The following is a 72,089-nucleotide window of genomic DNA, read 5'->3' on the forward strand; positions in this document are numbered from 1 at the left end:
CACCAACCCGAATGGAAGACGTGTGAGATGCTCCTCCACTATATTTAGTTCGCCACATATCCATTGTTCATTATTGATGTTGAATGGCATGAATACCCTCATAGTATCCCTCCAAGGTCTCGAATAATTATTCCACACAGATCCATTCACTACATCGACAATGGTTTATATTTTTACCCCGGATCCATGCAATCGGAATTTGTCATCAGCATTCGGCGTAACCATCTTGTCAATTCTGCATCAACCATTATCCAATCCTAATGAACGCATTTTACGTCATGTTGATGATGCTTCAATAGCCAAGAAAAGACATCGATGTGCTAATACATGCAAAGAAAATATATAAAGAATTGTTCAAATAAGCAACATGTTAATTAACTAACAATGAAAGCGACTACATACCTCTCCCTCGAGGCATTTAGTGGTAATATCCAAAAGTGTGAACCATGTAACATCTGGAATTATTATAATTCCCTTCACAACCCTAGTACTTTTGGAATTTGCACTCGCTTTCCACTGTACTTACTCCTTTTGGAGATTCGGATCAATTGTATTTCTATGTCCTAAACTAGTATGAACCTTAATCATTTTCCTTGTCCTTTTTTTCTTCGTAGCATCATATGCAGTGTACGAGGAACACAAAGTGGCCATGTCAGGATTATCGGATAGGAGTAACGGTTGTTCAACTCGTTGTCCATCTTCATCATCTTGATGTACATTTTCTTCATCTTGATGTACGTTTTCGTTATCTTGTTGTCAACAAGGTTACACGACATATTACAATTACAATTAAAAAATAATAAATAGAAACATCAATAACACTATTATTACCTCAACATCGTCACATCCCAAACCTTGAAAGCGCACCTTATCCTCTAATACATCAATATGATGTGCTATATCAGATCGTCTAAGTTCTCCAGGTGAGAACCTATATCAGAATCATGAAATGCACGCACATCTTTCACCAACTCCAACACTTTGGTTTCCAATCCGAACACTTTGGTATCCATCACCTCTAATTGCCTTTTGCACCACTTTTGGTGCTCGAGAAACATCCTATGGATCTCAGAAATCACATCTAGGGATGTTAAGTATGGCCGAGATGGCCAAGGAGTATCATCAGGGATATTATCCCCGCCCTTATCATGGTCATCTTTCTTATCATCCAAATCATCTTGATAATTTCTCTCATAATCACCATCATCTTGATCCTTAGCTTTATCCTTATCCTTAGCATCAATAAATTCCTCAAACAAATTGTCATAATCAACCTCATGACCCTCAATGTGATCAACAAGACAGTTATACCAAGCCGTATGCTTCTTGACATCTTCAACAATAATTTCAGGTCGTGGAGGAGTGGAATCCTACAAATTGATAGATGATTAAATGATAAACTAAATGATATGATTTAAAATCGATTATGACAATTCAGAAATGCTCACCTTAACAATATCAAGTACTTGTTCAAATGTCGGGACTTTACCATTCTTCCATCTAAGTACACGAGGCAGAAGACAATTTGGGTTTTTCACGTAGAATGCCTCTCATGCCTTCCAAAGCTCAAATAGCCAAACCTATACAAAGAATACAAAGATGCCATTTCCAATTGAAGGCCCTTAAAAATCAAAGATTGAAAACAAAATCCGAATAGATATCTATTTTGCAATTAAAACATGAGTTCTCTCATCAAAGTTCAGTTTTGAATTTAATAACGAATAGATCTATTGGAAAATAAAAAATTATAGCTCCATGTTCAATAAAAATAAAGACAAAATTGGCCAAATTCATTCTCTTTGGTTTGACAACGGAAAGTTGTTAAAATTGGTAGAAATAGTTGCTGCTACCAACCCACAAACAGTAACTAAACCAAAGGTCATCACCTTGCCTGAATAATCTTTTATTGGAAGGTAGAAAGTTTGATACTTACAGCTTGAGCAGAGTGTTAAAGAAAGGACAAAATTTTAGGAGTGTTGCTCGTCATTATTAGAAAGGGAAAATGCTTCAATTAGTGGTTCTCTTATATGTAGATGCAGATTTTCATCTATGAACATAAAGTAGTGATTTTTTTTTTTTGAAACAAAAGTAGTGATGATTAAAGAAAATAAGCTTAGGTATATCACAACAAAAATTATAATTTATTAACAGATAAAGATACAAAATATCCTACATTTTCACGGAGCATTATATCTAGAGAATGAACAAAAGAGATATTGTTAAAGAGTTCAGCGAAAGGCTACCGTCCATGGAATCTGCAAAACACTAAAATTGAGTGGAAATCACAACTAGAATTCTCAAACCTAAAAGCTAAAGAAAAAAATATGAAATCAAGACATTAAAATCAGAAACTAAAAATGCAAACAGGAAGAACCCTAAAAGAAAAAAATGTCTGAGATCACAATAGAAAAGGAAAAGAATGTAGTGACAAAAAAAAAAAACAAGTGAGCAATTTACATATTCCAAAAGACTGAGACGTGCGAACAATGATTGAAAAGCCAGTGGTCGGGGAACAGAACAACAAAAGATGGAAGAGCAAATGATAAGGTGAGCAAGGATGGAAGGGAAGCCTATCACGGTGACAAAGAAGAGATGAGTCTACAAATCGTTTGACACAAAATCTAACCCTAAGATGAGGAAACAAAAAATGCAAAGAAATTGATCTGAAAATGGAGACGTTATAAAAGACGTGCCTGCACGGTAAATTGAGAAGTGATAAAAAAATATAATTTAAAAATAAATATAATTTCAGAAAAATGGAGAGAATGTCATATCGGCAATTTGTAAGCTGCTTTAAGTATATAGATAGAATTGTTTATTAACAAATAAGAAAATACAAAAATCACTGATTAATTCTCGAGGACCTTATCCATTTGACTAATGTTTAAATTTTTTTTACAACCTTGATAATAGCTAAAAGTCGATTAAAAAATCATTGCCCAGTTTATCTATATTTTGTTCAAAAAATATAATCTTTTACCAGAGTATGATATTAAGAACATTTTTCTTTTGTATTATATTAAGGGAAAGATGAGATTTCATTTCTTAGTGTTTATTTTACTAATACAACCATTCTATTTATCCTTTTTGAGTTTTGTGTTTATCCAAAAAATTTATAATTTTATTACCCAACTCCCTAACTGTTTTTCCCCCGTTTTTTACTTTCATGCACATCTATCCTCCTCATAAATTATACTTAATTTCTATTTTACTTTTTAATCTTCATTTTATTCTGTATACTAATTTATTTTTACCTTTTAACCCCTATATTAGTTTTACTTTTGATCGTTGTACTTATTTATTATTACATTTTTTCTAGAAAAATAATTTTGAGTAAATTTTATATTTTATCATATTATTTCAGTTTTGTTATTTATTTTTAATTATTTTCAAATAATTATTTCCTTTTTTAAATATAATTTTTTATACATTCTCTTTTATTAATTTTGTTTTAGTTTCTTCTATTTTATTGTCCTTTATTTTTAATGATTGGAGTAATTGATTTTAATTCTTATAGTTGCATATATTAATTTATTAGTAAAATATGTAGAAATAAAAAATTGTTATTAAAAAGAATTTACAATTCTGATTCTACAAAGAGAATTATGAGTATATCATTTCCTTTCTAGAACCGAACCAAACAGACAGAAGAATTTAAGGTCATTCATTTCCTTTCTCATTTTTCCTTTTCTAGATTCTTTTCAGTTATCCATGCGCGAACTGAACACCCCTTAATGTTTTTAAAGATCACATGCATAAAATATTATGATTTGGTTATGAATGCCCAAAATATAATACCGAAATTTTCTACTAATTCGGGCTCTTCTCTAAATCAAAACCAAAATATGTATAAGAGCATTTCCAATAGGAGGTGCTATAAAAATTGTCAAAGCTTAATACATCATTATTAAATATAATATTTTATTTCCTAACTCATCCACATCTTTGTTCAAAAAAAATATTTCAATAGTAAGTATTTTAAAAGTTGATATTATGACCCCACAAATAATTACTTTATATATAATTTATTTTAATTATAAATATTGTCATAAAAATGGACCAATAGTAAGCAACTAAACCATTTTTTTATATTAAAAAAATAAGCAACCTTAGCAAAAAGTGGCAACATTACTTGAAAAATTCAAGCACTCATCATCACTCCAGTAGATGACATTCTTTGAAAGTTGTCAAAGTCATTGTTACATCATTAAGTATTTAATCAAACACTCTCTACTGGAGATACTCTAAGCGAGCAATATTATACACAACTTGTCAATTTATGATTCAGTAAGTCTACATGAACTCAGATAACTTAACAATCATTTTATGTTTTTTTGGTACATGAGAAGGCATTAAGCCCAAATAACGAAAGAAAACAACACAAGAATAAAAAAAAACGAAGTAACTAGCAACCATTCACATTGAATCTTGACATAGTCGATCTTCAAGAAGAATATTTTGGAGGCCTGCAGCACATCACACTCGTGGTGACCCAGGGCGTAAGAGCCTATAAAATTTGACATCCAGTCAACAATTTGATTATCTTCCCGAAATACGTGCTTAAAATTCACTTCCCAATCCCTATCTCTAATTCTCCTATATTCCCAAATCAACCATCCTAAAGGATGATGAAGTCCGATCTAACTTTGTATAAATAAAAGATCCGACGATGAATCCATTTCCACTATCACCCGTGCATAACCTCTATCCCATCCGATCGAAGCCCAAAATACAGACCCCAAAGCTCTGCCAAAATCACAGAACAAATACCCAGATTAACAACAAAGCCTCATAACCATTTTTCAATGCATCCCGGATGAGACCACCAGCAGAAGCAACCCACGGGTTCCCTTTGCTAACCCTATCAGTATATTTACTTTCACCCACCCTCCCTCAGATGGTTCCCAACTGGTCCACCATTTTTTACTGTGCCTGAAGATAGTCAGACAACACATCTTGAAAGCCGCATTACACTCTCTAACCCGAAACTGCACAAATTTTAGTAGTAGCTCCGGAGCTCCCCCTTCTTCAACAATACGTGCATTCCTCGTCTTCCAAATCCACCAAATACCGACCCCAACAATCATTTTCTTGCGATATACACGTATTACATAATTATATATGATATAAATATAATAAAAATAATAATTTTATTAAATAGGTCATATCAAACAGAATGTATTTCTGTAAATCATGTCATGTCAAAAATTGATAATATATTATCTTATCTATCACACACTTAACTATGAAAAGTGTTTCCATACGTAAAAACATATCTAATTATAAGTTTCTTATCTTGTAAGATTAAAGCACAAAACTTCCTAATCCGTAACAACTATAAATTGGAAGACTGTCTAATTAAATGATCCATATTCTCATCATCCATTATGAGTATAATTTGTTTGTTTACAACATAATAAAAACTGTTTATTTTTGGGACAAAATCTATCAATTGTGCAATTCAAGAATAACTTAAGATTGTGAAATGTAATTTACTTTTATTATTATTATTGGATATTAATTAAAGGTGTGTGAAAAATTAATATAATTTAATCTTTCTGTTGCAAAATAATTGTTACATTTCATCAAATTTTCCTATTTCATATTATTATTTAGCTTTAGCACGTTTAGTTTTCGAAGGCAATTTTTTCATATTTTACCCTTATTTGATGACTTTAATACTAATTGTATTTTTTGTCATTTTAAGTTCTCAATGTGTAAATATTCAATTTAATGAGTGGCACAAAAAATGAGAATTATTAATAAAGAGAGATTAAAAGTTTTATAGTCTATGTTCCATATATTTAATGCAAATCAATTATTTCCTTAATATGTGTGATTTGATCAAATGTGATAATTATTTTGAAATGAAGGGAGTATATATATTTGTCGGCAGAGTATATCCATGCATATTTTGTCATGTGTGCCCACACATATTATAAGAGCTCCAACTATTTTAATTATTAAGCGGAGTCACAATACATGTGTCCAAATGTGAATTGGAGGTCCTCCATGACATGGAAAACCGGGTGCTGAATTGATAACTTGTCGGATTTAATTCGATGGTCCTCGTCGTAGTTACCTGCAAAACAAAACCGGAGACAGGATCTCCGGAAAAACTCTCTGATGATCAAGTCAGTTTTATATGGAAGGCTAGTAGATTGATAATAGTATTGAGGGGAAAAATGTCAACCTACCTCCCCATTTGCTTTCATGTCTCTTTTATAAGTATCTCTAGGTAACCGCCGAGGGCGGTTACTCTTTCTATGCCACGTCCCTTACGTGGCCACCAACGTCGTTTCGTTTGTTTGAGTGGGAGGTTTAATGCCCTGTTAGGATTTCGAGGCGGTTATCCGCTTTACCCGCTTCCTTTATTAGGAGCCCATTTGATCTTGAACCATGGGCCTAAGTATAGGTTGGGCCCGTGTTTATGATTCAGCCCGTTTTGGCTTCGCGGATCATCACATGCCTCCCCCTTAGTTTGGCAAGAGCCCTTTAGGGTCTTTTCATATGTTATAGGCAACTCTTCGTCTTTGTCTGGATATTCAAAATTCGAAAGTGGTTCCTTCGTTCTCCGTCATTTCCTCTCCGGCGTCAACATCTTTGCGTTCGTTCTTCTCTGTATTCTTTCTCACATGTAAGTTTTCCCCTTCTGTAACTTGCAGCTCGTTCAACTATTTCTTATTTCTGTTCGTTCCCCTCCCTGATATGTCGAACCCTGAACTTGATTTCGCACCTTTCGACGAAAATTACGATCGCGAGGTGTCTCACGAGGTCGAGGAGATGGTTGATGAAGTTTCAACTAGCTCTCCTAGGTCGGACTCTCATCCCGCCGATTTTCTCCATTTGGCGAATACAACTGATGAGGGCCTAGGTTTCGACCCCAAGAAGTTGATTCCACCACTTGTCCCAACTCCCCGTTTATTACCGAAAAAGGATAGGTCCGGAAGCTTAGTTTGCCGCGAGACGATTGACGACTTGCGGGAGCAGTATCCTTGGGGAAAATAGAGGGCCTGGCGACTACCCAAAGGGGTACTTTACCATTTTTGTCGCCCAGATTATCTGCGGTTTCACGTATCCGCTGGCGGATGAGATTGCTTCCATCCTTGGTGGTTATGGAATCGCACCTGGACAACTGCATCCCAATGGATGGGCCGACTTAACCCTAGATAAGTTTCTGGCGGATTGTCTGGAGGTTCCCCTCTCGCTCAAGATTTTCTCTAAGCTTCATCATTTCAAGAGTTCGGGGGAGTACTTTACTTTCATCCGACAGAGCGGTTACTACGGCTTTGATGAGAAGTCGAACAAAATCCGTGAGTGGGATAAGTCCTATTTCTTCATTAAGTTCCATGAAGGGAATCCAAACTTTCTTCGCTACTGGGGCCGACCCAATGTAAAGAGTTTGAACTTTGGTTACCCCAGCAAGGAAGAATCCGCTATTATAAAGTTCTTGAAGAGTACTCCTCCTTTTGTATGGACATATGATCAGGCATTCCATATGCTAAGAAGCCGAGTAGCGATTGCCTACCGCGAGGGAGATCGCGTTGTCTATATCCCTTATCGCGTTTTTGTACAAGGTACTATTAACTTATTTCCAAGTTGATGATTTCTTTTAACCCTTTACAGGGGTGATCCTTTATCTCAACTCACTGCAGATCGGGAAGCGAAAGCCCTGGCGAGAAGGAAGAAGCGGATGGCGGGAACAACTTCTGTTGTAGGGGTGAATTCTCCTGTGGGGGCGACTTCTGTTGAGGCGGCTTCCCCCATAATTGCTTCCGTTTCACAGGGCCCCGCTTCTGTTTCTGAGGAGCTTCCCTTAAATAGGAAGCAGAAGAGTAATGTGGATGTGGAGTCTTCTCGCCCTAGGAAGAAGAATACCTCCGTATCCTTGCCTGTCGGTGGTACATCTACATCCACTCCATCCAAAGCCAAGGGCGGTACCCCATTTCATGAGGTATCATAATTTATTCGCTCTTCTTGCGTTATTTATTTTCTCTTATCAGTTTTCGCTGTTCTCCTGACCCTTCTCCTTGTGTATCCATAGCCGATTCCTGATATCAGCGGATGGTGGACCAGAACCTTTGGTAAAGCCGTGAGCTTTTCCTGTAGGGACATTGTTTCTTCCATATGCAATGTCCTTGGGCGACTTCCCTCCGCTTTTCGTGTGCGCGAACAGGTGCCGCTTCCGACTTCCATGGAGGGGATTGAGAAGCGTGCTATAGAGGTATATTGCTTTCTACTCATGTTCCATCCCTCAAATGCACGTCTCCATTCACTCTTTTTATTCACATATCGTCCTATATGCAGATTATCAATTTCGCGGAGGGTGCTCTCTGCAGGGATGCTGAACGAGCTAGAGAGCTGGAAAGCCTTGGCACTGAATTGGCGACTCAGAAGTCGCTTTTTGATGATGTCCAAGGCAAAGTAAAGGCCCTTGAAGGTGCTTGTCAGAAGGCCATCAGTGAGAAGGAGGAAGCTCTCAAATCCCTCCAGGCTAAGTCCGATGAGCTTCAGAAGGTTATTGATGATCTGAATTCGTCCAAGGAAGCTTTGGAGATGCAAAAGAGGAGGGCCGAGGAGATCACCGCTGAAGATGGTGCTCGCATCTATTGGTATGGAGAGCGGATTCATGCGGCTTATGAGCATGGACATCCAGATCATGTACTTAATCGCCCCAAGGTTCCCATTCCTGAAAAGGATTTAGCTAAAAAATGGGACAAGTTGGAGGCCGAGGATGCCGATATGGATGAGGTACTTCTCCTAGATTGGCAGAGTTTTCATGACTCTCCAATTAGCTGTGAGATCCCAAATCAGAACGTAGAAGGAGGGGTACCACAAGATGTTTCTCACGTTGAACAAGAGGTACCTCGCTCTGATGCGGTTACTGATTTGACTGTTGGGGATTCGCTTGAAGCAGATCACCCCACAGGAGAAGATGAAGGAGCCGCTGAAGGCGAAGGGGGCAATAGAGGCGAAGGAGAAGAAACTGTAGTATAATTTTATTTATATCCGAACTGTTGTATGTAACAAACTGCCAGTATATATATCAACCGAGCGACTTTGCCGCCGCTTTACATATATGCACAATTATTGTTTTATTCTTCTTCGCTTTAATGCCGGTTATTTTCGTATGCGACCCTTGCCTCTTGCCGACTTCATACTTGTAATTTTTCGTAGTTAGTTTTGTTTTCATTAGGGTGGCCAGACCTTTTTTGCAATTTTTTGTGTTCTGACCTCTTGGAACATGCACCATCTCCCAGACGACTCCTTTATGTGTTAACTCCTGCGTCAATCTGCCGACAACCTGATGGTACTTGACCAGATCCTCCTGTTTCACCAGATAATTTTTTGTGATCTGATTTATCATAAGTTTAGAGTCGCTGTAGATTACCACTCTTTCCGGCATAAGTTCATTAAGCAACTTCAATCCGCATATCATTGCTTCATACTCCGCGGCATTGTTGGTAGTTTTGAATGTTAACCGTGCCGCATAGTACAAGCGAATAACATCCGGACCCTTGATGGCGACTCCTAGTCCAGCTCCATCTGTGGATAATGCCCCATCTGTGAACATACTCCACTCTTCTTTTTGTGCCTTTGGACATTCGTCTTCATCCCATGTGAACTCATTCAAGAAATTGGCAAGTACTTGACTTTTTAGAGCTGGTCTTCCTTCGTAGCGAATATCGAACTCTCCCAAGCGAATTGACCACTCCATTAATCGGCCGGATGCATCAGGTTTCTGTTGTACCTTTCGCATTGGAATTCTAGTTCTCACAATGATAGTATGCGCCTGAAAGTATGGCTTTAACCTAGCCGCCGTGGTTATCACCGCGAGGGCCATTTTGTCTAACCTCGAATATCGAAGTTCTGCGTCCTTCAAGACTTTACTCACGTAGTACACCGGATATTGTTGCCCTTCTTCTTCCCGTACCATTACGGTGCATATCGCCGTGCTGGTGACGGATACATAAAGAAATAAATCTTCTCCATCCTCTGGCCTGCTCATTAAGGGCGGATAACATAGTAGTCGTTTTATCCCCTCGAATGCTTCTTGACAATCTGGTGTCCATTCAAAGGACTTAGATTTTTTGATGGCATTGTAGAAAGGTAGACATCTTCTAGCCGAGCATGATATGAACCGCCCTAATGCCACCAACCGCCCATTGAGTTGCTGTACTTCTCTTATATTCCTCGGTGTCTTCATCTCCATCACTGCTTTAACCTTCTTAGGATTCGCCTCAACTCCCTTGCCACTAACAATGAAACCCAGGAACTTCCCTGCTCTTGCTCCAAACGTGCATTTCTCTGGGTTCAATTTGAGGCCATATTTGATCAGCACTTCCAGGATTTCTTTAATATCCTGCGGGTGGTCTTGCATCTTCTTGCTTTTAATGATCATGTCATCTACATAGATCGAGAAGTTCTCGCCTGATTTGTCTGAAAATATTTTGTTCATCATCCGTTGATAGGTTGCTCCAGCATTTTTCAGTCCAAAGGGCATCACCTTGAAGCAATAAGTTGCCTGATGAGTTATGAATGACGTCTTGATCTCATCCGCCTTCTCCATTGGTATCTGGTGGTAACTGGATTTCACATCGGTGAACGATAAAGCTTCAAATCCCGCAGTCCCATCTACCAATATATCAATGTTAGGTAGTGGATACATATCCTTCGGACAAGCTTTATTCAGATCTTTGAAGTCTACGCACATTCTGTACGTTCCATTTGGCTTTTTGACTAGCACCACATTGGCTAGCCACTCCGGATAGGTGACTTCTCGAATTGCATCTGATTTTAGCAAATCCGCCACTGCTTTTTCAATCGCCTTCTGCCTCTCTGGAGCATGTCCTCTCTTTTTCTGTCGTACTGGGGTTGCACTTTTGTCCACATTCAAACGATGTGTCGCTATTTCTGGGCTTATCCCCTTCAGCACTTCATTTGGAGCGGCGAATGCCGACTCGCACTGGATCAACACATCGGTAATGGCTTTCTTCGTTTCCTCTGGAAGTCTTGCCGCTATCCGTACATTCTTGTCATTTGAGATGGCGAATAGTTCTGTTTCTCCTAACGCTTCAGCCGGCAACTTCTCATCAACTTTATCCTCTTCATCTGGCTTTGGTTCAAGTGACAATGTATAAGCTTGTTGAGATATAAGTTGATCTCCCTCAACAACGACTCGCCCTTGGTGTGTTGGCAAATGCAATGTCAAATGCTTCATTGAAATGAGCGACTCCGTTTCCGATAGGAACGGACGCCCCAGGATTATATTAAAAGCCAATGGGAGATCAACAATTGCGAACTCCAGATCACCTCGCCATTTTAGATTTTTATCGCCCATTTCTGTCTCCAACACCACCTGTCCACTTGTTTGAGATGATTGACCTCCAAAACCAGTTACATCCATGAACGTATGTTCTACTCGCTCGTCGTTAATTCCTAATTTGTTGAATGCAGTTCGAGTAATAACATTGCAAGAACTGCCTGTATCGATAAGGACCCGCTTAACGTCCCATCCTTCAATGGCCACCGTAATCACCAACGCATCTGCATGCGGCTCCGTGATTCGCGTAAATGAGTAATTGAGGGCATCCTCCCTACTCGTGTTGCTTTTTCGCTGTTCACGGCGAGCCCTTTTTGTTGGAGGCTTATAGATCCCGCCTGCTATCACGTTAATCACTCCTTTTTTCTGCTTCTTTTCTGGTCTTACTTCTACCTCACGCGGAAGTGTTACCTTTTCATCCATCGTTTCTTTTCTAACGAATTGACTCAGTTTGCCTCTCTCAATCAGCTTTTCAATCTCCCTCTTCAGTTCGTAGCAATCGTTCGTGTCATGGCCGTTCAATCTGTGGAACCTGCAATATTTGTTAGGATATCGCCCCAAACTAGTTCGACCTTTCGTCTCAGGAAACTGCACATCTTTCTTCAGGGGGTTCTTTTCAATCCAAAGTAACACCTCATGGCGAGTCGTATTCAATGGCGTTTGATATCCTCCTCCCTGGAAGGAGCGATCACCCTTCCAAACAAAATTACCCTTGGACTGGGTTTGATTTTGATGGCGCCGATTGTCCGAAGCGGATCTAGTGGCATCTCTTTCTCGTCGGGTTTGAGCTCTATGTTCCCTGTTGACATCATCCACTTCCATGAACTCCTTTGCTATCTTCATGAGTTCGTCCACTGTGCGTGGCTTGTTGCGGATGATTTCCTCCCGCATGCTCCAATCTGTGGTTCCATCCGCCATTATGTTGCGGATGCTCACGATATCCGGGTTCTGTAGCCGCACCAGAATATCATTGAAGGCTACAACAAATTCCCTTAGGGAATTGTAATTTCTCTGTTTGATCTCTTTCAGCTGTCTATCCGTCACATCTGCTGCTTTACAGCCCACAAACTTTGCACAGAAATCACGACTGTATTGAGTCCAGTTGTGAATAGATTCAGTAGGTAGAGACCGAAACCAATCGGATGCTGCACCGCCCAAAGTGGTCGAGAACAATCGGCAAATTATGCTTTCGCTTGCTCCTGCAACATCCATCAACTCCCTATAGTTTCTGACATGTGCCTCAGGGTCAGAATTTGGATCCCCATAGTATTTAGGTATCGCCGACGCTTTTATTCTGTGATCTGGAATAAACTCCCGCAACGATGGGGCAAAAGGCGAATCACTCTGCACCACTGCTCTCGCCCTAGGTGTGTACCCCATTCGCTCCATCATGCTTCGCAGTTGATCTTCCAATTCAGTATTGGGTTCCCGCCGAACTTCTTCCATCCGCTGCTGGTGAATTCTGGGTGACATCCACCCGCCATACTGTGTCGACATTTGTTCTCACTGTGGGTCTAACCGCTGTCCAGTTATAGGATCAAAGTTCCAAATGTGCTCCCGCCCAGACATATTCATTCCAGACGTCATCAACTCTGAATGTCTGTGGACAAAGGGCTCCATTTGTTGTAGCGGAAGAATTTCTTGCATTCCTGACATCGGCTGGGATGTTTGCCAGGTCGGATGGATCGTCATAATAGGATCTTGGTGCGAGTAGTTGCCTGGATGGCTGTGTGGGTTCATGCGACTACTCTGACCCATCCGATTTGTCACTCGAGATGGCTGCGGAAGCGCAGATATGGCAGAAATAGTCGGTGATTGTGTCGAGATGACAACGGGTTCTTGAGGAGCAGCCGCTACGGCGGTATTGTGATCAGCGATTGCAGTTAACAAACTAATCATTCGATCTCCAGCCGCTTGGCTCATATTCGAAGCCAAGACTTGTCCTGCCATCTGTACGAAATCGCTATTGGACATCTCCCTCTCAGTTTGCACTTGGACCTCCAATAATGGACTCAACTGTCCCGAAGGATTCGACGAGCTGGGTACCACAGGCTGTGTACTCGCAGGCTGCGAATTCACAGTCCGTGGACCTCTTGAGTTCATACTAGTTGATCTGGTTGTAACTCCGGTCGTTCGTGATGGTTCTGACATGTTCTTTGTGTACCTTTACCCAGATGTTGGTAAAAAAGGTCCACGCTCACCGCACCAATGATAACTTGTCGGATTTAATTCGATGGTCCTCGTCGTAGTTACCTGCAAAACAAAACCGGAGACAGGATCTCCGGGAAAACTCTCCGACGATCAAGTCAGTTTTATGTGGAAGGCTAGTAGATTGATAATAGTATTGAGGGGAAAAATGTCAACCTACCTCCCCATTTGCTTTCATGTCTCTTTTATAAGTATCTCTAGGTAACCGCCGAGGGCGGTTACTCTTTCTATGCCACGTCCCTTACGTGGCCACCAACGTCGTTTCGTTTGTTTGAGTGGGAGGTTTAATGCCCTGTTAGGATTTCGGGGTGGTTATCCGCTTTACCCGCTTCCTTTATTAGGAGCCCATTTGATCTTGAACCATGGGTCTAAGTATAGGTTGGGCCCGTGTTTATGATTCGGCCCGGTTTGGCTTCGCGGATCATCATGAATATAAAAACTCCTCTAATACTATTAGTGCATGCTTTAAAAATAATATAAATAATTAACTCTTAGTGATTTAAGAGTGACCAATATATATCATCTCCAACAATATCTATATATAACTAGTCGAAAACTCATGCAATGTACGGGATATGAAACTTTTTGTATAATTTAGATAAATAAATAAATTGATATATTTTACTTTTAAATAATTTTATATTATGCATATTTCAAATTAATATATATATATATTTTTTTTATTGATAATTCAAATCAAATTAAATTAATTTTGAAATTAAAAATTGATTAAATTTTTTTTTATAGAATTTCAATTAAAGGTGAATGATTTATTGATTTTTACGTGTCATTTCGGGTTCGTGTCAAAAAGAGCAAATCAAAATCTAACCCAAAAACTTTCGTGTCACAATTGTGTTAACCTATTCGGGTTAGTGTCGATTTTGTGTCGTGTTTTTGGGTTACATATAATTTTGTTATATATATATATAATATATATATATATATATATATATATATATATATATTAATGATAACTTGTAAAAATATAAGAAAATATGATACTATGTTTAGATATTTTATGTCATTTTTAGATTAATATGTTAACACTAACCATCGAAAAGTTCGTTAATATCATGTTAGAGGGTCATGTAATGTGTTTATAACAATTTAGGAGGTTCAAATTATATCGGGTTATGGTGCAAAAATACCCCTAACATTTTGGGTCAGGAGCAATTTTACCCCTAACATCTAAAATGGTGCAATTTTACTCCTAACGTTGAAAGCTAAGAGCAATTTTACCCCTGACGTTGATAAATCGGGTCAATTTAAGAAATAATTCATCAAACTGTATTCTCGGTCGTGAATATTGTCATCTACACTTCACACGTGTGTCATTTTATCATTAACAATCACAAACATATATTGGGATGTGAAAAAATTTAAAAAATATACTATCTTTTGTACGAACTGGACAAAAGTTTTCAAAAAATTCTCCGAATTTATAAATATTAATCTCCAATTCTATTATTAGATTATAAAAAATATGAAATTCTTTTTTAGAACGAATTGATATGCAATTGGTGTAGAATAAGGAACAAAAATATCTGTGTTTTACAATAGTGTCTGAAATTGACTCAAATTATCAATGTTCGGGTAAAATTGCTCTTAGCTATCAACATTAGAGGTAAAACTGCTCCTTGAGCAAAATATTAGAGGTATTTTTGCACTTTAACCCAATTATATTTGCAAGTAATAATTGTAATATCAACCAAATTATTACAACTAACCAAAGCATGCTAAACAATACACAACATGTTCTAAATAACTATATATGGGTATCTTTTGGAAATAAATCCATATTTATGAAGAACAAATATATGCAGTTGGATTGAGTATAAAAGGCATATAGAACTAGGCAAAGTCTTGGGCATAGCCCTTCAAAAAAAAAAAAAAAAATGGGAAGAGCTCCATGCTGCTCAAAGGTAGGGTTGAAAAGAGGTGCATGGACTGCTAGAGAAGATAGACTTCTTACTAATTATATTACTGAAAATGGTGACAGCCATTGGAGATCTCTCCCTAAAAAAGCTGGTAAGTAAGACTTGAAGTGTTTCGCTTAAAATGTCGCAATAGCCGCTTTAACTTGTTTATAACGTAATTAATTAATCATTCGGTTTTAAGAAAGTAAAATGCATGCGGAATGAATGTTGCATGCGCGTTGGAATATTGTTATATAGATTAAAACATATTAAAAATAAAGTTTTTAGGTGGCTATGTTCTTTGTCACTTAATTTCAATTCAGTTCAATGACATTCAGTTAAAGTTCAGTTCAGTATCATCAGTTCAGTTTACTTAATTTCAGTTAAAAAGAACATGATTTTACTTGTTCAACTATAAAATTTGTACTCTCTGATATTAGAACCTCATTACCTCAATCCAAGTCGCGTACAACACTTCTTGACGCTGGAAATAATTTTTTGCATTAGTTATCAATTCAGTCTATTAAGAATATCAATGTAATGGGAAAATTTGAGGGTACTTCTGGAGTAATACTTCCGACCAATGAATTTAGGATATATATTTTTTCTTTCCACAATCATATCCATGTAGTAGAATTCAAAACGGTTTTCATTGATCGGGAGTATTGCTACCAGATTACTGTAAAAAAGTTCCCCAATGTAATGTATGATATTACATTTAAAGTACAATCTACTTGACTTGATTCACTTAACACAATTATCATTTTTATTATATTTATATGTCAAATATAATAACTTGATACTATTATGACATGATAATCCATTTTAACACTCTTATTTTCCAAATTTTGAGTGTTGTTAAGGGCTACTTAGATGTGGCAAAAGTTGCAGACTAAGATGGATGAACTATCTCCGGCCTGGGATAAAGAGAGGGAACATAACTCCCGACGAGGACGATCTTATAATTCGCCTTCATTCCCTTCTCGGAAACCGGTGGTCTCTCATCGCCGGAAGATTACCTGGCCGAACGGACAATGAAATCAAGAACTACTGGAACTCCCATCTCAGAAAAAGATTGAAGAAAACCACCAAAAAAGCAGATGATCAGCCAAGAAAAGTGATCACCGGAAAAAAGATTCCGACCAGTCAAGATGAAGAAAGTGCAAACGGATCAGAGAGTAAAATAAAGACGGGAAAGATTCATATTCCGAAAGCAGTTAGGGTTTGTTCAGTATCTTCAGCAGCAAAAAACACATCAACATCAATTTATGAATATGAAGCTTGGAATGAAGATGAAAATGGTGTTTTTTGTGGATTTGTGTCTTCATCATCATGTCAAACTTCCTTACCCGGAAATGATGATTATGATAATATTATGAGTTTGGATGAGATATTTGATGAATATGATCAGCTTTTTAAGACTGATAATTATGGAGGTTTAGATTCTCTTTTGGCTTGATTTCATAGCGAAGGATTCAGAATTTACTGATTGAAGATTATTTAAATAAAAAAAATTTGGAGGTTCAATGGAATTTTCCGATGACGAGTGAGTGTTCAATAACATGTTTTGAGTTCGAAATCCAGCTTAGTTTAAAGTTAACCATATTTAGTAGCTAATTGTAACCACTCTAATGTTGAAAATGGATAAAACTACTATTACCTAAACTTTTTGTAACGAGGAAAAGAAGTTAATATAAACTTTAGCGTCTTTACTTACATAATTTGTCACTTCGGCTTCCATATTTTAATTTTAACACATCACATCGCGTGCAATAGACTAATTTAATATCATGTAAAAATTGTCCGCTTTGATTTTAATTTCATTCTTTGGGCACGTGTTTATTTTTTTTTTGGTAGGAAATGAAAGAAAAAAAAACAAACAAACAAAACAACTCAACCCGGGATCAGCCTAGGAAAACAGACCCCCACCACATCCTCCAAGATCAAAGAAGAAATGAAGCCCGGTGGAGAAGAAAAGGTAGAAAGACCCAACAAACCAGAGTGCCATTCCATTGCAAGACGGTCCGCGACGCGGTTCTGCTCCCTATAAATATGAACAAACTTAATAGACTCAAAGGAGGACCCAATCCTTTTAATGCCTTTAATAATATTCAAGCTATTCCGGCAAACAGACTTGCCCTCAGAAATCATTTTAACCGCTTCTTGGTTATCTGACTCAACCAGAAGCTTCTTCACCCCTAGATCCTTAGCCAGCTTCAGGCCAGAGAGAATCCCCCAAAGCTCTACAGAAAAGGAAGAACCAATACCCAAATTCTGAGAGAAGCCAGAAACCCACCTGCCTCCATTGTCTCTAAGGACCCCTCCTGCAGCAATTCTCCCGTCTCTCAGACAAGAACCATCAGTGTTGAGCTTAACCACACCTTCACTCGGCCTACACCAGCCTAAAAGATTGACCTCCTTCCTCTGAACCACCCTAGCTAAGGGGTCCTCACCAAAACTCTCAACCCAGATACTAATCTTCTTAGAAAAGAAATCAAGGACATTTGGCATAGAAACCACTCCTCCTCCAAAGATCTCCTCGTTCCGCCACCTCCAAATCTAATGGCACACCGCCACAAAAAGAAGAACACCTTGATTCCCAGGCAGAAGAATCTCATTAATACCATCAACAAACCAATTATTTTCAGAATGGGCTAAAAAGGAAGGAAGCACATCCTTAGGGAGAATTCTTCTCCAAACCTCTAAACTTTTCTCACAATCCCTGAGAGCATGGCACAGCGTCTCCTCAAACCCTCTGCATCTGCCACAGGCTCCAGAATCCACCAGGTGCCTCCTTTTTCTATCCGAGTTAGTAAGCAACCTATTCCTAGCCCCAAGCCACAGGAAGCTCCTAATGCGGTATGGTACTTTCAAGCCCCAAATCGTCTTCCACACCCCTGGGGAAGAAGAATCCAAACCCTGATAGAATGCCTGAAAAGCAGATTTACACGAATAGGCCCCATTGTTTGTCAGCGCCCAACAGTAACTATCTTGATCCTCAATTTGATTACTAATGTGAACCCCTCTAATAGAAAGGAGCGATTCCAGACTGAGGTATGAATCAAATTTATCCCAAATCCACTCACCCTCAGAATCCACAACATCAGCAATCCTCCAGTCCTGAACGTCCAACAGAGGCAATGAAGTACAAACCTCCAATAAAGGCTTCTTACCTACCCAAATATCCTTCCAGAAACTGATGGACCTGCCATTACCCACATTCCACCCAATCCCAGAACAAAATTCAGCAAACACAGCACTAATGCCTTTCCAAAGAAAGGAACAATTAACCACTCTCTCCTTAGGCCCCCCCAACACCTTATCCTTCCGGTACTTCCCGCATAAGAGCTGGACCCAAAGAGCTGTAGGACACTGCCACATTCGCCACAGGAGTTTCATTAATAAGACTTTATTATTATCTTTAGCTTTCCTAATGCCCAGACCTCCTGAATCTTTAGGCTGACAAACCTCACTCCAAGGCACAAGATGGATCTTTCTCCCCTCCTCATCTTCCCCCCACAGGAACCTACGGTTAATTTTATCAAGATCTTTAAGCACAGGATCCGGAAGATGACAAGCCTGCATAATATGATTGGGAGTCGCACAATTAACAGATTGAATTAATGTAAGGCGGCCAGCGAGAGAGAGAGTCTTGGCTTTCCACGTGGCACACTTCATATTAGCTTTATCCAAAGTATCTTTAAAAGACACCTTAGACACTCTCTCACTGTGGAGGGGAATACCCAGATACTTCCCTAGGGAGCCAGTCAGAGGAATACCCGACAGATCCTTTAACCTTTTACAGACTCTCTGGTTCATATTTTTAGAGCACATCATCCTAGACTTCTGGACATTAAGCTTCTGCCCAGAGGCCGAACAGAAACAATCAAGAATGTCCATAACAACACTCAACTGCTCCTCATTACCTTCCAGGAAGATTAGGACATCACCTGCAAAGAATAAGTGAGTAACCTGGGGGCAGAAACTATTGATAGCCACTGGGTGGAAATTCCCATTATCAATAGCATCTTGAATCAGATGAGACAACCTCTCCATAGCAATAATGAAAAGGAAGGGACTCATTGGGTCACCCTGACGGATACCCCGGCCCGGAGAGAATTCCTCCGACATATCACCATTAATCATAACTTGAAAAACAGGAGAAGAGATACAAACCTTAATTAACCTTCTCCAACTGTCAGGGATCCTTGCTCTTTCCAGACTCTCTATCAGGAAACTCCAGTTGATGCGATCATAAGCTTTCTCCAAATCCAACTTAAGAGCCACAATGCCTTTCTTCCCCTTCTTGATCTTCATCGTATGGATCATCTCTTGGGCAATCACCACATTATCCATCATTTGTCTACCAGGCACAAAACTTTCCTGATTCTGGCAGATGATCTCAGGAAGAATGCAACGAATTCTATTAGCCACAATCTTTGTAACAGTCTTATAAAGAACATTACAAAGACTGATAGGTCTCATATGCAAAAAGGAAGAAGGCTTCTTAATTTTAGGAATCAGAACCAGAAGGGTTCTATTCACCAGCTCTATATCCTGAGAACCATTAAAAACACCTATGATAAAATTATAGATACCTTCCTTCACAACCTCCCAGTGCTTATGGTAAAAACCAGCAGGCAGACCATCAATCCCAGGAGCTTTAGTAGCCCCAATACTAAAAATGGCTTGGTCTATTTCCTTCATGGAGATAGGGTGAAAGGCATCCTGAATGCTATCCTCTCCAATCATAGGAAAGGTAGCAACAGAGTGAGCCCTCTCCAGATAAACAGGCTCCTCTTTAAACAGATCCTTATAGAATTACAGGGCCAATCTCCGAATCTCCTCATCTTCATACACCCAATCACCATTAGAGTCCTTAATGGCATCAATTCTATTCCTCCGCCTTCTAATAATGGTAGAAAGATGGAAATACCTGGTATTACGATCCCCATCTCTTATCCAGGACTTCCTAGACTTTTGAAACCAAAGAAGCTCCTCCTGTCTGAATTGGGCACGTGTTTATAGATATTGGAAACGCATTTTACTAATATCTCATAAATTTATTTCTATTTCCAATATGAAATTCAGACCAGGTCGTTATAATGTGTACGTGGACAAGTTATGTAATGACATGTGTAATATATAGAAAACAAAATTATCCAATCAAGGGAAAAAATTTATGATTAAAAGTAATAAACCAAATATACCAAAATTGAAAAATGCGTGAACAAAGTGATAAGTTGTGTCAAGAGGTTAGCATTGCATCATTGCTCTATCAATTAAATGCTCCTTTAGTTGTTGTTTTTTAAGTTCATCTTTGTTTTACTTTAAATAGTTAATAAATATAAGTGTTTTTTTTTTTGTTACATTTGAGAAATAAATGTTGATGGTGATGGAAAATTAATTTTAAAAAAACATTGTGGTTTCACGTTTTCGCAATTGGTATCTGTGGTTTTTTATCCTAAAAATAACTTTGTAATTTCTGTCGTTAGCAAATTCGCGACAAACCTCTTAACGCTGTTAAAATGTAAGGGGTGTTTTCGGGAATTTTTTTTTTTTGAATTTTTTACTTTGAAAAGATAAAATTATATTTAAACCATATTTTCTCTCTTCACTTTGTTCTTCTCTCTCTTGATTAATGTTAATACATTATAAGGAAAAGTAGATTGTATTCAAGGATCTGCAAAAACGTTTGCATTGATTTCTTTATTGAAAGATCATTTGGATTGCCAATCAGAGATGACAATCTGCTTGGTTTTAATGGTGATTCAAATTGTTCTGAATCTAAAGATGAAGATGATCATGTTGGTTTGCTAGTTCTACAAAGTTGAGACTGTTATACTTGGGTCGTAATCGTGGTCTTCCTTGTTTAACTGAGCAACCTTATGTGGAGTTCTTCGTGGATCCATCTTCAGGCCATGTTGCTTCATTTTGCCTACTTGTTTAACTGAGCAACCTTATGTGGAGTCCTTATTTTTTTTATCCACCCATTCACATCGCACTCCACTTCAAAGTGCTTCTCAAAGTTGGGAAAAGCTAGTACAGGAGCCGTACTCAACTTTTTCTTGATCAATATAAAATTGCTCTCTTGCTCTTCCTCACACTTGAACCCGCTTCCCTTCTTCAAACACTACTATGGAGCTGAAGTTCTGGATGAACCTTCGGTAAAAGGTTGTTAACCCATGGAAGCATTGGATATCTCTAACATTCCGAAGTGTCGGCCAATATTGGATGGCTCGCACCTTCTCTTCATCAACCCAAATTTTATCTCCACTTACCATATACCCGAGGAAGATTAAGCTCTCCATAATAAAATCACATTTCTTGGAATTGGCATACACTTGGTGCTTTCTCAACAAGTCTAGTACAATCCTCAAATGCTCAACATGTTCTTCTAAGGTTTGGCTATGGATGAGGATATCATCAAAATATACTACCATAAACTTCCTGATCACCAGACCAAGTACTTGGTTCATCAACATCATAAAGGTGCTTGGAGCATTTGTCATCCCAAATGGCATCACTATGCACTCATACAATCCATCCCTAGTCTTGAAGGTCATCTTCCACTCATCTGTGGCTCGGATTCGGATTTGCTGAGTTGATTCAGATTTGGATAAATGACTTGTGAGTAGGGCACACAATCAATGTCGCCTTCTTCTTCAAGTTCGGTTCCCTAATCATAAGGGTTAGCACATACTTTACCCCATCCTTCATGAACCGATAACTATTTCTCCTTCTGGTATGAGTAGTATCTCTATCAAATTTCCAAGGTCGCCCTAAGAGTAAATGGCATGCATCCATGTCAACAACATCCTCAATAGCAATCGGAACTTAATACCTTTCATCTACTCTCAACTTGCCCACACTCCTAATCCACCCCATGCTATAAGGGCTTGGATTGGCCTCCACAGCTAATCTAAACTTCTAGATGGCAGTATTGTTTAATATGTTCTCTTGACTCCTGCTATCAATAATCATATTGCACCTCTCCCCTTGCACCAAGCAATGGGTTTCGAACAATTGATGTCGTTGATCCTCTTCAACCCGGTTAGAAACCAACAATCATCTCACAACATGCACGGTATGACCATCATCATATTCTCCATCATCCTCTTCATCTATCGGCTCACAAAACACATCATCATCCCTATAGTCATCTTCATAACGCTCAACCATATTAGAACTTCTCCGCTTGGGGCATTCATTAAAGAGATTACTCAGCTCATTATATCAGAAACACTTAAACGGTGCTGGTTTGGCATAAAGGTTGTTTCCCCTGGGAGGCAATAGTGCTCCCCTAAAAGGTCTCACATCCCTTACCGGTGCCTTCCTCATAATTAGAGCTTTCAGCCCACTAGAACTCGCCACTTGCTTCCCTTTGTCTACCGATTTCGTCACATCTCTTCCCATAAATGAATTATCTCCCCTAGAACAACAATATCTATCTCGGCTCCTCACACCTAATTGGGATTCTACCTTAAGGGTTAAATTCCATGCTTCTTGCACCCGAATCACCATTTGTGTCCTTTTTTTTTATCTTGGATACTATATCGCATGCCTTCTATGTACCTTGAAGTCTTTTTTTACTTTCAATTTTCAATAGGTTAGCCATTGCCGAAAGTTGCAAGAATTCTAAAGTGTATTCGTGGATGCTCTTAGTTCCTTGTGAACATCCCTAGTATGAACTATAAATGTATAGTTCATAATCTGGTGGTAAAAACTGCTCCTAAAGCATCGCCTTCATCTAAAGCCAAGACTGAATCGGCTCCCTTCACCCTCTTCTCTTTTCCTCTCTCAATTGGTCGACCATATCAAAGCACCCCCTTTCAAACGGTGAGCTACTAATCGAACCTTCCATTCATCCGAAATACTGGCATACTCAAAGAACCGTTCCACTTATATAGCCAATCCAAGAATCGTTCAATATCTAATTCACCCCTAAATGAAGGCAAATAAAATTTTAACTTGAAAGCATCAGCTTTATCAAAAAAATTGGCATAACCTCCACTATCATGATCAACATCAATACATGGATTTCTCCCAACAATATCAACATTTCTATCATCAACAAACCCAACATTTCCAATATTTCTAACAACATCATATTCATCACTATCAATATCTTCATTATACACAACAACAAAGTTTGGTCTTCTTATCTCGTGAGCCCTTAGGCCATTTGATGCGAGTTTGGTGGTGGCGGTTCCTCCTTGGTGGAGGTGAAGGTGGTGGTGTAGGTTGTCTTTATGGTTGGGGCATCGAAATCTCTTCATTTCTCCGTTGATGACCTCGGGCGGGTTGTTGCATCATATTTCGCACGTCTAGTTAACACCTATCCATGGATGCTCTTATTACTTCCATAAATAGTTAGTGTTTCTCCCTTCGGGTCTCACTTAGCTCGGTTTTAAAATCCTCTATATATTTTTCTTGTGCCTTCATATCTTCTTGTGGTAACCTCAGTTAAACCATTGTTGAAAGAAGTCATGGGTTAGGAAGCGATTAGCTCTGATATGAACTGATACGGGCTCGTGGCGATAATGTTAGTTTTGATCTTAAACCAACAAAGAATAATCTCTTCACTAGCTAAAACTAGTAGGAAATAATCTCAAAGGTTGATAAACCTTGCTTCTAAAGAGGAAAATGTGTTTGATTTCATAAAAATTAAGTTGTTCTTACAAAAAAAAAATATGGGCTTAAATACTTATCCCACCTTAGCAAAATAAGACCAATGAGCCCTCCCCTCTACTTTACCATCCCAACTAGTAATAGGGGCAAGAAGGGCTTTGCAAACAATATGGCAGAATAGTAATTAAACACAAATGGCAAGACATTAATTTATGAATGGAAAAACGATAAATAAGGGAAGATAGAAATGTGGCAGGCTTGTCTTCCTTGGCCGTTAAATGGAGCCACAAGGCATGTGGTCTATTTGATCCATCGTGTTGTCGGGTCTTTGGCCAGTTCGCACAAGCTTTAGGCTCCACTCGACGTATGGGGGAATCTTCTATGAATTGACATGGGTTACCATCCTTTTAACCCACACGGTGTGTGACGTAATTGACACGCCGTGTGGATTTACCAATGTAGAACTAGAGAGCATCATGTGGCTTCCACACAACGTGTGGAACTTCCTTGCTCGAGCCCTCCCCTTCTAACCTGCTCACACAGTGTGTTATGTAGCCCACACATTGTGTGAGCCCAAATTCAGTCTAAGCTGGGTTACTTCGTATGATGCCCTCATCAGTAACCAGAGAATGGCGTTTACCTTGAGGCGAGGTGTCCATAAGAAGATTGTTGGAATTCAAAAGGATTAACCCGTATGCGTAACAAACATGTGGACCGTTAACTGTTATATTATATGCAACTGCAACATAAACTAAATAAATTACCAATTAATGATCCAATCATTTCAGCAAGAGGCTTTCCATTGGAATTACACCATGGCCACTAAAATTTACTAATTTTCACCATATGGTTACTGAATTTCAAAATATAACGTAAAAACCAATGAACTTTACGTTTTGTTATACTCATTGCCACTCAACGCCTTAAAATGACCGTTAATGATCTCAAAATGAAAATATTCAATAATTAAAGTGGTTCAGAATGACATTTACCATGAAACCACATTTTTTTTATTTTCTACAATCATCATTTTTTTTTTGAGATTTCTCTCTCTAAAAATTAATTTTCTCTCATAACCAAACAACATCTAAATGACTTCTAAACGAAAATTTTCAAGAATGAAAGTTACTTAAAATATCATTAATTCTTGAAATTTGTTATTTTGAGACTGTCAACAGTCATTTTGAGACATTGAGTCGCCACAAGTATAACAAAATGTAAAATTCAATGGCTTTTACATTACACTTTGAAGTTCAATGGTCATATCATGAAAATTAGTAAAGTTGTAATTTCCCCCTACAACAAATACTAAACATGTTATAAATAACTATGGGTAAATTACACCAATGGCCACTGAAGTTTACACATTTTAACATTGTGGATATTGAACTTCAATTCGTAACGGTATGGTCACTGAACTTTACAATTTTTAACATCGATGGTCACTCAACTTTAACTAACTCCTCAAAATGACCGTTAACGACCTCAAAATGAAAATATTCAAGAATTAAAGTTGTTCAGAACGATATTTACCATAAAACCACCTTTTTTTATTTTACAAAATCACCTTTTTTGGAGCTTTCTCTCTCTAAAAATCCACACTCTCTCCTAACCAAACAACACTTAAATGACATCAAAATGAAAATTTTCAAGAATTAAAGTTCCTTAGAATATCATTAACTGTTCGAATTTTTTATTTTGAGGCCGTCAACAGTCGTTTTGAGGCGTTGAGTGACCACAAGTGTTAAAAAGTGCAAAATTCAGTGACCATGCCATTAAGAATTGAAGTTGAGTAACCATAATGTTAAAATGGGTAAAGCGGTAGTGGGTGTAATTTACCCAAAATAACTATAAATGTGGACATTCTTTTTGGAAATAAATACAAAGTTATGAAAAGCAAAAACATCCTACTTGGATGCTAATCTTGGTGGGTATAAAAGGCATAGAACTATGCAAAGTCTGGTCATATGCTCTGATTTTCTTCTTCCATTTCTTCTTTTCTCCTTCTTATCTTCGAGAAAAAAAAAAAAAAAATCAAAAGAGGAATATTTAGAGAGAAAATTAGAAAAGTGAAAAATGGGAAGAGCTCCATGCTGCTCTAAGGTTGGGTTACATAGAGGTCCATGGACTGCTAGAGAAGATAGACTTCTTACTAATTATATTCGCTCAAATGGCGACGGCCATTGGAGATCTCTCCCTAAAAAAGCTGGTAAGTTAGACCAACGTTTATCAAATGTCGTAATTAAAACCGCACTAAACAAAAAATTAACACATCAAATTATTATACCGTTAACCCTCTATATCTAGGTATCAGGCTCTAATTCACGCGGCATCACACAGCATAAAAGATGAGCACGCTGCAAAGCATCTGATGCGTCAGTTTCTGTTAGTGACACATTTAATTGTACCACGGTGGAACTAAATTAGCACTCCCCAAAAAAATTTTGAGGTTATATTGATACTGTATTGCTTATTATTCTCTGGAAATAATGTGCAAAAAATATTTTTAATGTTTGCGGTCTGGAACAATTTTCAATTTTACTCTTAAGGTTTAAAATTGTGTAATTTTACGTGTATTCATCTTACTATATCTTGAAATTCTATTGACAAATTAAGTTGTCAATATTTGAATCCTCCACCACGGTTTAAGGGTGAAAGATAAGGCTCAAGAATTATTTTTGTTGTTATCTTTAAGACGCCTGCAGGTGAATGTCATGTGGACTTGAATCGTGTACAATACAGATCTATCTTACTATATATAAAAAATTATATTATTGGGGATACATATATGGGGAATTACATAAAACCTTATCGAATAGGCACTGAATTAAGGGTCTAAAGCCGGGTAGGGTAAGATCAGTTCCCAGAGGTAGACTTCTCACCTGGGAAGGTAGAAGTAATGATAAGACGATTTAAAGAGACGATGTCCGTTTGACACAATTATAATTTTTACTGAATATATATATATATATATATGAAATGTGAAATATATAGTATGATTATAACATGGTAATCCGTTTTAACACGCTTCTAATTCGTAAAGAATTTGGTTGTTGTTAAGGGCTACTTAGATGTGGCAAAAGTTGCAGACTAAGATGGATGAACTATCTCCGGCCAGGGATAAAGAGAGGGAACATCACCCCCGACGAGGACGATCTTATAATCCGCCTTCATTCCCTTCTTGGAAACCGGTGGTCTCTCATTGCCGGACGGTTACCTGGCCGAACCGACAATGAAATCAAGAACTACTGGAACTCCCATCTCAGCAAAAGATTGAAAAAAACCACCGAAAAAACAGATGATCAACCAAGAAAATTGACCACCGGAAAAAAGATTCCGACCACTCAAGATGAAGAAAGTGCAAACGGATCAGGAAAGGTTCATCTTCCAAAAGCAGTTAGGGTTTGTGCAGTATCTTCAGCAGCAAAAAACACATCAAGATCAATTTATGATTATGAAGCTTGGAATGAAGATGAAAATGGTGTTTTTTGTGGGTTTGTGTCTTCATCATCATGTCAAACTTTCATACCTTCAAATGAAGATGATGATGATGATATTATGACTTTGGATGAGATCTTTGATGAATATGATCAGCTTCTTGATAATTATGGAAGATTAGATTCCTTTGTTGATTCTCTATTGGCGTGATAGCACTCTAGTAACGGATTCAGAATTCAGTGACCAGTGACGGATTCAGAATTCAGTGAATAAGGGTGTTTAAATGAAATTTTTTGGGTCCATTTACTCGGAAAAAATTAAAACTCTATATGGAAGTTAAATGGAGTTTTCTGCTAACTCGTGAGTGTAGACCAACTGTGATAACATGTTCGGGGTGCGAAATCCCACTTAGTTAAAAGTTAACCCTATTTAGTATATTATTGTAAATTTCAATGTAAATCATCATTAAGATTAAGATTAGTAGTTTAACTAATGCTTGAAAGTGTGATTACCGTTATCTAAACTTTTTGTAACGAGTTAACATAAATTTTAGCATGTTTATTTAGCATAATTTGTCACTTTGTTGTTTTAATTTTGACTCACGAGGATTTTTTGTTAGGCTTTTAAGTTAAATTTTGAGGATAAAATTCATTTTAAAAGTTTCTCCTAAAATCACTAAATGTCTGTTTGTATCTATTTTTCGAAACTACTTTTTGCCTTTTAATTCTAAAAAATAGATAAAAAAAGTTTTTTGTAAAATTTCGAAACAGCTGCTTTTAGCACAAAAATCGACTAACATCTACTATCTATTAGCAACAACAACAATAAACAAAAACAGGTGAACCAAACGGGCCATAGTCTCTATTTTCTCTCTATTATTGAGAACTTATCACTTTCTTTATGTTTTTGTTAATAATTTATAATTGTGGAGTCTTTATCCTCTCACTGTTGGTAAATATAACAACATATAATAAATTTAATAATAAAAGATAAATAAGGAGTGAGTTTGAGGAGTATTTTTGGAGATGACATGTATCATAACGTCTTAAATGATAATAAAAAATCAATTGTTTATATTATTTTTAGAATGTATATTAAGAGCCTTTTTGGAAATAGTCTTGGTACATGTATTTAGATTGGCTCTTTTTGCACATACTGATTCAGTATCATGTAAAATTTGCCATTTTGATTTTAATTTCATTCTTTGGCCACGCGTTTATAGTTATATGAAATGCATCTTACTAATATCTCGTTAATTTCTTTCTGTTCCCAACGTCTCATTGCTATCTCTTAGCTAGTACCGTCCATTCTTCAAGCCTTCTATTCCAATGTTATTCAATTCAGATCGGATTGTTATAATGTGTACAGTGGCTAATATAGGATTGGTCGATTGGGGAGCCGATTTTACACGTGCATGTGTAAAAAAAAATTATTAAATCAAACTTGTTCAATTTTTTTCCGTATATATTTGCGTTATAATCTGAGTGGTCAAGAACCAATTTTTAAGTACCAATGTAAAAAATTTCAAAATTAAGCTAGATTGTGTTAAAATTCTTAACATGTAAACAAAATTGTGTCTAATAAAAAAAAAGGTAATTAATTTATTAGTCCCTATATTTTGACAAAACACACTGTTTAGTCCCTGTATTTTCAAAAACACATGATAAAGTCCCTAACCTTTTTCACGATGAACTGTTTAGTCCCTAACGTTTTTCTTGGTGAACTGTTTAGTCCCTGTCGTTAGACTCTCATGAAGATTTTGTTAGTCAATTTGGATTTGCGTTCTTTTTTTCCTTTCCTTTAAACTCTAATGCATCTGAAATCAACTTTCAGTGTTCTTCTTTTTTATTTTCTTCTTAATTGTTCAAATTCGTAAGCATTGGGTCTTTTCTTTTTCTTGTTCTCCATACAAATAGCTTCTTCTTTTAAATTGGATTTCCTCTTCTAAAGTTTGAAGGTAAATAGTAAAATGTAATTTAGTCATTTCTGAAGTCATAAACGGTAAAAAAAATCTAACAAACAGAAGGAAGGACTAAACAGTTCATTGAGAAAAAGGTTAGGGACCTTACCATGTGTTTATGAAAATACAGGGACTAAACAGTATGTTTTGTCAAAATATAGGGACTAATAAATTAATTACTCTAAAAAAATGGGATTTAGAGAGGGCCTAATATGCCAACAAAATTTAGAAATTTAGATTTAAGAAATGTCTAATCAAAGTTTTAGATCAAATGTTCAATTCATTAAATATCCAATCAAAGTTTAATCAAATCACTAATTTAGCATTGTGGAGACGGGGCCGGAACTACTCCAGGTTATATATAGTAGTTTCGGCGACCGGAGGAACCCGGGGCCCCCGGACCCCTCCTTGTACCCGCCCTGAACTTGTATGTGGACAAATTATTTAACGCCATGTGTAATATATGGTAAACAAAATTATCCATCATGGAAAAATATTAAATGCTTTTGTGTCAAGAGCTTACGCATTCTAACAATTAAATGCTCATTTAGTTGTTTTTTTTAAGTTCATCTTTGTTTTACTTTAAATAGTAGATAAATATGACTGTTTTTGCTAGAAACAAATATTGATAGTTATTTGATAAGGAAAATCAATTAATAAAGATAATAATAAAAGTTATTTTAGAGCTTAACTTATAACTTTAAACTTTTCGGTAAATTAATTCATTAGTATGGTATTAATTTATTAAACGAGCCCCTTAGATTAAGTGGTCGAAGGTTTAAATCTTAGTAACTCCATTTGTTTAAAGGAATTTCAACGCATGGTAAGATGAGTTCATGTTGTACATTTATGGTTGTAAATGATCCGAGCGGTTCGGTGTTCGACTCAATAAAAGCTCGATCGTATTCGAATCGATTTATAAACGAGTCAAGCTTGAACACAGTAAAACTCAGCTTGGAAGCTTGAGAGCATGCTCGGTTATAGGTTCATGAACATGTTCATGAACACGATCGATTATAATGTTCATGAATACATTCGTGAACAAGGTTGAATCAATTATTTTTAGTATTTCTATAAAAGGGAAATATAAAATAACGTAGTTTTTGTGTAAACTTTAGTTTTATATGTTTCAAAACTACGTAGTTTTGTATTAAAAAAATTCAAATGAACATAATTAATGAGTTGTTCACTAATGAAGTTCAGGAATAGAATTAGTGAGCTACTCGCGAGCAAAGCTCGTGAACAAACTCACGAACAAGATGTTGAGCTTGAACTCAGACCCGTCCATTTTCTGACGAGACGATCATGAGCAGGCTAAAGTTCGGCTCAATTAAAGCAGTACCTGATTCAAGCCTAGAGAACACTCTATTACATCAGTTTATACTTTTAGGTAAACGGCTTTCTTTTAACAATCAGCAACAGCAAACGATAAACAACGAATGAGCCCTACATTTTTCCGCTAAGGGAAGGGTAATAAGATGAGAAAAAAGATGTATAAAGCTTTAATTTTTTTCAATTTGGGCATTTGACATTTTACCTAAACTATATACATATAGATTTGGTATATATATGATGAAAAAGATATGAGGAGACCTAAGTAGTAAACATCCTTAGAAATTAAAATATGTCCACAAAAGCAAACATCACATATTTCCTAATTTAGAAATCTTTGGAATTTAGTTTTTGTGCTTGTTTCTTTCATACCAAGTAGAATATTATTTAGTGGTGTTAGGTCTTATGCTACTATGTGTGAAGATGTTGCTTTTATGTCATATTGGGATTGGGTTTTAATTTGTGGTAAAAGAAAGATTCTATTTTTATTCTGTTTATTGGGAAAATAAAATTGAAAATTATCATCTAAATTAAAATAATTATGTGGTTTTATCGATCTATATATAATATAAAGCAGTAATAATAAAGTTGAGGTGTCACTTCTTTCTAGTTGCGGTAGCTTCCGCGCCAGCAAGATACGGACGGCGATGTAAACGTACTAAACCTAATGTTTAGGTTTACTTACTACACTACACTTAGTAAAGGAATTGGGTAAGTAGGCAAGATTGATGCTTATAGCCTTCATGCCAAGGAAAGACCCGTCCGATCGCCTCTTCCACAGGGACCTCCTACATAAGCGGAATGGATCGTCAAACTCTGTGCACTAGGGTCATATTCCTCCAGTGCAGCATTCCATGCTCTAACGAGTTATGTTATGAAGAATTTGCTTTGTGAAACCCCGTCTGTGAGTGGGACTTGAGCCCCTGGGTCGAGAACTGGTTCAAAAGTGGAAGGTGGTCCAAAACGAGCTAACGCGAGTTTTCGAACTACGCTTTGAATATACAAACTTTTTTTTGACGAAACTAAGTTTCTTTAAATTTTGAAATCCAGCTTGCTGTCCGCTCCCCTCCACTTTCTTTGCTGGACGGGAAGATGCGAATCGCGAAGGCCTTCCCACCACGCGAAGTTCAAACCTCGCGGCAGGAACTAGCTAGGGTTTAGGTACCAATTCGAAGAGCATTCGTTTTCATCTTCCTATTCATACTAACCACTAGTAGAGCGAGGCTCCGAAGGAGCAGTGACGAGTAACCATAGGGCGAGGGTAACCGGAGGGGTAGTTGCCTAGTAGCCAGCTGACTTACGAGTACCAGCGTGGTCTGGTTGGCAGCGAGTAGGATATATTATATCCTGGCCTCCTGGCCGCAAGTTTACCAAGTACGCTGTGCTCGGAGATCGATAGGCTTTTCCCCGAACCATTGATCCTTGTTCGGTAGGGAGAAGTTGATTCATTTAATGGAGCTTTATTTGTTTGATCTAGTAATGGGGGTGTTATAAATAAGCCATCGCCCGACGAAACAGCAGGCATTCCAACCCATTTTAGTGGAAGGCCGTGCTATTTGTTACTTATATAAGTTAAGATCGATCTTTCGATACCATAACCTTTTTCTTAAGAAGGAAATAAAAGATTATTTTAGAGCCCAAGGATTATTTAATCCGGAATTAAAATCATGCCTGAGCCTTCTCAGCTTCCAGTTTGGCAGCTGCTTCTTTCTTGGCTGCATTATCAGCCGTTCTAAATGAAAAAAAAAACGTCCCTGAATGCGAGGTGAAAGATAGCTCAGTCACAATATCGCATGGATGACTCCCCTCGTAGCGTCGCTTACTATTAGTGGATGAGTGCATCATTAGCCAGCCGGATTGGCCAGTTCAGTTCCCCGTTGTCCTTCCGCCTCTAGGACGAGTATATATAATATTTTAATTTTAATTATATTATTATATTTATCTATAAAAAGATTATTTTATTCGTATTATATCTAAAAGTTCTATAGAATTTAGATTAATCGATAAATTCTCTCCTAAAATCTCTTTAATTCTCTGGATATTTATATATAATAGAAAATAGTAACGATGAAAATGGATGCCATTTCCTCATTTTTTATTGATAAAAAAATATAGTATAATATATAAATTATTAGTTTTAATTGTATTATTATATTTATCTATAAAAAGATTATTTAAAATAAATGTAAAAATAAAATAATAAAATTTAATTTAAATAATACCTTTATGTCATTAATTTTAATTATTAAATTATATTTTTTAATATTTATATGCCAAGATGAATTTGTGGATTGTATATAACCGAATGTAGTTTTATTTGTTTGCGGAAAAGCACACGTGCTTTACATAATTAGCAAAGTGAATGAATTTGACTAATTGTGTTAGTCTTTAATAATGTGACATATTGACTTTAACAACAAGTCAGATTAACTTGCTTACTCTGTTGATATGGCACAATAGAATATTAACTTCAGCTCACATGATATGTTGATTTTAATGATATGACGCATTGCATTGTTGGTTTTCTTGATGTATCACACTAGAGTGTTGACTTTTATTGACATGACATGTTGACTATATAACAGGATAAAGCATGCACGGTCATTAAAGTATAAGGTATCTACTCTAAGAAATAGACGGACCCGTGTTATTTTTTATCACGGGCTGAGCTGACCCCTGCTATTTTTATCAATCCAAGCATGCCAAAAAAATAGATAAGTTTTAGCGGTCCAGGACCGAACAAGACCTAAGATCAGATTTCATTATCCAAGTCCGGCCCTAAGGACATAGACCTAGATGGGTCAGACAGGTATCCGGACCCGTGGACAGGTCTAATGCCAATGAACATAAAGTAGATTTTAAGACAATAAAGTCACTAAATAGCATATATTTGTCAATAAATACTCTTTACTTTATTGACGGGAGACATTCTACTTTATTAACGAAAAATCTACTTTTTACTCTACTTTATTAATGAAGAATCTACTTTTTATTCTAGTGATCTTGTGTACTTCTTACCCCTAAATAAGAGGCCAAACAATGTTAGTAAAAAAATAATTGCTAATTTTATAGAGCGCATGCCCTAATCTCTTTTTTTTTTTTCTTTAAGCATTCTTTTAGTTTTTTTTTTTCACTTTTTTTAAAATACTTCATTCCAGTAATGAATACTGAAAAATAAAAATCAGTCCATCCTATTTTGCTTATCCAATTTTAACCTCTCTAATTTTGTCTCTTCAATATAAGTTCTTTTAACCCTTAAAAATACATAAATATATGTATTCTACCTTTATTTATTACTTTTTTTTTTTGTTTTTTTTTTTTTTTTTTTTGTAAGATAGAGTAGCCTAAGGGCTACAGGGGTACAGCCTAGGGAAAGAGACCGGCCAGGACATCTTGGAGGAGGATTTCATGAATTACATTGGGGAGTTGATCAAGGATATGCAATCCCAACGGGAGATCATAGGCAAGGTTAGCCAAACGGTCCGCACTTATGTTTCCTTCACGGTACTCGGTTTAACAGCTCCTTAATGACATCAATCAAGTTACAGAACTCTTTTGGACTGAGATCCTCTCCCTCCATAAGGCTGATCGCAGTTTGACTCCACCTCCACAAATTTTAGACCCTTAGACCAAGCAAGCGAGAAACCTTCTTAAATTCCCCCAAGCTCGGCCTTAGTAATTGAACAAGATCCAATATTTTTGCAAAGCCTGTGATCCACCTGTCATTGTGGTCTCGGTTCAAACCACCCACAGAAGCATGGAGAGAGTGGCCTTTAAAGGCCCCATCCACATTAAGTTTGAGCTATTGGTGTTTCAGTCTCTTCCACGAGATTAATTGTTCAGCCTTGAGAAGGTACTGGTTTTGGACGCCTCTCAGCATGCATATTTGGTGAGACTAAAATAAGTATTTATGTACTTTTAATGAGAATCTTCAACCAAAAAACGTATAATAGAATGGAGGCAAAATGTAAAAAGGCCAGAATTGGATTAGATGAAATAAAAGAAATTACTGATGCATTAATTGATCTACTGATGACAAAGGACACGAAATTTCAGGTATTCTATACTATCAGCTCCGAATGTAGCTAACCAAATATATATAATACAATACTCCGGAAATAATACACCCAACCAATGAAAATTATTTTGAATCCCACTACATGGATATGATTGGTAAAAAAAAACAAACTATATATACATATGTCGAGAGTATTACTCCAGAAGTACCTTAAAATTTTCCATATAATAGAGATTAGAATGAGAAATTAAAAAAAAAAACCATATACGTTTATACCCCTTAGATACTTTCTTGGTCACGAGTACAAGTGGCAACAATTAAATAAAATGATACACTTTTCGATTTGTCCCTAATATTGATAAATTTTATTTGAGATCTATGCAGAGACAAGGCAAGATCCTCACGAGGCAGGAATAGTATTCCACGTCCCCGTCTCGGCAACGAGATACAATGCATCCTACGATGCCGAGACCAAATGTCTCTCATCTCCGTTCTCATAGGCGATCATTCCGGAGATTCCTCATCCTCATCAGTTTGGATCCCCACAGGAAACGTAAAAGCCCGGTTAGTCACCAGAAACTTAAAATCGAAATGGATGTATGTAAATATTGATTCAAAAAGGCCACAAGTCACCCCAGAGAGATTTTCGTGCTTGATGGTGTAATACCGGATTTCTATTCTTAGTCGCAACTATACGTTCAAAGGTGCCTTCGGTTCCTTCTGGATTAGTTGATCTACAAACATCCATTGAAACTAGCTTACCTCTTCGAATGGGTGAAAATATTATTCTTCCCCAACCACTCCCAAGATCAGCTTCAACTGTTTCATCTTCTACATCATCATTATCGTCTTCTTCTTCATCATTTTCGCCATCATTGTCAGTTTCAATGGCATCAGACTCATAGTAATGCCGATTCACTTCTTTTCGCGGGACAGCTCCAGCTTCAACTTCAGCTTCAGCTTGTGCTATTTGGTCATCTGTCAGGACGCAAAGAAATTATTGAAATCCAATGGAATAAAACCCACTTCAAGATAAACGAATTAAGAATCTAACATACTCAACAGAAACATGCAGTTTTACAGGATTATTTTGGTTACTGAGAAATTGTTGAAATGTACCATAATCAATTTCAAGTTCTTCTGGATTTCTTTTCATACGCTGCTCATTTAGAGTATCAAATTTCATACCATCGAGCGGCCAGGATACCCTGTTCATATATAAGGTATGTGACACATCATAAAATGAAGGGAGAAGTACGAAATAATTTGCAAAGATAGTCCTGGTGGTTTAAAAGTTTGCAAACTGAGGTTTTGTGCTTTGTGAAATTTGTAGTTAAAAGATATGTGAGTCAATTTTTCAATCAAACAATATTTGTGGTTTAGTTAATTTGCAAAGTTACATTTGTATTTTGAGTAATTTGCTAACTCAAAATGACTGAGTTTGTAAATTACACAAAGTACAGAACCTATATTTGTAAACTTTTAAATCATGGGGACTGCCTTTGCAAATTGGCTAAACCACAAGGTTTATTTTTTTAGTTTTCCCTAAAATCAATTCAAAGGGCATGTAGTCTGTTTGAATGCTATAAGAACTTGAAGCTTTTCAAAACGAATTAAAACGACGCTGGTGTATGTGAGTGTACATAAAAAAGACATGAGAATACCGACCTAGGTCTTTGTCCCCGTCTAAAAACAACAAATGAAAATTTCTCATCTTCAAAGCCACGAAGCGGCTCGCCCTTGGAACGCTGCAAATCATTCAGGAAAAGAGAGAATCAGTGATAAGTATTCTAGAAAAAATGGGGGCAAAATTCTCTCTAGCAATCTTCAGAAGGCCTAGACAAGGTCTGTGTGATCACTTATGTTAAAAGGAACAGAATAAACTACACCTTGTTGAGTTTTTGTTGTGGTTTAGTTCTTTTCAGGTGTTTTCTGATCATTTCGGGTCGAATCCATAGAGACCAAGCAGGTCTGGAGTGAATTTCAGAGACTGAAAACACTAAGCCAGGTACCCAAAAGAACTGACCAAGTTCATTTGAAGAATTCCGCGAGTTGTCCACCCTTCTCTTGGCTGAGTTACAGCCAGCAGAACTCGATGAGTTCTTTTCCGCTTCCAGTTTTTTCAAACTAGTTTGTATTTGAAGTGATTTCATTTTTACCCCTGCTTAAGTGGACGATTTTCTAACCCAAAGCGGTGATACAAAAGGGCAAAATACACAATCAAAATCATCATCCGTTCATCAAACCACGAGGCAAAATACACAGTTTAAGATTTAAGGAGAACTGAAGACAAAGCCATTCATCACCTGACGGGATTGGACAAGTTCATCGTGATTTATACTATTGATCACTTCAAATAGCAATGGTAGAAGAGAAATAATCTCTCAATGATCATAATCACATCACAGCTAACTTGAGTTCCCTAAAAACTTAGCAAACTTTACCACAATGACACTGAAGACACATGATTAAACACTCCCGATTATGAGCCGATATATCTGGGAAGTTTATACGCACAAGGACAGACTGAGTAATGGTGTGCTGGTTCACTTAGAAATTATTACTTAAGTTTATTTGGATGTGCTTGCTACTATATCAAAAGGTATATAGAGACAGTATCAAAACCTCGAAGAACAGTTTCTATTTGTAGCTATGATTCTTTAAAGCACACCATGCAGAAGATGAATGAAGGACAAACCTTGTAAGCACGTTGTGATGTAGTCCTCTGCAAACGCTGAGAAAAATGACAATATTTTCCAGATTTCTCCAAAGGACATTGCCCGTCATGAGCACACTGCATCAGGAGAGCTGTTAGGAGAAAATCAGAAATGGAAGGATAAAAGATATGCTTAACAGCTTAACTTCAAAAGATAGTATACAAGGGAGAATAATATTATACTCACAGGAGCAACTATAAAAGCACCACTTTTAACAGCTATCAAATCATTAGAAGCCTTCTTGTTTTGCACTTCAGATTTACGACTTTTCTGGAAGATTTATCGGTGCAAAGCATAAACTTGGTAAGAAAATGCAAATGATAAATAAAAAACTGAACATTCCTGCACAAATGTCAATAAGCGCCACAACAAGGCTTGTTCTGAAAGAAATAATAATAATAATAATAATAATAAAGTAATAATATACCCTCTTTTCCATCCACAATATGTGAGAGCGCATCTGAGAAATGATACTAGATCCATCTGGTGTTCCTGGTTCAATTAAAACCTGCATAGACCACAATTTACATTTTAGGACAATACATGGATGTAGTATCAAATTTCGTGATTCTAAAGAACCTAAAGTCATGTACAACTTGTCGTCTGTACACGGATATACATATAGGACTGTAAACAGTACGGGCATTATCCGTCCCCGACAGGGATCTTCCCTAACAGGAACGAGGAATCCCTATACATTTTCTCCACATGGTGTGGATGGGAGAAAATATTACCCCACAAATGGGGAGGGGCGGGGAGTCCCCACCCGCGGAAATCCCCATCCCCACCATGTCACTACGGGGATCCTTTAAATAACAAAAAGAAAATATCTCTATAATAATATAATAAATTATACATTTAATTTTTTTACTAATATTATTTTTCATACAATAAGATAATTTTGTAAAAATAATCTAAACATAATATTTTTCTGATAATAATTTTTTCTATTGAATGTTCGATGGATTTCTACATGGATATATTGATGCTTACTTTTATTTTTGGATAATTGTTAATTTTATATTTGGTGGATCGATATGTAATTGATTAGTATTGATGCATTGTTTAGTATCAAGTTATTATACTAATATTTTACATTATGCTTGTACGATTGCAGTACATTGTAAGGTTTTAAATTTAAAAAATACTAATAAAATATTAGATCATGAGTAATGAGAAATGGGGATCCCACGGGGATGGGGACGGGGACAATTTTTTCCCCATTGCATAAACGCGGATGGGGATTCCCATCTAAACGGAGACGGGGATTGAGTAAGCAGTCCCCATCCCTATCTCCGCCCACTTGCAATGCTATATACATATTGAGAAATAAAACTCATTCAAAAAGTGAATCATACCAGAACATCCTTTGTGAGATCCCAAAGCTGGCGAACTATAGTAATCCGGTCCTTCAATGATGGTATCTCTCCAAGCACATAAGACTTCATATAAAATGGACATTTAAGAAGAAATCACAGGATGCATGCTGGAAATACCAATCTAATAAGAAAAACTTACAGCAATTACAAGGTCATGTTCCCGCTCAGACTTGTTGATATTCCTGCTTAAACCTTGAAGGCTAGTATAACTATGAATTAGTGGCAAATCCTTCAGACCTGAAACAAGCATCACAAACTAGTATCAGAATTTGTCTCCAAAATATGTTCCTCGGTTGAATGGAAGAAACTAATTCCAAAAATCAGATATTACTAGCCGCATAATTATGCAACAATATTTTTTTCATGACGTTTCATTTAAGTTCAAGCTGGACTATATAGTACTATTAGAATTAAACACTAATTAATGTAAGTTGAAGTCGAAATAGGAATTTTTTTTTATCCAAACTCATGTAGTTACATGACAAAAAGTTTCTAGATAACACACTATGCATTGACCTCGCCGACTGCCATACAAGATAGTAATAAGTTAGTCAGTGAGGCAAATTGTGTTTTCTGCAATTCGAAAACCGAGACAGTGGAGCATCACTTTTTTCAGTGTTAGTTGCACAGGATATTTGGAAGATTTTCAACAAGAGGTGTCAATGTATTCGTATGTCTGATCATTGGAGATATATAATTAGTTGGATGGTTCGAAGAGCTCAAAGTAAAAGCTTCTTGGCTACTTTAAGAAGGGTTCCTTATGCTGCCATAGTATTATCATAAATGGATAGCATGGAACAAGTTTATCTTTCAAAATACTCCTATTAGTGTACAGAAGATCATTCAGAATGTTTCCTGTAGTGTTAAATTGCGTTTATTACACAATTCTTCTCAAATGTATAGGAATAGGTATGATTGGAAAGTTTGGTCATAAGACCCTGTATTGTTGTTTTACTGATCCAAAATTAAATAGTTCATGATTAAATACTTCTAATATTGTAAACAACAAACTCAATCTCAACAAGAAGCAAAGCAATTAACATTACAATGTTGATCAGCCTCAAACATATCTAAGAATTGCTTCTTTAACAGCATTATGATCCAAACAGAGATTACCTTGTATGAGGCTCCGTCCTGCCCGTTGCATAGATTGAGACGGCTCCACTAAGTTAACCTTCTCTACTGACTTTGGCCAGACTTCTCGTGTGGCCCTGTAATATTTCATAGCAGAGATCATCACAATTCATCCGTTCCAAAAGCTGCAAGTGTCATTATACAAATAGAAAGGAAATAAGAGAAATGTTAACCAATTAAAAAAACTCACCAAAAAGCCGATCCAGTACCACCTCCGAAATCCAATACCTTAGCTGGGGAAAAATCCGGTAATCTTCTCTTAACCTAATTGAAAAGATAACTCTTTACAAAGAAAAAGCCGAAATCTATTAGGGATAAGAGTGTAAAGAAGGATAGGAAGCGATACTTCGTTGAGAACTCTATGACAGGCGGAGAAGACAGCAGGCATTCGCGACGCGACATAAGCAACTGTCTGATCGTCTGTGTATTCAAATCCAATATCACCATAAGCGCTCTTGATTTTCCAGCGCTTAGAGCGTTCCATAGACTTGAATGGATCCTCAAACAGCTCTTTTCCAGTATTCGTTGTCAGCATCAAATTCACTTCCTTGATTGAGCTGAAGGACTCCGATAATCTCAACACCTTCCTCTTCATATGCGGTTCCTCTAACTCTGCAAATGAAATTCCATTTCCTTATTGACGCGTTCCAAAAAAAAAACAAATTCGGAATGATATGGATTTACCTCGAAGGTATCTTTTGATTGCGCGGCGGAGGCTGACCGGCACGACGAGGCAGCCCTTAGATTGTTTGGCAGCGGAGAGTAGGTTTTCTGGAGTGAAAACCTTTTTGGCGGTTTCCGGGATTAGACTCGCCATTTCCCGGCGGAGTTTAGGGAGGAACGAGGTGGTCCGATTCGATTCAAAGGGTTTAATGGAAAGCTTAGGGTTTTAGGCTTATTTTTCTCATGGCGTTGAGATTTTGGGCTTTGTTTGGGCCGAAGCTGATGACTTCATGATAGTAAATTCTAATATGGGCTTAATAAAACCCATCTTTTTTTATAATTTTCATTTCTGAAAAATATTTTTTTTTTTGTTTTGAAAAAAAAATTAATTGATTTATACAGAATTTGGGAATAATAAAGTATAAAGTTAGTCATACGGCTATACGAAGAGAACAAGTTTAGCTTTCGCTATAAAATAGTATAATTTTAAACCTCACTTTTATCATATTGCAATTTTAAACTTCTTTAACTAAATTTATAAAAATAACTCAACTAATAAGATTATTATTTTTCTTATATTTATATTATATATAATTATATAGATGTCAAGAATATCATCTTTAATGGAGATTTTAAAGATGATTTGTTTTTCAAATTTATAGCATATGTGTGGATTGTGTTGAGGTGGTCAATGATAGGGTCGGATCAAAATACGGTCTTCTCGCACAATTAAGGACAAATATATCTTGTTTTCTCAAGTAATAAAATTCCAATTAAAACAAAGTATCGAATCAATGAGAGCTATGTATAGCAAATAATGTTGTACTAAAATTTACTTAATGTCTAAGCGGTGATAAAAGTGTTAATTGGTAATTAAATTAAACTACACCTACTCCTAACTAACGTGGGACATACTTTTAGCATGCATTCATAATTTTAGCATACATTCAATGCTTGAATGGGCTGAAATGCAGTGAGATTGACCTAACTGAGGTGATTGTGAAGTTTTAATTCAATTTAAGCAAGCAATTATGTGGTTCCTAATTTACTTTCACTAATTTTCGTTTGTGTTAATCAACCCTTTTAGCCTCGTTAGAGAAAGGTCGAACCTAATCTCAGAAATTAAAGAGTTGTAAATTCTATGGTCATGTCAATTCTTATGATTTCTAGAGGTAGAACTCTGGTAAAGCACTAGCTTTGGATAAAGGTAAGGCAATTGAAGCACGAACAAAATTAAGAGAGAAATAAACATATAATTAAACCGAACTAAATAGAATTTAAACAAAGTAGAATCAACATATGCAATTGCTATAAATGGGTACAAACACACATCACATGATAAAGTCCATGTAAGGTTTAAGCAAGTCTTATAGATCCTAAGAGTATAGAAAGTCTTCTCTTCGAGCACTATTAACCAGGTCAAATGCTTCGCTGGAGAAATATGAAGGAATAACCTTCACTTGCTTAACCATGGATGATGGAAGAAGCTTTGATCACTTGTCAATGGAGAAATTGATTGCAAGCTCTAGTATGATGCAAAAGAAAGCTAAAATTTAATTTTGAATACTTAAAAATGAATTTTAAGTGAGTTTATATAGAAAAAAAAAAAGCTTTACAGGCAAAATTATAAATAAAACATCAATTTACATTTATTATCATGTTTACATCTAATTTCAAACAAGGACTTATTAGATTTATACACTTTCCATTCAAACATATCCTTAACTTCATATTTTCCAAGCGCATCTTGTAATTCTCGTTTGTTTGAGAATATATCATGCACTTTTAAACCGACCACCCCTTTTAATGTAGTAGATACAATATGAATCATAGGTGCATCATGGACCTCTGGTAGTTATCGAAATTGATCAATCATCCTTCTTCTTCTTTCTTCATCATCTATCTTATATATACTTAATGAGACATGGTCAGCTCTTGTATTTGTTTTAGGAACACCTTCACGACGAGGTTGTTTCCGCCGTATAGGTTGTTCTTCATCATTGGAGTTATAAGGATCCCAATTATCTTCTTCATATACCGTTTCTTCGGGATTAAAATTGGATTCTCAGTTATGTCATCTAAAATGGGGTTGGATGTGAGGTTGAAATTTGTGGTCTTTTATTTGCCTCGACGATGAGTGTCAAATTTAATGGTGGGGATCACAACTTGATTGAACTAACACAGGTTTTGGACGTGTAATGTCTTTCGGGAGGTTACTAACATGTTAAATATCGTCTCTAGCAAGTGTACTAGGTCAGATGCAGTTGGATAAAGTCAAGTGTCATTTCCACATGGATTGAGTCTCAAGTTTAAGAATAGTTACCTTAAAAGCTAGAATCAATAAGTTGGAGTTGTTTTAGTGAACATGCATAAACAGGTAAAAACAGGGATTTTAAAAGATAAATATCAGATTTGAACAGATGCATGTCTAGCACTGTACCAAACAGGCAATTGCAAGCACAACTATTCCACACAATGAAGATTAACTAAGTTTCATGGTTTGAGTATCTCTCTCTAATTTCACTAAGGTCTGGTGTCCTATTTCCAAAGGTTCTAAGAATAGAGCTTAACCAAGTGTCCTTGCGTTAAGGGTATTCCTGCATTAAAAACAGAGAGCATTCACAAGTGAAACCTCAATATATGGTCATTTTTATGTTCGTCCACAACAATATATACCAAATGGCTATTTCCATAACTTTGGAGCACTGTTGTGTCATCCATCATTACCAATACATGGACTTGATCATTATCTAAGCATTTATGCACACCATTGACAAACATTCAGAGATAGAAACACTTCATTGATGAAAAAACAATACTTACAATCACCATTTATGGCTGGCTAGACCGACAAAAGGTAACTACTCATTCATATTCATGAGTGAACAGGCTATTCTATCTAAAAATATAACAAAAAACATAAACTTTAAAGGTAATACTAAAAGGTGGCTGGAAGGTAAAAGACTCTTTCACCAACCACAAAATGAGATATTTATAGGACAAAAGTTTAACCCTAAACAGTAAAGGTAAAATAGTACTAAGTACAAAATCAACTACAGCAAGTAAATCACAACCCTTCATTAGCATCATGATGGAAGAAATCTGTCACCCACATTTCACTCTCTCATTAGTTCCTGCTTGGCTCGCGCGTTTAACCGAAATCCATCTGTTTGACCCGTTTCTGCTGCTGATTATGTTGTTCTGCACTTCTTCGTGGCTGTTCGAGAGGAATCCTTGTTGAACTGTCATTTCTGGCTGTTTCTTCCATTATTGGTAGAAAACCTGATCTCTGAAGCTCTTTTCCATGAACGTTTTGCCTCGCAATCTTGTCCATCTTGCTCTTATCAGTTATTCGTCTCGACATTCTCCTTCTTCATAACTCGTGATAGTTGTGCATCTATTGTTCGTGGTTCAAAACTAGCATATAATGGGATCATATCGCTTGGATTCATTTAGCAATACTTTATGAAGCACTAAACATCACTTGAATCAATAATATGCACTACTAAGCCAAGAACTTTGTTTGGACCTTAAGTTGTTTGCTTGGTCATATGTATGTCAAATGAGGTTGAATCAACATGTGCAGAAGTTTAGACTCTCTCTTGTAAAATTTTGAACTTGATTTTTGTTGAAAGTCATAACAACTTCGATTCACCACCACGTATGTTGGTTTTTCCATATGTTTTCCAATTGTTGTTCCACATGATCACATACAAAACATGGTCAGTTGACATACTACTACTATTGAGAAACAAACATATTGTCAAAATAAATTGAAGAAAAACAGTCAAAAGTATCATATCATTTTAGCAATTCAAACAACTGAGGAACATGGTAAAAAAACTACAAAAAGAAATTTGCTTTGTAGTTAATTTAATTGCAAAGTCACAGTACTTCACAGTTAAATTAACTTTAAACCCTATCCTCATAAACCCACAATATCCACATTGTGAAGGCTTGTGCTTCGCAGTTTACGATTATACAAACCCATCGGATTGAATATACCCTCCAAATTTTAATTTCCAAGTTGCAAACTAATTTAAAATATACAGAACTAAACTATATAAAGGAATTTATATATGTAAAATCAACAAAATACTTACATGAAACACTTGGATCTTTGATTAATGTATGAAATTGAAATTGGATTGCATAAAGGATGAGAGTGAAATATAAGTGTTGTTAAGTAATATATATACTAAGAATATTTTGAAAAAGTTAACAATAAAAGCATCTAATTTAGTAAAATGTGTCGTAATTGAGCTAAAAATGTACCTTTTAATTAGGGATACAAACGGAGTGGGGTGGGGAATGCATTTCCTATCCCCGTCCCCGACTAGTCGAGGATTCTCCGTCCCCGTCCCTGCGAGTTAGATGAGGACAGATTTATCCCCCACCCCTGTCCCGCGGGGATCCCCATCACTGTTTAAAAACACTTTTTCCCTATTCCACATCCTCGTTCCCGCGGGGAATCACCATTTATATATTTTTTTAAATCAGTATATATTTTTTTTCTCTTATTCTTCTTTCTAATTTTAGGTTTTGTTCGAAAGAATGATAGAGTATACCTTTAGTTTAGTTTAGGTTTAATCCTTAGCTAATATTTTATTTATCACATTTAATTTTTTATTTGAAAATAAATTTATTTAATTGAAGTTAAATGTTATAAATTATAATATTTAAAGTATAATTTTAAGTATAATAGGGAATAATTGGAAATCCGTCAGAAATTCCCCATCGGGAATTAACGGGGCGGTGTTAGGGATCCCCACGGAGTGGGGATACCATGTCCCATCTCCGCCTCATCCCCGTCACGAGGGATAAAATTATCTCCACATGAAAATTCTTATTGGTGATTCCCCGTCTCCATTGGGACGGTTCACCGACGGGAACGGGAAATCCCCGACCCACTTGTATCTCAACTTTTAACTGGACTAGTTGTTAATTAGCTTTTTTTTTTTTTTTTTCATATTGAAATGTTGTGTTATTTGAAGGGAGATCCGGAAGGAATTTGAGCATCAAATACATTGAATCTATGTATTGAGTATTAGATTTTTATGGTAAAAAAATCCAATAAATTTAATTGACAAGTTAGTAACTTTTCTATGATTAAGATTTTCTTCCATAAATGCTGTTTTGACTTTTGTTTAGTGCTGTCAAAATTGAGATTTCCCTCTTCCACATTAATTTATCCTTAAAAATATGGGTTCATATGTAAACCTATACGTTTTGCTTTTATGTATTTTTTTCCCCCATAATAATCTAATTCAAATTCAAAAACTTTATTATTGGGCACTACACACAAATTTTGAAGAAGAATCCAATCCGTTTTAAGGGAAACAAAGCATGTGGAAGAAAGTGAAATGTAACCCAATTCCTAGCTATGTATGGGCTGTGAAGAAAGAAACTATCGCCGGTCCCAACTTCCAAGGAAACAAGTTTATAACCACACTTTATCATTGCATTTGCTATAAAAAAAAGAATTTGATGACTTGTAAATGGGGAAATTTTAGGACCGGGTCCTCCTAAAGACCCTATAAAATTGTATCATGTGGCGTTATATAGAATGTTACGCTACATAGTGCAAGAGAGAATGAAAGAAATTTGAACTCAAATCGAAGAGAAGAAGATAAAGAGAGAAAGGAGTTAGAGAGATAAATTGAGAAATAGGTAAAGAAGAAGAAGAAGAGGAGTAAAAGAAACGGTTAATTTTTAGGAGTTGAAAAATGATGAGATGTCGCGTTGATTAAGCTTGACCGGTCATTCTTACCTGATGTACATCAACGTGGGAGGTTACCTATAAGGTCGTATGTATATTTGAAGCAAAAGTTATATATCATTGATGAAATTTATCCTTTTTTTTTTTTCAAAAAAAAACATTGGTAGTTCCTGTCAATCTTAGAATTTAATTTTGTTACTATAACAATAGCAGAATTAATGATAATTCATATTATTATTAGATAAAAGTAAAAAAATAATAAAAAATACTTATGGTGTATCCTAATTATGAACACATGCATCTAGTTTAAGAACTTGTAAACAACTTTTAAAATTATATTGTGTGCAACAAAAATATTATTAAATCCTGATCACAGCCAAATATATTTTTAAATTTTTAAAAATTATATTACATATTAATAAAACACAACTGTCGAATCGAATTGATTTTCTGGAAAACAAACTTAAAAGTCAATTTAATTTATAAACTGTTAAAATAAAAAAAAATGAAATTTACGACATGCAATTTATGATTCGGTGGAAGGGGCATGTCTTGGAGATTGTGTTTTATAGATACATGGATATAATTTTTTAAAAGACAAAAATACATTTGATTGTCAATTGTACACATTATCATAATGGTATAACTTAGGCCCTGTTCTTTATTACTTAATTTCAGTAACAATCAGTTCAGTTCAGTTCAGTAGTAATCAGTTCAGTTCAGTTCAGTATTCAGTTCAGTATTCAATAATTTATCATTATTTATTATAATTATTATATATTATTATTATTTATATATAATTTATTATTATTATCATTATTTATTTATAATTTCAGCAATTTATTATAATTATTATAATTTATTATATATTAATTTATCTATTTTCATTATAATTATATTTATATATAATTTATGCTTTGTCATTATATATATTATCATTATTTATTATAATTATAATTATTTGGTGCAACTTATTTGCAAATTTTGCGAAAAGTAAATAAATATTATATTAATACGTTTACATTACAATGCTCTAAAAAATTAACTGGCTCAACTACCTTAATATCTCAAATAGTGCAATTTTATCCCTAATATTAGAAGCCAATAGCAATTTTACCCTTAACATTGATAAATTGAGTCAAGATTTTGTATTCATATTTAGACGTTAGGAGTAAAATAACCCCGGACCCAAAACGTTAAAGGTATTTTTGTACCTTAATACTTAATTGTAATAAAAAGTTAAGAGTGTGTATTCATATAAAAATTTGTATTTAATTTCATAGGCTTTAAATTATATATAAATTTGTGTTTGTATGTAATTTATATTTTTAATTTAAATTAGACTCATTTTTATTTAATGTCATAGGATTTTATCGAGCCTAGATTTTATTTGATATTTAATTTAGTTTAATCTTTAATAATATGTTTATTTATTATTGATATTATTTTTTTTGGTAGAAATATTATTATTATTATTATTATTATTATTATTATTATTATTATAAGCTTATTAATGTCCCATATTATCATTAAATTATTTTAAAGTCTAATATCATCATTATTGTTACGTTCGATTAAATTCGGTTAAGTTCGGTATCATTCAGTTAAGTTCAGTAGCATTCAGTTAAATTCAGTTCAGTTCAGTATTCAGTTCAGTTCAGTTCAGTTCAGTTCAGTTCAGTAGCATTCAGTTCAGTTCAGTTCAGTTCAGTTTTTTTCAGTAATAAAGAACAGAGCCTTAGATATTGTGTTCTGTTAAAAAATTATTTTACATATCTCTATTTACAAACTTTTAAACTACAAACCTGTATTTATAAATAGGAAAAAATACATAAAAAATTTCTTTACCCTTAATATTAATTGCATCAAAGGTTTGAATGTTAATGTTTGTTTCGTTATCTTTTTCAAATTTATTTTATTAAAAAAAAAAAAGTAGATACGAAGTTTCTATTATTTTATTTAAAGTATATAATCTATTTCATAAAGGTTATAAAAACTTTAGTTTTTTTTTCAATACAATTAATGAACTCACATTTAACGTAAATAAAATTATTCCAAACAATTTGTTAACAAAAACTTAGTGAAAAGATGTGACAAAAAAAAATATACAACTAAACACCATATAGTGTATGTCTGATTTTTATGGTTGACGTGACATAACCGTGATAGCACGAGTGTGCCACATGACATATTCTAAACCACAAAAAACTTCTAAAAAAAAACTACATACGTGTCCAACATAGGCTTTTTATATAGTTAAACTACGTTACCTTTTTTATATAGTTGAGTCTGTTTGGTTTATCTAATGTTTGTTGTTGTTGGAAAATGCTGCTTTTTTCATACGTTTCACGTGTAAACACCTAAAACTCTTCTTTTAAAAGTGAAAAAGCAAATAATAGGTGAAAACTATGTAAACAAACACCCTCTTAAACTATCTTTTATAATAAGTTAACATTCTAGTGGGTTGAATAAATTGATTGAATAACTATTAAAATTAAATATGAAATTAATTTAATAATTTTGTTAAAAGAATGAAGTTCAATTTAACATACTCCAAACTTCACTTATCCTCAATTAGAGGTGGCAATAATTTATACAACACAAAAACAAATGGTCACAAATTTAATGAGTTAGTATTTTTTTTAAGCATGTAATGAGTAATTTTTAGGTTGATACATAAAAATTGATACACTAATTTGAAAATGATACAAATATGTAAAATTATTATTATTATATTTTTTCATATTTTACAAGTTAACTTAATTACTAAAGGTCATAAAGTTACGATTATTACAAGAGATAGTAATAGTAATCTGTAAACATATTATACAAACTCAACGTGATATAATTAGCAAATTAAGAATTTATTAAATAGATTTAAGTCAAAATTTTGGATGTTCATGATTAAAATTGATAATTACATGTAATATAAATACATGTAATTTAAACTGTTAATCCAAAAATAATATAAATACTTAGTCATATTATTTATTTTTTTAGTGTCATAATTTAAAATTGATAATTATATGTAACCCAACAAACACGATACTATTATTTAGATTAAGTTTAGATTGATTATGAGACATTAATCTAATAATTAACATGTTTGCACTAATCCGATAATTGTTACCTCCCATCAATTCAATTTTCCCAAAATTGATGATGCAGAGGTGTAAGGTGTTGAATATCCTTTCCTTAAAGCATGTTTCCCTCCAACCCCCAATCTCCTGGCGCATGTTAGTAGGGACCCATTCACCATTACCTCAAAGATACTCTTCAAAAATCAACCACCACATGATTTAAACCGACCCCATGTTCTTATTTCCATATTTATTCTTCTCATTTCATCCTCTTCTTTAATCACAAAAATCAACATTTGTACTACTAATACATATAATTATTTATATATGGTTCCTGGCACTTTCTTTTGCTATATCAAAACCCCATCAATTATCACTAATTATAAAAGCTTCAAACTAATCTTAAATATTTTCTTTTTTCTTTTTAATTAATTACATGTCATGCTAGCTATGGCTTCTTGCTAATCACGAGCCCATTGATTGCAATTATATATATCTAAACAATTGTTGTACAATCATGATTTAGCAAAAATAATTGACTACTAATAAAAAAAGTAACACATGAACTATGTATTAATTTAATTATACCATACTAACCATATAAGCTAGCTAGGTTGTGTACACTTGTATATCTCTCTCTACCTTTCTGTTTTCCCACATAGTCATATATGGTAAATATGACCGGATAAATACATCATAGTCCCTGGACTATCACACAGCTAATATTATAATTCTTTAGGTTTTTTTTTTTTACATAAAAAATCTTTTTAACTTTACATTTTAGACCTAATACACAAATAACCCCTCAACTTGTCCAAATGTTGCAACTGTCCCCTCCAACTTTCAATTATAACAACTTACCCCCCAAACTTGTCCAATTGTACTTACCCCTTAAACTTGTCCAATTGTAAAACACAACCCCAAATTGCTGACATGGACTGCAATTGAAGAAACACGTAAAACACAAAATCTGCAACGCTCGTGGAGTATGATAATCATATCTTTGGCGTGATACGAATCCGGGAAAACTTTTTTACGGTTGCTTTAAATACGGGGTAAAAAAATTCCCAATTTGGGGTTATATTTGACAATTGGACAAGTTTAAGGGGTAAGTTGTTACAATTGAAAGTTGAGGGGGGCAGTTGCAACATTTGAACAAATTCAGGGGGTTATTTGTGTATTAGGCCTACATTTTATAACATTAAAGTCAAAATCTGCAACAAAAATTAACAAAATATTGATCTAGATAATCCTTATCAATATTTCGTTAAAAAATTAACAGATATTTTTTTATTTGGACTTTAATGTTATATTATGTAAAGTTTAAAGATTTTTATATCAAGAAATAAAGTTTAGAGATCATAATGTTAATAATGTGATAGTTCAAGATAATGAATGTAATTTACCAACTATGCACTGATATCCTAATAATATATGCTTTCTTTTATCTTTATATATGATATGATATTATGATCATTACCCATTTTTTTATGCGCCATATTCTGTGGCATTGAGTGGGTCAAAAACTGCTTTAGGGTCTCTAGAAACCATGATTTCAGAGGCGGACCATAACCGAGCAGCTTCATTTGAGCTGGATCCCAATTTAGACGTTGAAGCTTCATTACAATCAGCAAAATACTTTCCTGAAACACTTGACAATCTGGGATGGGTTGCTACATAACAAGTTGTTGCAGCAGCCTGCAGCACAAATTTAACGATTTTCCACGTTGATTAATATGCCATCAATGACAAGTTGTTCTCAAATCAAAATTACTAACAAATGAAAGGCAATATATACGTTGTTTAATTCACCTGAGGAATTGTCTTCAACAGCTTGGACGCCATGAAAAAAGCCATCTCTACATAAGATATGCACAAATCAGATATTACTATAGCCAAAATTCAAGCTCATTATATTTTCTTTTATAATAAGGGTGTTAATGTTTGATACCAAACACTAATAATAATAATTCGACTAACACAATAAGATTAATACAATTTTATTTATATTACGAGTATATATTATAATCTAACTAAATGTATAAATACAATAATAGAAATTATTGGCTCCTAAAGACAGTTGATACTCTTCTCCGATCAATTTAGTTTAAAATCAAATTTGAGTATTCATTTCTTTCCACTTGATATGATATCTATAGTCAAATGAGTCTAAGATACGCAAGTAACATGTTGCAGTACCAAGAGAAATAAACATGTTAGAGTACACTTCTCCAGTATCAAATAATTATAAATGATATGCTAGCATGTATTATTTTGAGTTGATTTGATTCTAGAGAGGATTTTATACAGATGACAAGGTCCTCCAAGAATCCATACAAAAATTGACACTTATCCCACACGTCATCAAAATTAATACAAGTTAATTTTATACGAGAGTTCTTGAAGGATGTGGTCCTTATATACAAAGTGTTCAGTAAAATCAGTAGCCAACTTCAGATTCTAATTGATGCTTTAATTCTCAGATAAAATGAGGCCACTAATTTTCAAATTTGGGAAGTCGGAAAAATTGAAAGAATTTGGGTTGAGGAGTAAGATTAGGACCTGTGATTAGGCCTTCTCGTTCCCTGGTGAGTCTAGTTCTGACGACCCCTGGATGGACACAATTTACTGTCACGTTGGCTTCCATTTTCTGTATTGATTAAGAGATTAAAGAAAACATTAATGACAAAATCAATCCATGGAGAGAGATAAAGAAAAAGAAAAGAACAAAATTCGCTTTTCTCATCGGTATTAAATATAATAATAAATGAGATTATATACAGTACCTTCAGTCTCTGAGCAAGCTCCTTGGTGTGCAAAACGTTAGCGAGCTTCGAGAGAGCGTAAGCACGTGTGGGATCGTAATCACTGGAGAGAGAGAAAAGACGAAGAAAAAAACACTTTCAGAAGAAAAAGGTCAACCCGTAGATGCGCATTTGTTCTAAATAAACAATAAAATAACAATGATAGTAGTAAAAATCTGGTGTTGATTCTCACCATTTGTTTCGGGATATTTCGCCGAGATATCTGATCAGATCGCCGGAAAACCAGCTGTAAATAGCGGATGAAACATTCACGATTCTCCCTGGAGTGCCGGATTCTTTTGCCGTTACGATCATCTTCTTCAGTAACAATTTCGTCAACAGAAAATGACCTGAAAATTTCATTTCATCACCAAAAGTTCAGAAACAAATTTGTGTTTATCAATATAAATTCTTATCCAAATTCTAGTTAAACAGGCATATTTAGTTTTCTGCATGATTCAATTTACCGAGATAGTTAGTAGCAAAGGTCATTTCTATTCCATCTTCCGATATTGCATGCTCGTGTGCGAACTTTCCAGCATTATTTCTGTTGCAAAAAGAAAAATATTCACAAAAATCCAATCATTTTCTTCCCGTTTCTTCATTCTCTCACCAGCCAAACAGAAAACAAAAAACGTACATGAGAAGATTGAGAGGCAAATTGAGAGATTCAAACTCATGAACGAAGTTCCGAACGGAATTGAGAGAACTAAGATCAAGCGCCATAACAACGATCTCCGCATCAGGAAACTCCGAAACTACACGCGCCTTAGCTTCCTCCGCCGCTTTCATATTCCGCGCCGGAAGCACGAGTCTCGCTCCATTCTTCGCCAACACTCTCGCCGTCTCCGCACCTATTCCTGAAGTAGCGCCTAAAAAAACGCACGAATATCACACAAAATCACTTAAATCTCTCCTAAATAATCAAACTAGGCCAAATCTTAAAATCACATGAAATACACATTAGAATTCTCTCAGTACCGGTGATGATGGCGGTGAAGGATCGGAGATCGCAACCATCAGTAACTTGTTCGGCGGTGGAGCTAGAGCCGAAACCACTCGGACCGGCGGAGCCGATGAGGTATTTAACAGTTTCGAGCATTTTTTATGATTATTATGCTTTGTTTTGACTACTGATAACGAAAAATTGATTAATACGTTGACTAGCTAGCAATTAAAGGAAGAATGGAATTTACGAGCAAAGTACGAGTTTCTGCGGCTTTGGACAGCGGTGGTGGGGAAGAGTAAAAGAGCGTCGTCGTTTGTGTCAGATTGTGCAGCCTTCGCCGCTTCTCATTTAAGCTCTGAGTTGCAGAAAAGTGGAGGAGAGAGAGAGAGAAGAGAGGTTTGTTGAGTACGGGGATAACGGTAAAAGGAAGATCAGGGGTGTGGAATCATTTATAATGTAATCTACTGTTTCCCGTTTTGATTCTCACTTGATTCTCATTAAATACAGTAGATAAAAAAAATTGGTAAAATCTGCAAAACAATTTTTTAAAATAAAAATTACTGATACCTACGGATATTCATAAAAGCATGAGCAAAACTGCCATAAAAATTGTCGAAAATTAATATTCTGCTCAAATATAATATTTTATTTTTTAATTAACTCATAATTTTTAGAATTGTTTTATTAAAAAACACACCAATAAATTATTTTATATATAATTTATTTTCATCGTAAATATTATCATAAAAATAAACCAATAAAAGACAATTAAATCATTTTTCATATTAAAAAAAAATAAACAACTTTACTAGAATGTTGCAAAAAAAAAAAAAAAAAAAAAACAGTATTACTTACTCAGGGTCCGTTTGTTTTACCTACTGTTTGCTGTTGCTGTTTGTTGTTTGCTGTTACGGTTTGCTGTTTGCTGTTTACTGTTGCTGTTACGATTTGCTATTTGCTGTTGGAAAAAGCTGCTTTTTCAAAAAGCAGAGATTCTCTGCTTTTGTAAAAGGCAAACAAAAGGTAACTAACCAAACACTTAAGGCTGCTTTTCAGATGTAAAGGGCAAACAGGAGGTTACTAGCCAAACACCTAAAACTCTCCATTTTAAAGTGAAAATGCAAAAAGGAGCATGAAAAGTAGCAACCAAACACCCCCTTACTCTCACTCATACTTTTCAAGTTGTCAAAACCAAACACTCTCCTAAACGTTCTCTATTAGAGATGCTCTAAACAATAACAGGTGTTTGTCCACTTGCGTTTTCACATCAATTATACGTTTGTTTTCATTTTTCAGAAATGTTGTTTTGTGTTTTAATAATATAAGATAAAAATCGTTTGGTAAAAATTCGAAACAACTGTTTTTAATAGAAAAATCAACAAACCGTAACAGAAACCAGCAAACTAAAACAGATGAAACATATGGACCCTAAAAATATGAGTTTTAAATGTTTGGTTAGAAAATTGTTGTTTGTCTTTTTATACATGAAAATTAACGATTTCCAACAACAATGAATCTCTACTTTTTCAACAGCAAACCGTAATAGTAAAAATCAAATAAATAAAACATACCTTAAATAGGAAGAAGTTAACCAATTTCGATCTGAATTGTCTCAATTAAAATATTCGTTCTTTATCCAAAAAATAATTTATAATGGAATCTACATATTGTAATTTAGTCCCATTTGGTTTATATGTTTGTTATTACAATTCAATATTGGAAAAAATATTTTTTTCGAAAAAAAACAAAATTTTTTAATTTTTTGTAAAAATCTACTTTTCATTCATAAAAGATAAACAATAGATCTAAAACTCTTCATTTTAAAATAAAAATACAGAAAGAAAGAGAAAATAAGTAAACAAATATCTCTTAAGTTTTTTTGGGAGAAATTTCACATTTGATTTTCACTAAATACATCACACCAAAATGTACTAGCTTTAACGGTGACTAAACTCCGATTTAAATAAGTTACGATAAAATAATATTGATGAGAATAACTGTAGTCAAGACCAAAAATAATAATTATAATGGAACAACCATATGATTTGAGGAGTAAACATTTGGCAGTGATTGATTAATTTTGTTGCATGATTGAGTTGTAGTGATTAATTGTTTATTGTTTGGTCTAATCCAATTGTACAACTTCTTTTGTATTTTGCTTAATCATTGGATTACAAATTATTGTTGTTGTTACTTTGTTATAACGCCATTTGTTCTAATAGAGTATGTGTTATAAAAAATACATTCATGCGGTTGGATAAATAATATTTAATGTCTTTTACATTTGAATAATCGGTTAGAAGTTCCTCGCGCTTAGGCTTACTGGTTCAAAACCGACAATTGTTGTTCTTGGTTTTACTATTCATTTTTTTTTAACTCACATTTGTTTTTTATATTTAAAATAAGAGTTTAATCTTAAAAGTCCTTGCCAATACGTTAATCTTAATCTTACCTAACCTTATTAGTGAGACTCAAGCAGCTTTTGTCTATAATTGATAGTGTGCAGATAGCCTTTGAAGCTATTCATTACATGAAAAGAAATAACAGGGGAGAGAAGGGTGATGTAGCACTAAAGATTGACATTAGCAAAGCTTATGATAGAGCGGACTGGAGATTTTTGGAGGCAGTATTGAAGGGGATGGGGTTTGATGATGTATGGATCCAGTGGCTTATGCTTTGCGTGACGACGGCCACTTATTCTGTAACAGTAAACAACGAGCTTGCTGGGCCGATTAATCCAGGGAGAGGAATTCGGCAGGGAGATCCATTATCACCATACCTGTTTATACTGTGCGCAAAAGTGTTGTCACAACTAATATATAAGGCTGAGAGAGAGGATTTGATCAGAGGATGTAAGGTGTGTCGCGGAGCCCCTGTGGTGTCACATCTATTCTTTGCAGGTGATAGTTTTCTATTCTTTGGAGCAACAGTAGGAGAAGCAGAGAGCGTGCTAAGAATCCTGAATGATTATGCAAAGGTCTCTAGGCAAGCAGTGAATGTCAACAAATCAGGTATTTTCTTTAGCACAAATGTTAAGAGAGAGAGGCTAGGGAGGATATAAGCAGTATTTTGGGTGTGTGGTCCCCTTTGAATACGGGAAAATATTTAGGACTACCATCCTTGATTAGAAGGTAAAAAAGAAGTTTGTTTTCGTTTCTTGTTGATAGATTAAGAAAACGAGTTAATGGGTGGAGTTTCAAATTCCTATCTAGTGCTGGTAAGGATGTTTTAATCAAAACGGTAGCCCAAGCGCTGCCTACTTTATGTATAAGCACTTTTCTCATCCCTAAGTCTATCTGTGAGGAGCTACAACGAATAATGAACTCTTTTTGATGGGGTAAAAAAGAGAACGGGAGTGATAAGATACATTGGTTTGGGTGGGAGAGAATGTGTAGCCCAATAGAGAAGGGGGGGTATGGGATTTAGGGACCTGCATATGTTTAATTTAGCTCTGCTTGGAAAACAGGGGTGGAAATTCATATCTAATCCAAATGCCTTAGTCAGTTGGTTGTTCAAAGCTAAATATTTCCCAATTGACAATTTTCTAAACTCAAAGTTAGGTAGAAATCCTAGCTTTATTTAGAGAGGTGTATGGAAGTCGATTAAAGTGCTAAACCTGGGGTTGAAGTGGGAAGTGGGGAATGGGGAGCTAATTAGAGTGTGGAAGGATCCATGGGTGGAGAGGGAGGGATCGTTTTTAATTGAGTCTCGAGGCCCGGAAGGGTTGGAGGAGTTGAGAGTGGCGGGTCTATTTGAAGGAGAAACCAGAATATGGGATAGGGGGAAATTATATGAACTATTCTCAAGAAGTGAGATTGAGGCAATTGACAAATTGGTGATACCTATAAATAGACCAGACAGATTGGCCTGGCAATTTACAAAAAATGGATGTTATTCATCTAAATCGGGATACAGGGCGCTTGAGAAACGGAAGTGGGAAGGGAAGCTTGAAGTGGATTGGAGTAGAATCTGGGAGTTACCGATTCCGCCTAAAATAAAGATGTTTATTTGGAAAATGTGCACAAAATGCTTACCGATAAGATCGACATTACAGGCCCGTCACATGTTGTTACCAAGCAATTGTCTAATATGTGAAATTAATGTTGAGTATAGTTGGCACTTGTTTTGTGCTTGTCCATATGCTTTAATTTGTTGGCAGGGAATAGGTGTAAATCCACCAGCGGGGGATTATGAAGATGATGTTGATTGGTTCAGTGACAAGTGTATGAATGGGAATGAAGAATACTTAATCAAAATAATCAGTGTGATGTACGCCATCTAACAGCACAGAAATGCGGTTCTATGGAAGGAGAAACTGATACCAGCGGAAATCAGAATTCAACTGATACAACAACAAGTGAAGGAATGGAGAGAGGCAAAAGAGAGAAGCAGACGTGAAGGAACAAATCAGATTGGGACTAGATTAGAGAACCTGTCGAGTGACAGACGGGATCGTAGAAAGGAGGAACGCAGGAGGGATAGGGCGGATGAAAGTTTGGTTGAAAGGGGCGGGATAGGGAGACAGCATGTGCAACAGATCGGATTAATCACAGAAACGCAAGAACTGAGCTTGCGTTGTTCTGTTTCTGCTGAAAGTCGATAGGCTTATCAGATGCAGCAGGTACATCAGCAACGGTTAAATACAGAATCGTATGAATTTAACCTGTGTATTCATGTTTCTGTAGAAAACTGAGATTTAATGAACGAGAGGCAGAATTTGCAGGAATCAGAGGAGTTAATGCAGCATATCAGTAGACCTGGCGAAGGATCTTGCGCGGGTAATAGAGGAATAAGATCACAGCACTGGCAAAGACCGAGCAGGGGGCAATTGAAATGCAATCTGGATGGTGCTATTTTCCAAAACTCGGGATGCTGCGGGTGGGGGCTGTTGTAAGGACGGAAGATGGCTCTTTCATGGCAGGGGCGAGCGGTATAATAAGGGGAATATTTTCGGCTCGGATTGTGGAGGCTATGGCATTGAGAGTGGGGTTAGAATGGGCGTTAGAAGTGGAGCTGAACAATGTTCAATTTGAGACAGATGCTCAGGTTGTGGTAAAAGGAATAAATACAAGAGAAACAGATTTATCTACATTTGGAGATATAATTGAAGATTGCAAGGAGTTAATACGAACTAAGACGTTTTCTGTGTCTTTTGTTCCGAGGTTAACGAATAGAGCTGCGCATCAAATAGCTAGGCAGTCTCTTTCCAATGCTAGCTTTTTTTTTGTTTTTTGAGTTGCCGGATTTGGCTAATGAGTGTAATGGAAGAGGATATTCATGCCTCAGCTGATTAATTAAAGGTTATTTTCCTTAAAAAAAGAGTTTAATTATTTAATTAATGATTTTCTATTTGTTTTTTATATATAAAAAATAACTTTTTCTAAAAGCAAAAATTTATGATTTTTAGAAAATCAGATTTTTCCAACAACAAACTATAACAGTATGTATTAATCAGCAGGCAAATCAAACGGACTCTAATTATTGTAGTTAGCAATTTGTTTTTAATATTGTAGTAAGTTGTTTGTTATTAACTGATTAATTATTAAAATCGTGATGAACTATTATTGTTGATATGTATAATATGTAAGCATTTTAAATTAATCAATAAAAAAATAAAAAAAGGCAAATTTCAAATGTAAACATGTGGGTTCGTTGATTTACAAATTGGTATCTATAATTTTTTTTTCTTTACAAAAAGAAAATTTAAGTCTTCATCGTTAGCAAAACTAGCTACTTGTTGGTTGGCCCTTTCAGTTTTGACCATTGATTAATTCAAAATAAATAATAAATAATAAAAAAACTGACGATATTTTAAACAACTTACTCTCCGGATTTTTGATTTTGACGTCATTTAAGTGTTTTTTTTATTAAGAGAGAGAAAATTCATATTTAGAGAAAGAAATCTCCAAAAATTGTGATTTTGAAAAATAAAAAATATAGTTCTATGGTAAATATGATACTAAACAAATTTAATTCTTAGAATATTCTAATTTGAGGTTATCAATGGTCAAAATTGACAATATCATTTTATTAACGACGAGAACTTAGCCCTCTCTTAGCAATAAAAAAACCCAGAAGCACTCATTTGTAAATCGACAAAATCACAAGATTATATTTGAAAATTTTCCAATGAAAAAACACAATCCAAATTAATAAAAATAATCTAAACAACTAAATAATAATTAAAATAATAATTTATTAACGAGGCAAAACATTATTCTTTCGGTCGTTATGTTATAAAAATAGTAATAACGTTATAGGTAAAGTAAACTCAAGTACTTTCACAGTTTTTTTTAAAAAAAATTGTCCAAAAGGTGATTGAAACTCCGCCTGTGAAGGTCACTTGGTGGCATTTACAGCCGGTTCCAATCCCGGACAAAGGAAGAGGGTTGCGCTAGGTTTGTGCTACAACTCCTCTATTATATCCACATTTTTAAATAGTAATATAATCTTGGACCATGTTATCAATCCTCCATCTTACTCTTGATGGTTACCAACAACTCCTCTATTATATCCACATTTTTAAATGTGCTACAACTATAATCCAAGGTAACTTCCACCCCTAAAAGATATAAATAGCTCTTCATTCAGGGTTGAGAGGGTTGAAGTTTTAGAGAGAGAAAAGAGAAAGAACAAAGTTATCAATAAATTTATTGACTTTAGCATCAGAGTGTTTGTGGAAAGAATATAATTCACACACACTCTAACAGGTACATCCACAAAAAAAATGTCAGAACACATCAACAATCATATTCAAGGAAGATCAGACGTCAGCCTCCAAAAATTGTCAATCATTTTCTTAAGGTTTTAATGTAAGGATTAAAACCTTTATTCCCGAGCTCGTTAGGCTTATAGCGACCAATCTTCACGTAAGAAAACTGTACTATTGTGAACACATTGGTGTCATTTATGGGAACCGATCGAAAAGTCATTATTTTTCCTTTTTTTCTTAATATAAAGAAATGCCTCCGGATAAATCTTAAGTTTCACCTTCTCAGATGACCCTAAACCCAGTTGAAGTGAATATACAACATGATATTCAAGAAGAACAAGTTGAGAACCAGCATAAAAAAAAGCATTAATTGTTCCTCATACTACTCTCTTAACCAAATATGAAGTTCTGGAATAGAAGCTCAAAGAAAATAATAGCAAGCTCTAGAGGCACTGGTACTTTTCATTCAACAAGCATTTCTGAAAGCGGACCTAGACTCAAAATCAATTAGAACTGAATCTAGTCAGTACACACATTCTTAGTTTGTCTCAAATAAATCTTGGAAGGTTTAAGAGGTAAATTAACAGATGCAACCCTTACGGGGGAGCAATTTCAGAAATATGAAAAATAAATCAATCATGGGGAATTTCAAAACTGAGTTCCATAATTATGCATTTTGCCAACATCAAAATGGGGGAGTTTGTTGAAACACCTTTCCACAAGATTTTGATTTGACAAAATCATCCATGATTAAGAGACAATTAAATTTAAGTGCTTTATTTTAATTGTACTAATCCGTTTGTTCAATGTTGAGTATAAATATAAATAAAGATAAATATAAAAAGTAAGACAAGAAGAAGTCAGCATAGAAGTCCAAAGTATCAAAGCTGAGTGGAATCAAACTTAGCATCAAAAGACTAAGACATAAAAGCCCAACAAAGAGAAGCGAAATGAAACTCAGCATGAGAAGCCGCAATAACAATTGTCTTATGAAGCTGAGCTGACTAAAAACATACTCAGCTTAGAAATTACAAAAGACAATGACTTACGCAGTAGAAGCTGAGTTATTCCTCAGGACAGTATGAAAGAGTCGTTCGCTAAAAGACAATGATTACCGCCCCTCTGTACCAATAATTGAATCCTTGGAAATACGCAGAAGACACATTCCGAGATGTATGGGTCAATGGATTATTGGTAAAAGACAACTGGCATAAAAAGACAAGCCTGACGCAAGAAGACAAGCCTGACGTCTGAAGGAAAACAGAGGAAGGGAATGGCCGGAACAGTCTGAAGCTGACCAGAATCTGTCCCCTAAAAGAGCCGTTTTAACATCAACGGCTAAATCATTTCAAAATGATCCAACACAGATTTTCCCCTATATAAGGACAATCAAACTTCTTGGATCATTTGCCGATTGACAAAAACAAAAGTACAAGAGAGAAAAGATACAAAAGTACGTAGATACAAAAAGATCTTACACCCATCTTCCATTCTTTGTGTAAATGCTAGAGTGATTACTTGTAATCTTCTAAAGTGTTCTTTATTTGAAAAAGGAACAAGTGTTTATCAATTGTAACATTGAGAGTGTTTGTGCTGAGTGTTTGGTTGTAAACATTCAGTGGTAGAGAAATCTAGGTGCTGGGTTATAGCACTTAGTAGGAGTTGAGTAGACGAATAGAGGAAGGTACTCCTGCATATTCAACTGCCTTGTAATCGGTTTGTGCTCTACCTTTAAAGAGCTCAGTATTGGATTCTAAAAGCCCGGAGGACTCTGGGGACTGGACGTAGGCGGAGAGGCCGAACCAGGATAAGTGATACTGAGTAATCTCTAAACTCTCTCTCAATATATATATTTGCATGTGTTGTGTGTGAAGTTTACTCAGCATATAAAAGTGTTTAAAGTTGACTCTGAGTAATTTCACGTGCTGAGTTAGAAGCTGACCTCCAAATATCCGGCCAAAGCTGTCTTGTAACATATCTGGCCAAGCTGACCAAAAGCTGAGTTGACAAACTCACCAAATAACTAAGTCAGCATATTAATTAAGATAAAAAAGTTATATTAGTTCCTAACCCCCCCCCCCTTGGAACTAATCACACGGGACCAACAAGTGGTATCAGAGCGTAAGCTCACTACTCAAAGATATAACTATCTTGAGCGGATCCCCATAAATGGCTGAGAACAGCACTCGTTTCCTTCCAGGGAACCAAACAACACAGATACTCCCTGAGGGATTATCAATCACTAGACCTCCCCTATTCTTTGGATCTAATTATACATTCTGGAAGAATAGGATGAAAAACTTTATTCAAGCCACAAACATGAGTGCATGGCTTGCAATTGTTCAAGGTCCACATGTGACATATAAAACTGTTAACAATGAGAAAATTGTTAAAAGCGAAGCTGAGTGGACAGAGGATGACCTTAGAAAATTACAAAATAATGCTTCGGCTATAAATATGCTTCACTGTGCTTTAGATGCTGCAGAATACAATAAGATTTCAGGATGTGAGTTGATAGCTCCCATTTATATAGGGTTTTTAGGATTAATTTAGTTTGTTTTAATTAGCTTTTAGTTAAGTTTCTGTATTAATTTGTTAGTTTTTAGTTAAATTTAGTATTTTCCATTATTTATGCCGTTTTCTGTGTTTTCATGTGTTTTTAGGCCTATTTGAGCATTTCCGAACCAGACCCAAGCCTATTGGAGCATTTTCGGATCATTCAGGGACCGTCAGAGCACTTTTGGGATTCATCAGGGACCATTAGAGCACTTTTCGGAAACCCAGGGACCTAAATGGATAAAAGCCGGAGCAAAATCGCCCTATTTAGGACCTATCTCGTCGAGACAATACCTGTCTCGTCGAGACAGGCCCTCGTCTCGTCGAGACACTCCTTGTCTCGACGAGACGAGGCGGGGAAAGGCGCACCAGCGCCTTCCCCCTTGCTGGAATGCGCGGATTTGGGCCTGAAGCCCACCAAGAACACTTTGTAAAAGCCCATTTTTACCCTTTAGGCATTAGGGTTTCCTCCCTAACTCTATAAATAGGGAGCTAAACCTAATCCTTGAGGGGGGATTAGCCACTTAATAAATTGGAGAGCCGCTAGGGCTTTCTCTCCTCCACAATGTAGATTTAGCTTTTATTTCAGTTTTATTTTCCTGTTTCTAGATTAGATTTATTTTCTATTTTGTTATTTCTGTTCAAGAACAATTGATGGAAGAAGCTCCAGATCTTCTATTTTTGTAATCAGAATCGACAAGCGGGTTTTGGATTTCTATCTCTCCCTCTTATCTTTTCCTTTTATATTTAATTGAAGCTTTTCCCATTATTCTTATATGCCTATTGCTATGATTAATTTGTCTATGAATTAATCCCCATCCAATTTGGGATGGGGATGAAATTGATTGTAAGAATATGTATGATTAGGGATCTAAGACCTTTGATTGATCAGTTTATGCATGCTTAATGCCTAGAAATTGTTAGGAACAGGATTTATGCTAGAATGAACATTGATAATGATCAACTAGCCTGTTTATGTATATAATGTGCTTAATGCCTGTGACCCTGACATTAAATAGGATTATAGATAGATGAGAACCTGACCATGGAATCGTCTATACCAAACTTGTGTAAATCTGACTTCGCTAGAGACCACTAGGAATGAGGCTTTGTGGATGGGCTACAGCTTTAGCCTTAGTTGTCAATAAACCTAATGCTTTGCATGACCTAGGGTATATGCCTAATCAAGCCGTCACCCGAATGCATGTGAATAGGTTAGACAAATCCCGTACAAATTTGTCTTTCACTTAGGACAATTACCTTCAATCATTGGTAAAACACAAATCTGAACTCTCTAAACCCATACCTAGGATTTAATCAAAGGAATCCTCAACCTATATTGTGCCATCCGTCAATTCACCTTCTACCCTGTCAATTGTTCACTTTATTTTGTTATGTTTATTTCCTTTAATTCAATTAGTTAGTTATTAAAAACCCAAATCTTTATCCAACCCTCTAAACAATTAGATCATTCTAGGTAGATTTACTAGTTATAACGAATAGTCTTTGTGGTTCGATCTCGTGCTTAGCACAATATTACTTGTTGCGATAGGATACACTTGTCCTATTAAATGCTATATACTTTACGAGCATCATGAGTCAACACAGGAGATTTGGAAAAAGTTGGAAGTGACTTATGAAGGCACAAGTAAGGTTAAAGAGTCCAAAGTCAATCAACATATGAGACTCTATGAGCTGTTCGAGATGAATGAGAACGAATACATCTCAGAAATGAACTCAAGATTCACCAACATCATAAATGAGCTCAAAAGACTTGGAAAGAACTTCACTGAAGAGGAACAGGTGAAGAAAACCCTGAAAAGTCTACCTAAGAGTTGGCAAGCAAAGAAAACAGTTGTAGAAGAAGCTCAGGACTTGACTACTTACAAATATGATGAGCTGATCGGATCCTTGCTGACCCATGAAATCTCTATGAAAAACTTTGAAGCCAAAGAAAAGTCCGAAGATAAGAAACAGAAATCACTAGTGATGAAAGCTGACTCCACAGAAGCTGAGTCTACTGATGATGAGGAAATGGCTATGTTTACTAGAAAAATGAAGAACCTGTTCAGAAGAAATGACAAAAACAGCAAACGGCCATACAAGAAAGGTGATAGGTACAAAGCTGAGTCCAGTGACAAATATAAGAAGGACAGCTCCAAGTCCGTCACATGTTTTGAGTGCCACCAAACTGGGCACATCAAGTCAAGCTGCCCAAACCTAAAAAGAGATAAGAAGGGAAACAAGAAGGCAATGGTAGCAACATGGAGGGACAGTGACGAGTCAACATCATCCGAAGATGATGCAGATGAAACGGCAAACATATGCTTCATGGCCAATGATGCTGATCACTCTCAATCTGAGCAAGCTGACCTCTCTGATGAAACTGACCAGGAGGAACACAACAATGAGGTAACATCCCTACTTTTGCTTAGAAACGAGATGGTAAATGCCTTGAGTGATTTATACACACTTACTAAAAAGTGTAACAAGAAAATCAAATCACTCAGCAGGCGGTGTGACGAGATTGAAGAGGTCAAGCTGAGTGACCTCAGATATCTCCTCCAAGATAATGCAGATTTACATAACAACATCCAAATAATGCATAAGTTTGTCACGGAGGTTCAATGTGAGTCAAAGAAACTTAGAAAGGACGTCACAACCCTACAGAGTCAAGTAAAAGGCTCAAATAAACATAAATCCCATGCTGAGTACTCAAGTACTAGTCAGCATAAACAGTTCACCCAGTGTGAATGTTGTGGGAAAAGGGGACACACAAAAGATGTGTGTTGGTTCAACAAACGGATTGTCCAATGTGACTTCTGCGGAAGAAAAGGACATACCACTAAGGTATGTTGGCATGCTCAATATAACAATGCTGACCACACTCAGCATCACCCTCAAAGGGTAGTTTATTGTGACTTCTGTGGTAACAATGGCCACACTATAAAAGTATGTCGTCACAAACTAAAATATGATTTTGCACCTGTTTATACTAACAAGAAAGGACCCAAAAAGAATTAGGTACCTAAAGATGAATAGTTTAAAATGCAGGTCAGCTTGACATGCGTGGAGAAGTCAAAACTTTGGTACATAGACAGCGCATGCTCAAGACACATGATAGGTGATGAAACACAATTCATCACACTAGAGCTTAAACGAGGTGGAAGTGTAAGCTTCGGAGACAATAAGAAGGGTAAGATAGTCGGCTCAGGTACTATCGGAGGTAACCCAACTATTGAGTCTGTCTCCTTAGTCAAAGGTCTCAAATACAATCTACTGAGTGTAGCTCAGCTTTGCAAAAGTGGTAGAAAGGTTGTATTTGATAATACCAAGTGTCAAATACTCGAGGGAAATACAAATGAATTAATTTTAACTGCCCCTCGGTAGAAAATGTGTACATGCTAAATTTAGAAAAACAATTTTCCAAAAACATATGCTTGGTGTCTAAAGAGGATAACTCCTGGCTATGGCATAGAAGACTTGGGCATGTAAGCATGGACCTTCTTGCCAAATTAGCTAGAAAGCAATTAGTTGAGGGATTACCCAAATTAAAATTTGAAAAAGATCAACTGTGTAAAGCTTGTCAGCAAGGCAAACAAACTAAAAAGTCATTTCATAGTAAAAATATTGTCTCAACCAAGAGACCATTGGAATTACTACACTTGGATCTTTTCGGACCTATCCAGCCACTCAGCTTGGGAGGTAAGAAATTTTCCTTAGTCATTGTAGACGATTTCTCTCGGTACACTTGGATCATCTTGCTGAGTAGCAAGGATGAAACATTTGAGATGTTCACCACATTGATTAAAAAGCTTGAAATTGATAAAGACCTAAAAGTAGCTCATATTAGAAGTGACAATGGTGGAGAATTAAAAAACCAACAGTTTGATGAATTCTGTGAAACCAGTGGTATTGACCACAATTTCTCTGCTCCTAGAACGCCTCAACAGAATGGGGTTGTTGAAAGGAAGAACAGAACAATTCTCGAAATCGCTAGAACCATGCTGAGTGAAAATAGGCTTCCAAAGTACTTCTGGGGTGAAGCTGTCCACACAGCATGCTATATGCTGAATAGGGCTCTAGTAAGACCTATACTTAAGAAAACCCCATATGAACTTTGGAAAGGACGAAAGCCCAACATTGGGTACTTTCGTGCTTTTGGGTGTAAATGCTTTATACTCAATACAAAGGACAATCTTGCAAAATTTGATGCTAAAGCTGACGAAACGATCTTCTTAGGGTACTCAACTAACAGCAAAGCATATAGAGTCTATAATAAACGAACTCAGGTTGTAGAAGAGTCTGTCTATGTTGAGTTCGATGAAGCTGACTGATGCACGTTTTACGGATACGTGCATGTGAAGGCAAGTGTACCTTAGTCGTGTATCAAGTAATAAAGTGAAAGTAGAGTATCGTTCCCACGAGGATGGTGATTATAAGTACTAATCTCTTTGCTTACTATCTATTATTTAAACAACCGAAATGTAGAGTTTGTTGGACAACCAAGCTAAAACTTAAGCAAGAAATGAAATAAAAATTACACAAATTAAGTGAGAGATTACTTATAATAAAAGAAACTAAGGCTTCTAGCTTCACTTAACCTCTTTGCTTGGTAATAACACTTAACCCCTTTTAAGTTGTTTTATTATTTTTAAGATGGCGATTTTTCTTATTAACTAATAGTTCTCGAGATTGGTTCTAAACTCTCGACTAATTACTTTCCCTTGGTCCGGCTCAAGTAATTAATCAAGAGAAGCATTAAGTTTTCTTATTTCCAAACCTTCGATTTATTACTTTCCCTTGGTCCGGCTCAAGTAATAAATCTAAGATTTGTAGCAAGATTAAATCTAAACCTTTTTAACCTACTTTACCTTGGTCCGGCTAAAGTGATTACTTAAGATTCAAGAAAAACCGCTCGAGTAATTAGTTCTAAACTTTCGATTAATTACTTTTCCTTGGTCCGGCTCAAGTAATTAATCCAAAGAAGCATTAAGTTTTCTTATTTCCAAATCTTCGATTTATTACTTTCCCATGGTCCGGCTCAAGTAATAAATTAAAGATTTGTAATAAGATTCATGAAAAACCTTGGAAAACCAATAAGCCACACTAAATGGTCATTAGGTCCAACTTATGAATTTCGATTAATCAATTTAATCACGGTCAATATAAATGATTAATTATATCCAAGTAGAGAGTTGGCCCATCTCCTACAAGCATTAAGAATCATAAGTTAGTTCTCCAAAAGGATAAAGATAACTTAAATAGGTTAAACGTAATTACCACATAATTAAGGTTAAGATCCACTTTTAGCCTTAGTTAAGAGGGGTTTAGCCCATCATTAGATTAAAACACATTTTAGAAAGATAGATAATAGAGTTCATATTAATAAAAGAGATTAAAGTTTAGAAGAAACCGTAGTGACGATTACCGAACGAACTTCTTCGGTAACTTGAAACTTACTTTTATTAGATGAACTTTTGCACAAAAAACACTCTAACAACAATAAGAACAACACAAACAACTGATTCTTAAGGATAAGAATCAACAAAATAACATTATAGAGGGAAGAATTAAGCCTAAGCTTGGTGTGTCTTCAAATGGCACCCAATGCCTCCTTTTATAGTAAAATGGCACACATAATTCTAAAGACCAAGTCATCCTTATGGCCTCCCACTCCTTATCATCTGAATTTAGCATTTAAGAGAGCATGGGGGAAGATTTTAATAATTTAGGAGTTGAAATGTCAAAGGAATCTTAGGCTTCAACATATTCATCAACTTTGGATAATTTTCTGGACCTGATGCACTTCGAATTTGGAGATGATTATCATTAGACATTTTTTCATCTTTCTCTTAGCTTTCCAACGCATTTTGAATCGCCTCAATCCGAGTCCGTATGAGGGAGATAAGTTGAAAATACGAAAATGTGTCAAATCTGTCCTAGTGTGAACAATTGGACTTTATTTTACAGCACCTATCCGCGACGAAGTGCACGCTGGGTGTCACTAAAACTCCTTTTTTCCGGTCCCTTTTACTCCCGAGTTGCCGCCTTAAGCCCCGACTTGGTTATTTGTGCCGAAAACCTTGCGAAAGTGCCTAGAAAACACACAAATTGGCTTAGATACATAAAATGAAGAAAATATACAAAAACCATTATTAAAATTTATTAAAATGGTACAAAATAACTAGTAATTAAATACTAAAAATGCTATAAATTACGACGATAACACTGACCCTGCAGGAAAGTCAACTCAGCTCACTGAAGATGAACCAAGCTCAGCTTCCGCTGATTAAAATGGAGCCTCTGAATCATCAATACAAGGGCTGACCAAAGGTAAGCAAGAAGTTGAAATTACATTTGCTGACCAGTCTATTCCTGTAGAGATTGTAGAAACACCTCTTCCAAACGACACAACATTGCCCAAGGAAATAAAAATTCCAAGAGGACACTCAGAAAAATCAATTCTTGTTGCTGCTGATAACAAACTAATGACAAGAGATCAGCTTAGGAAGTTCCTCAGCAACGTTGCTTTTGTGTCAATACATGAACCAAAGAACTTTGTCGATGCTGAGCACGATGAATACTGGATAAATGCCATGCAAGAAGAACTTGACCAATTCACCAGAAATGAGGTATGGGATTTAGTACCTAGGCCTAGAAATCAAAAGCCCATAGGAACTAAGTGGGTCTTTAGAAACAAACTAGATGAGCATGGAAATGTAATAAGAAACAAAGCTCGACTTGTAGCCCAAGGCTATAGTCAGCAAGAAGGTATTGACTATGGGGAAACATTTGCACCTGTTGCTAGGTTAGAAGCAATACGTATATTGTGTGCTTATGCCAGTTTCATGAACTTTAAGTTATACCAAATGGATGTTAAAAGTGCATTTCTTAATGGTTTCATAAACGAAGAGGTATATGTTAATCAACCTCATGGGTTTGAAGATCCAAAATTTCCAAACCACGTTTATAAACTCAAAAAGGCCCTGTACGGCCTAAAACAAGCTCCAAGAGCTTGGTATGAGAGGTTGACCAACTTCCTGCTAACCAGGAACTATGTCAGGGGAAAAGCTGACACAACCTTGTTCATTAAGAAAAAGGGGAAACATACCCTACTTGCACAAATATATGTAGATGATATAATATTTGGTGCTACTGACGAATCTTTGTGCGAAGAATTTAGCAAACAGATGCAAACTGAGTTCGAGATGTCTATGATGGGGGAACTAAACTTCTTCCTTGGACTCCAAATCAAGCAAGGTAAGAATGGCATCTTCATAAGTCAGTCCAAGTACACCAAAGAAATGTTAAAGAAATTCGATATGATGGACTGCAAACCCATATCAACCTCTATGAGTACTGATACTGTCCTATGCAAAGATGAGAAAAGTAAGTCAATAGACACTAAACTCTATCGAGGTATGATAGGTTCGTTACTTTATCTCACAGCTAGTCGACCTGATATACAGTACTCAGTATGTTATTGTGCGAGATATCAAGCTGACCCTAGAAAATCTCATCTAACGGCTGTAAAAAGAATTTTTAGATATTTGCAGAGCTCAATTGATGCAGGCCTATGGTATCCAACTTCAAATGACTTCACACTTATTGGATATACTGATGCTGACTATGGACGAGATAAGCTAGAACGGAAAAGCACTTCGGGAGGATGTCATTTCCTTGGAAGCTGTCTAGTATCTTGGTTCAGCAAGAAGCAATCATCTGTAGCCCTATCTACAACTGAAGCTGAGTATGTGGCTGCTGGAAGCTGTGTTGCTCAAGTTCTATGGATAAAGCAACAGCTTGAGGATTATGGAGTGAAGACTGAAACAATAGAGATCAAATGTGACAACAAGAGTGCCATTGATCTGTCCAAAAATCCAATCCAACATAGTAGGATGAAACATGTCAGCATAAGGCATCACTTCATCAGAGATCACGTACTAAAAGATGAGATCAAGCTGACCTATGTGTCAACAAATGAACAGCTTGCAGATATCTTCACCAAGCCCTTGGCACGTGAACAATTCAACATACTAAGGGAAGCTATCGGTATGTCTAATCCCCTTCAATAATTCTCTAGTGAATATTGAGTGATTGCCATGTTGAGTGAAAATTTGAACGTTGTGCAAATGCCATGCTGAGTAAATTAAGTAACTACTACTTACTGAGCTTGAAATGTAGAAAAATCACCCCATACTGAGTTGACATACATATTGTGTGATTATCCTGATTAGGTACATATACTGAGCAATGATCATATACTAAGTTGCTTAGAGATAGGAAATTCACCTCGATAGAACTAGGTTCTCAGTATCACAAACGGTTCACTTTCTAGGAAAACTGCGCCAAAACCCACTTGCACCATTAAATGACAACACGTGTAATAAATAGCACCTGGAAAAGGCAAACAATTATGAGACAACCTATGCGCCGAAAATGTCATAAATGACAGAATCTTAGTCGGTTGAACGCCCCAAGGAAAAACGGATAGTCCAATAAATAGAGCCATTTTAGATCTATATAAATAATGGAAGAATTACTCCTCAAATCTCCTCACGTGTAAATCCTTTGGCATTTAGAATCTCTCTCTCTCTTAAAATTTCCACAAAAATCTCTGAAAATGTCCAACACTCAGAACATCTCCGGTGAAAATTCCGGCAAATTGATCACCGATGAAAGCCCCAGATCTATTCCTCAATCTAACCTAACTCTGAGCAAACGCCGTCAAGCTGACCCAGCAAGCTCCTCAAAACAAAAGAAACCCAAGGCTAGAACCATGGTAAAGGTTCACACGAAAGTCAACAACCTGGAAGTCCTAAAATGCCGATGGTTCTCTCCCAGCTTCATCACCGCCGAAAATCCATTCTCTGAATGGATTGAGAAGAACGAGTGGACATGCCTCTTCTCTCTCCCTAGAACCACCTACCCTCGGATGGTTAGGGAATTCTACTCCGGTCTCCATGTTGATAAGGACGACGCCGACTATCTGGAGACGCACGTTAAGGGACACAAGATCGTAATCACTCCGTCCTACTTGGCAACCTTACTCAGCCTGCCTAACAAAGGAACCGAGTTTAGGACAACAAAGGAAAAGGTATCAACGGAACAGCTTGACCAGATGAAGGGATTCTGCAAACCCAAAAATCACAAAGGAGAAATACCCAGCACTAGTATGGGGCAAAACCAGAAGATGGCGCACTACATATTGACCAACTTCATCTTCCCTAAACTCAACTCAGCCTCGTCTGCTTCCAACTTCGAGCAGTGTTTTATATGGAACATGCTAACCTATAGCCCACTCAATATGCCTGTGTTTCTGGTTGGTGCACTTCAACATGGAGGTAAGAAACTTCGACTAGGTTCTCTAATCACCAAAATCCTTGAAGATCACAAGATCGAGACAATCACTGAGGCTAAGAGTTTGGGAATAGAAATAACTGCGACTCTGCTATTTGGGTTGTTATTCAACCAACCTTTAAAGGGAGTTGAAGATGCTGAGGAAGATGAGGAAGAAAACGATGCTGAATAAGAAGTCGAAACTGTT

The 72,089-nt window shown here is 35.9% G+C and overlaps 4 protein-coding genes across 5 annotated transcripts; 2 read left to right on the top strand and 2 right to left on the bottom strand.

Moving 5' to 3' along the window:
* The first annotated feature begins 15,426 nt into the window (after nt 1-15,426).
* LOC136219431 (transcription factor MYB111-like) lies at nt 15,427-16,906 on the top strand. The gene is made up of 2 exons (XM_066006833.1): nt 15,427-15,559; nt 16,311-16,906. Exons 1-2 carry the CDS (start codon nt 15,427-15,429, stop codon nt 16,904-16,906), a joined length of 729 nt encoding a protein of 242 aa, XP_065862905.1.
* A 9,170-nt stretch (nt 16,907-26,076) lies between these two features.
* Nucleotides 26,077-27,991, top strand: LOC136215086 (transcription factor MYB12-like). Its single transcript, XM_066002914.1, has 2 exons — nt 26,077-26,287; nt 27,140-27,991. The coding sequence occupies exons 1-2, from the start codon at nt 26,155-26,157 to the stop codon at nt 27,724-27,726; spliced, it is 720 nt and encodes a 239-aa protein (XP_065858986.1). The 5' UTR covers nt 26,077-26,154; the 3' UTR covers nt 27,727-27,991.
* Nucleotides 27,992-35,020: 7,029 nt separating this feature from the next.
* Nucleotides 35,021-40,932, bottom strand: LOC136210965 (rsm22-cox11 tandem protein 2, mitochondrial). The gene is made up of 12 exons (XM_066002447.1): nt 40,741-40,932; nt 40,403-40,668; nt 40,247-40,320; nt 40,039-40,133; nt 39,062-39,159; nt 38,902-38,985; nt 37,971-38,051; nt 37,730-37,813; nt 37,525-37,620; nt 36,495-36,574; nt 35,946-36,034; nt 35,021-35,804 (listed from the first exon to the last, which is right to left on the bottom strand). The coding sequence occupies exons 1-12, from the start codon at nt 40,871-40,873 to the stop codon at nt 35,440-35,442; spliced, it is 1,545 nt and encodes a 514-aa protein (XP_065858519.1). The 5' UTR covers nt 40,874-40,932; the 3' UTR covers nt 35,021-35,439.
* An 8,925-nt stretch (nt 40,933-49,857) lies between these two features.
* Nucleotides 49,858-53,718, bottom strand: LOC136210966 (short-chain dehydrogenase TIC 32 A, chloroplastic). Of its 2 annotated transcripts, none has more exons than XM_066002449.1 (8): nt 53,519-53,718; nt 52,963-53,194; nt 52,790-52,869; nt 52,516-52,672; nt 52,305-52,386; nt 52,081-52,168; nt 51,331-51,377; nt 49,858-51,216 (listed from the first exon to the last, which is right to left on the bottom strand). In XM_066002449.1, the coding sequence occupies exons 2-8, from the start codon at nt 53,112-53,114 to the stop codon at nt 51,007-51,009; spliced, it is 816 nt and encodes a 271-aa protein (XP_065858521.1). In that variant the 5' UTR covers nt 53,115-53,194; nt 53,519-53,718; the 3' UTR covers nt 49,858-51,006. The 2 variants fall into 2 exon arrangements, with proteins under 2 accessions (XP_065858521.1, XP_065858520.1); XM_066002448.1 differs by having other exon boundaries at nt 49,861-51,216; nt 53,304-53,718.
* Nucleotides 53,719-72,089: the final 18,371 nt, after the last annotated feature.

Source organism: Euphorbia lathyris, chromosome 1 (genome assembly GCF_963576675.1).
Source record: "Euphorbia lathyris chromosome 1, ddEupLath1.1, whole genome shotgun sequence".
NCBI classification, from domain to species: domain Eukaryota; kingdom Viridiplantae; phylum Streptophyta; class Magnoliopsida; order Malpighiales; family Euphorbiaceae; genus Euphorbia; species Euphorbia lathyris.

Excerpts from the sequence above, each read along its gene's own strand:
- LOC136215086 (XM_066002914.1), top strand. The coding sequence starts at position 26,155 with ATGGGAAGAGCTCCATGCTGCTCTAAGGTTGGGTTACATAGAGGTCCA. Across the intron at positions 26,288-27,139 it reads ATCTCTCCCTAAAAAAGCTG|GGCTACTTAGATGTGGCAAA; the intron begins GTAAGTTAGACC and ends GTTGTTGTTAAG.
- LOC136219431 (XM_066006833.1), top strand. The coding sequence starts at position 15,427 with ATGGGAAGAGCTCCATGCTGCTCAAAGGTAGGGTTGAAAAGAGGTGCA. Across the intron at positions 15,560-16,310 it reads ATCTCTCCCTAAAAAAGCTG|GGCTACTTAGATGTGGCAAA; the intron begins GTAAGTAAGACT and ends AGTGTTGTTAAG.
- LOC136210965 (XM_066002447.1), bottom strand. The coding sequence starts at position 40,873 with ATGGCGAGTCTAATCCCGGAAACCGCCAAAAAGGTTTTCACTCCAGAA. Across the intron at positions 39,160-40,038 it reads AGGACGGAGCCTCATACAAG|GTCTGAAGGATTTGCCACTA; the intron begins GTAATCTCTGTT and ends TGCTTGTTTCAG. Across the intron at positions 38,986-39,061 it reads AACATGACCTTGTAATTGCT|TCTTATGTGCTTGGAGAGAT; the intron begins GTAAGTTTTTCT and ends TTTTATATGAAG.
- LOC136210966 (XM_066002448.1), bottom strand. The coding sequence starts at position 53,424 with ATGCTCGAAACTGTTAAATACCTCATCGGCTCCGCCGGTCCGAGTGGT. Across the intron at positions 52,870-52,962 it reads TTGCCTCTCAATCTTCTCAT|AAATAATGCTGGAAAGTTCG; the intron begins GTACGTTTTTTG and ends TTTTTGCAACAG. Across the intron at positions 51,378-52,080 it reads ACGAGAAGGCCTAATCACAG|AGATGGCTTTTTTCATGGCG; the intron begins GTCCTAATCTTA and ends TATCTTATGTAG.